This window comes from Leucoraja erinacea, chromosome 22, assembly GCF_028641065.1.
Source record: "Leucoraja erinacea ecotype New England chromosome 22, Leri_hhj_1, whole genome shotgun sequence".
NCBI classification, from domain to species: Eukaryota; Metazoa; Chordata; class Chondrichthyes; order Rajiformes; family Rajidae; genus Leucoraja; species Leucoraja erinaceus.
In genome coordinates, this window is record NC_073398.1 from 12,577,724 (window position 1) to 12,649,812 (window position 72,089).

The window sequence follows — 72,089 nt, forward strand, 5'->3', positions numbered from 1 at the left end:
GGGTTGGGAGAGGGATGTGGGTGGAAGATAAATTGCAAAGAAAATAAAGAATTATCTTTGTTTATCATTTTCAAATGACATTTAACAGACAATCTGGCCACTTACTATACAACTATTTGTTGATCCCTGATATGTGCCATACAATGGGTGCATATTCAATATGGTCCTTTCATTAAACTTAATACTTTTTCCTTTTACTTTGCAGCAACTTATTGTGCAGGTTTATTGGTCACACTGGAACAATAGACACGCACAAGCAGCCCAAATGTTGACCCAACAACCACAACATCAACACCACTCCAACCACAACATCACAACCACAACATCAACAACCACATCCACCAACACAACAACCAACAACCACCCAACCACCACCAACAACAACAACACCCACCACACCAACAACCAACCACACCACCACAACCATCAACACCCACAACAGCAACAACCATTCACACAACCACAACACACACAACACACACCAACCACCCAACACCAACTCAACTACCCAACACACACACACCCACCACACACACATTCCACACACAAACCAACTCCAACAACCACTACAAACACCACCAACAACCGTTTACTTGTGAATGATCATGCTTTAAATTTCTTCAGCTATTTCTATAAGCTATACATGAGAAGCTTTCTCTGTTTCTGATTCTGTTTATGTGATAAAAGCCTGCAACAGGCCAAGACCCCATTGAGTCCTGCACATTCGTCCTGGTGTTTTCTATTGTCTTGATTTGAAGGTTTATTTTCTCTTCCTGCAAATGGCATTTCTTTGCCTAATAACCCAAGTCTGGTCAAGTTGAGTTTATTTTTCATACCCACAAGTATCAATGAAATACAGGTACAATGACTCAACATCACAGGATTCATACAAACACACAAAAACAATTGGACTTAAATTCTGCAGAAATGATACATAAACATTCTAAAAGACAGAAAGACTGTATGCAAATACAAGACAATAGTGCAAAAAACATAATTAGGGCTAATATACAAGTCAGTGGTAGTGTAAGAGGTAAACTACAGTGTTCTGGTAAGATTAGGGTTAAGCAGATTGATTCAAGTACATGATAGATGATGGTTGGTAGCTTTTTTCCTGAACCTGGTGGTGTTGGACTTCATGCATCTATATCTCCCGCTTGATGTTGCAGTGAGAAGAAGGCCTGAACCCTGATAGTAGGGACCGTTGATGATAGATGCCATTTAAGGATGGCACTGGAGAGAGATGACTTTTAGCAGTCAGAATGCGGGAGTACACATATAATAACAGAATTATTTTCGTAATTTTTCCATCTGTATATTTAAATTCTTATTTGTTTTCTTTACTCTGTTTATGACCTCCCTCACCTACAAAATGTATTTTCATACACATTTTTAATTGGTCTTTAAAAATACTTGTTTTTTGAGAAGAGATAATTGACTTCCTCATGAATTAACCTTTCATTAAAAAACCTCAACACCAAGCTAAACTCAGTTTATTCATTTTAATGTAGAATAACTACACTGTGAGTTTTAATATTCAATTTGGTGACATTGATGACATCCACTTCCACCTACACCCCTTCCTCTGGCTTCACATTTCCCCCTCAACCTCCCTTTATCTCACAGTTGTTTTTGTCATCTTCTCACATCCATCTATCAATTACCTTGTTTTGTTTCACCTCTAGATCTCTTCCAGCTTTCTTTCCCCTAATACAATCAGTCTGAAGAACAGTCTCAGGTAGACAAAAGTTCTGGAGAAACTCAGCAGGTGCGGCAGCATCTATGGAGCGAAGGAAATAGGCAACATTTTGGGCTGAAACCCCTCTTCAGAAACTCGAAGTTGAAATGTTGCCTATCCATGTTTCTCCAGAGTTAATGCATAACTCGTTAAGTTACTCCAACATTTTGTGTCTTTTTTGGGAAGATTGCCCATCAAGACTTAGTCATAGAGCCATACAGCACAGAAACAGGCTCTGAACAAACAATACTGATATCTAGTGACTAGGGTAATATTGAGCTGAACTGACTGTTATCTCCTGGAAGCATGTCAAGAATGTCTATAGCTCTCTTTGGATCATGATTCCACCATCAAACATCATCGATGAGGTTGCCCTCCTCACCAAGAAGGAACCACTATCATCTGGAGCTTTTAACTTTGTAATGCCTCAGGCCTGCAAAGCCTACCTCTATGTTCACTCAAAATCCTCATGTAGACTGCATGGGCAGATTCGAAGCTACACCTTTATTTGGAGAATGCAAGTAGATTTCAAGGAGAAATTGCTCAATGTGGGGATGAGTTAGGCCAGACAAATAAGTCTGTTGATGGAGAGGAACAGGTGGCCTCTGATCTTGCTTCACAAAAAATATTTATTGTTATCATGATTCCAACATTTCTCCTCCGTCCTGTCCCTCCCATTTGTGTCCACGGCTCTCCAGAGGCCCTTCACTATTTCAATGGTTTCAAATTTCGTAACTGCTGGATCATGGTCACCATAAACATGCATTCTCTCTACATCTGCCCTTCATGGCAAGTGGGTCTGAGGGACCTTGCTTCTTCCTTGAACAGAAGCTGGCATCGCTGAATAACATAGGACTCTGACAACATTAACTCTTTTCCAGACACACTTAATTTACTTGTGCACAAGGAGAGCAACACAGTCCCAAATACCACACTGCTCTGAATTCAACTTGATCAACGTCAACCTTTATACAGACAGTTAATCAATTGGAATCTTGGGTGCTACCTACTTTCTAATTGACATGTGGAATTAGCAATCTAAGTACATTCTGATAGTGTTAATAGCCAATACAAACTTAATATATTCTCATAAGTATTAGTAACCAATAGCCAATTATACTCTTCTCGGGGGAAGGGATGCTGTCTGGAGCAATGGGACTATCAAGGTCAGAATTCTACATTGCCTGGAGCAGAGAGTAACTCCCATGATATGTTGTATGGGTAGGAGAGGAAGACTGTAACATTGTTGTTCTGTGAAGCCTGAGATCAAGACCTTCTCATGGTCTTTGTGTTCACTGAAGCTTTACCAAGCTGCACACCATTTTAACTCTTGCTTGTACCACTCCTGTTCTTCTCTATCAATATACTGATTCGCCTTGCCTGAACATAGCCACATAGAACAATTTCCCTTCAAATACTGCCACCTTCTCCTTATAAAAGGTATGGGCTTTATCTGCCATGGGATACACAGAAACTCTTTGATTGAGCCTCACTACCCTCAACTCTTTCTTCAATACATTAGCGCTTCTTTAACTGATATAGTACTTGATTATTTCTTTGCTTTTGCTGCCAGTTTCCAGCTTTACATGGTCTATCTCTGATTCTACTCTTTTCTTTCTGAATCCCTTTGTCTTCATCTCAGGGGTCAGACAAGGCACAAACAATCATTACAAACTCACAGGCTCCTGTAGAGGGATATCTTCATAGTACTTCTTTCCATTCTGCCTCCAATAAGGACTTTTTTTCTCCCAAGTTCTTCTGTCTCAATTACATTTGGTGTGACTATGAGACTTTTTGTACTGGTGGGTCGGAAAAATGTCCCTTCTGCCTGAACTGAAACAGAGCAGAACAGAAATATCCCCTGAGTTTCCTCTTGGACTTCACTCTGTACACCCACTGCTTCTGCATTCAATGGATCAGCCTTCCAAATTACCAACAGCTCCTACAAGAATTCACTACCAAATCATATTCCCCTCCGCTCCCCCTTTCAGCATTTTGAGGGAAGTAAATGTTGTTTCAAAACTGCCACTTCATGCATTTAGGACCATGTTTAGTGGACTATCAATTTCCTTTGTAGCAGCTGGAGCAAAGTTATATAATGTATGCAAATTTTACACAATTACATTCACAAGTTCACGTAGAATTAGCCCACTTGGCCCATCAAGTCTATTCAATCATGGGCTGATCTCTGCCTCCTAATCTCATTTTTTCCTGCCTTCTCCCCATAACCCTAGACACCCATTCTAATCAAGAACGTGTCTATCTTTGCCTTAAAAATATCCACGGACTTGGCATCGTCAGGTTTCTATGGCAATGAGTTCCTCCCATTACTTACCCTCTCACTAAAGGGGCTCCGCCTCACCTCCTTTCTAAAAGAGTGCCCTTCTGAGGCTTTGGTATACGGACGTGGCGTTGAAGGACGTGATGCCGAAGCCAAAATAACCGAAAAGCCAAATAAACGACGCCGAAAGCCAAATAACCGAAAGTGTGAGATGCCTAAAAGCCAGCTAACCGAACGTAAATGACGCCTAAAAGCCAACTCACCGAAAGAGCGGATTGCTGATAAGCCAAATAACCGAAATGGCGGGATGTCTGAAAGCCAACTAACCGAACGGACGCATCGTCGAATAGCCAAACAATGGACATGAAGTCGCCGGGGGGGCGGGACTTGTCAGCAATTGGTCCAGTCCTGCGCGTCCATCACATCACATCACATGCAGCCCCCAGCCCCCACCACACCACCCCCCCCCCCCCCCAGTTCCCCGCGGCCCATGCACGGAAGTTGGAAGAATTCTGCTTAATGGAAATAAAGACCCAAGGCAGCACAGCGCGGACACTTCCCGTTTCTCGGGCTTGCACGCTGACATTAACTCATGCCGATTCACACGTACTCGTATCACGGCGACGTCATGTCTGTTATTTGGCTTTTCGGCGATGCATCCGTTCGTTAGTTGGCTTTTAGACGTCCTGCCATTTCAGTTATTTGGCTTTTCGGTGATCCGCCCTTTCGGTGAGTTGGCTTTTTGGCGTCGTTTACGTTCGGTTAGTTGGCTTTCAGGCGTCTCGTCCTTTCGGTTATTTGGCTTTTCGGCCTTGCGCCCTTTCGGTTATTTGGCTTCCAGTTCTTCGCTTCGGCATCCCGCCCTTTGGCGCTGGATCTGCACACGACGCTATGTCTGGTCCTAGACTCTCCCACCAGTGAAAACATCCTTTCCACATCCACTCTATCTATCTCTTTCAATATTCTGTAATTCTCCCTTTCTCCCTTTCAAGTTCTAGGTTAAATCTTATCATATTGTGGTCACTACCTCCTAGTGATTCCTCAAGTTCCCTTATTAAATCTGGTTCATTGCAGTGTATTGGCTATTAGCCGTTTATTGCCTACCTATACATGATATTGCATTGTGGAAAGTGTTCAGCCTTTTGGTAGTGTTATTATTTATTAGCTGTTATAGAGAGGTTAATGAGTATGTAAGTTCAGTGATCCTACCACTTCTGCTTGCCATGCGGGCCTCTTGATTGGGAGTGAATGTTGAGGTTTGTGCCATATTTTCACAACTTCTTGTGAAGTGGATGAAAAACCCAGAGATCAATGTAAAAGTTGGACTTTGAACACTGTGATATTTTCACTTGTTCTAAGACATTACTGAATTGGAATGTGCTGGATGCACATGGTTAATGAATGCACTTATTCAGTCATTGAGCTATACATCATGGAAATGGGCCCTTTGCCCCACCTTGTCCGTGCCGACCAAGTTGCCATACTGGGCTTCTTCCATTCGCCTTACTTTGGTCCCAAGCCCTTTAAAATCTTTCTATCCATATATGCTATTAATCCAAATGAAATTAATTAATTCTATAATTCTAGTGCACTGGAACATGGACTGAAGACTGTGCTATTAAACAATGTGACAATGGAATAACTACAATTGTAAAACAATGTGTGACGAAAAAACCTACATGTGCCAACAATTTAAAGCCCATTGAAGTAATAAATGAATGTGGCTGTGCAGACTGGGAATGTGGATGTTAGTATTATTTATTTTTCACTAATTACTAACACACAGTGAATTATTAATACATTAACATTCTCTGTTTTGTTTGCCTTTTCACAAAACAAACAAATGCTTACTCTTCCAGGTGAATGTGAAGTATATGGTGACCCACATTATAAAACCTTCAATCAGCTGTCCTATAATTTTTATGAGCCTTGTACTTACGTGCTTATGGAAGAACAGAATCCAAAATACAATTTACGTGTTCTAGTGGACAATTACTACTGCTTTTCTTTTTTGCCTTTTTCATGTCCAAAAGGCTTAATCATTTTTTATGGAAATGTTAATATCGTCATCACAACTCATAATGTCAATATGGTAAGTATTCTACTTGTTATTTGCAGTATTACTGCCCCAGATCTCTTTAGTTCAATTGAATTGGCAAGATCAGCATTGTTGCGCAGCTGTAGAGTTGCTCCCTTACAGCACCAGAGACCCTGATTCGATCCTGACTATGGGTGCTGTCTGTACGGAGTTTGTACATTCTTCCTTTGACTGCATGGGTTGTCTTTGGGTCCTCTGGTTTCCACCCATATTCCAAAGACGTGCAGGTTTGTAGATTAATCGGTCTTGGTTAATTGTTCCTAGTGTGTAGGATAGAACTAGTGTGCACGGGTGATCGTTGGTTATAGAGTCATAGAGTGATACAATGTGCAAACAGGCCCTTCAGCCCAACTCACCCACACTGCCAACAATCCCAGCTACAGTAGTCCCTCTTGCCTGCGCTTGGCCAATATCTCTCCAAACCTATCCTATCCATGTACCTGTCTAACTGTTTCTTAAATAATGGTGTAGTCCCAGACTCAACTACCTCCTTTGGCAGGTTGTTCCATACACCCACCACACTTTGTGGGGGAAAAAGTTATCTCTCGGTTTCTTAGTAAATCTTTTCCCCATCACCTTGATCCTATGTCCTCTGGTCCTCGATTCCCCAACACTGGGCAAAAGACTCTATAAGATCGACCCTCCTCCTCCTGCGCTCCATGGAATAGAGACCCAGCTTACTTAACCTCTCCCTGAAGCTCACACCCTCTAGTCCTGGCAACATCCTTGTAGCAAAGAACTGCAGATGCTAGTTTAATCCTTTTTACAACCCTTGTAAATATACATCATTGTAAATATTTACAATTGTAAATATTTTCTGAACCTTTTCAAGCTAGACAATATCTTTCCTATAACATGGTTCCCAGAACTGCACACAATATTCTAAATGCAGTCTCACCAACGTCTTATATAACAGCTTTTAACATGACCTCCCAACTTCTATGCTCAATACTCTGACTGATGAAGGCCAAAGAGCCAAAAGCCTTTTTGACCACCTTATCTACCTGTGACTCGACCTTCAAGGAACCATGCACATATATTCCTAGATCCATCTGCTCCTCAACACTACCCAGAGGCCTAACATTTACTGTGTAGGTCCTGCTCTTGTTTGACGTCCCAAAATGCAACACCTCGCACTTCTCTGGATTAAATTCTATCAACCATTCCTCCGCCCACCTGGCCAATCGATTCAGCTCCTGCTGCAATCTTTCACAACCATCTTCACTATCTGCAAAACCGCTGACTTTTATATCATCAGCAAACTTGCTAATCTGGCCCTGTATGTTCTCATCCAAATCATTGCTGTAGATGACAAGCAGTAACGGGACCAACACCAAACCCTAAGGTACACCACTAGTCACAGGCCTCCAGTCTGAGAAGCAAACTTCCACCATCACCCTCTGCTTCCTTCCATGGAGCCAATTTGCTATCCATTCAGCTATCTCTTCTTGGATCCCATGTGATCTAACCTTCCAGAGCAGCCTACCACGCGGAGTCTTGTTGAATGCCTTACTGAAGTCCATGTTCACAACATTTGCAGTTCTGCCCTCATCAACCTTTTTGGTCACGTCTTCAAAAAAATCAATCAGATTTGTGCGACACGACCTTCCACATACAAACCCATGCTGCCTATCCCTATTCAGCCTTTGCCCATCCAAATGCCTGTATAACCACGTGTGTGGACGGGATGTCGAAGGACCTGAAGCCAAAGCCAAGAAGTGGAAGCCTAGATACCGAAAGTACATCACGCCGAAAAGCCAAGATACCGAAACTACATCGCACCGAAAAGCCAAGATACTGAAAGTACATCACACCGAAAAGCCAAGATACCGAAAGTACATCACACCGAAAAGCCAAGAGACATCATGTCCGTTCGGCGGCTTTTCGACGTCATGTCCGTTCTGTGTCTTCTCTCTGCGGCGTGGTGCCTGTTTGGGTCCGTATCCTTTCAGCGTGATGCACTTTTGGCTTTGTGTCCTTTCGGCACGATGTACTGTCAGTATCTTGGCTTCGGCTTCTCGTACTTCGAAGTCCCATGCGGGTACCATATAACCAATCCCTCATAATACTCTCCAGTAACTAGCCAACTACAGATGTTAACTTCATCGGTTTATAGTTCCCAGCATTTTCCCTGCAGCCCTTATTGAAAACAGGTACAACATTTGCCACCCTCCAGTATTCCGGCACCTCTCCTGTGGTTTAACCAGGGCTCCCGCAATTTCCACTCTAGTTTCCCGCAATGTCCTCGGATATATCTGATCAAATCCTGGAGGTTTGTCTACCTTCAAACATGACAATACCTTCAGTACCTCTTCGACGGTAACCCTGACTGCTCTCAAGACACTTGCAGTGTGACTCAGTGGGCCAAAGGGCCTGTTTGCACATTGTATCTCCTAAACTAAGACAAATATTCTAATCTTTCTAGAAGGTGGTCACTGTCATTAATGGCATTGCATAACTATTTCTGAATTTGGTGCCTTTAGAATGGGTAAGAGAGAACACTGAACATATTTAAATAGATTTATTTTGGAGCACTATACATTTTTTAATTAATACTATGAACAGATAAAACACCTCCTGGTTACCAATATGCAATATTCATCAGGTTTTGTTGTTTTGCAGTTGATGGTTTAATGCAACTTTTTTTATAATTTTACAGTTGACAATTGATGGAATTCAACAAAAGGTTCCCTACATTACAAATGGAATATGGATAACTGAACTGCCCGATGGAGCTGTAAATATTTACTTCACTGATATTAAAACAACAATTGTTGCCTCCCGGTTTAATTTCAAGTTACGTGTGGCCGAACATTTCTTCTTGAATAATACCCAGGGACAGTGTGGTATGTGATTTTTTTTCATAATGTGTTTGATCATTTCCACTTTTCATAAATTAAAATTGCTGGTGTTTTAATGTTCTCTACACAGCATTTGCAAGAATTTATGTTCCTTTTATCTTTTAGGAACTTGTACAACATTTCAGGATGATGACTGCATTAGACCAGATGGAACAATAGAGGACACTGATTGCTGCCCCACAACAGCACGAGATTGGCTATATAATGACACTAACAAGCCATATTGTGTAGCAACTACTCCAGCATCTTGTTCTACGCCCACTACAGCTCCTCCCCCTCCCATTCCCGACAATTGCACGATATTATGCATGAAAATATTAGAAACGTATGTACGATTTTAAGCTATTAAGTTAATTTTCTACCTGTCTTCTATCTTCTTCTATACCTATCTTCTATACTATCTTCTATACTCCATACTATTACTAAAACTCTCATCTTATCCTCTTCCGGTTTGCGTTGTTTTAAAATTTTCACAAAAACGGTACCCTATACCGCTAGGATTTTTTGCCATCTTACTCACCACTCTCCTCTGCTTCAAGCGCACCAAGTTTTGTTCCGATCGGTGGAATATTACAATAGTTATGAAGGTTTAAAAAATCGTGAGATCAGCAGATTTGTCTTCTTGCCTCTCAGTCACCATGAAGGTAACGTCCCTTCCGAGAATCCGCTGTCAATCACCGGGGAAAGGAGAATAAAGCCCTGGAGGCGGGGCTGAGAGCAGAACAGGTTCTGATTGAGTCCACATCATGCAGATTGAGTCCACAAGCCGTGTTTATTGAGTCCACAAGCCATGCTGAGTGAGCCCACAAGAGGGGAAACCGCTGTGTGGAGTTGGAGAAGCCGCTGTGTGGAGTCGGGGAAGCCGCTGTGTGGAGTCATGAGGTGCTGTGTGGTGCCGCGGCCGGTTTGCCGCTGAGTGGAGTCCCTCCCTCCCCCCCCCCCCACACACCCACACACCCCCCTCCCTCCTCCCCAATTCCCCCTTCCCCGCTCCCCCCTCCTCCACACACACCCCCCTCCCCCCAACAAACCCACACCTCCCCTTTACCTCTCCCCCCTTCACCACTCCTCCCACCCCCCCCCACACAACCTAACCCCACCCCCACCACCACCCCACCCCCTCACACCTCCCCAACAACACACCCTCCCCCTCACACTCCCCCCCCCCCCCAACACCCCCTCCCCCACACAAACCCCCTCCACCACAGACGAGCACCAGGCCATTATCTCAAACATTATCATTGGCTTCATCACATCTGGCTCCCTGCCCTCCCAAGCCTCCAGCACCGCACGGCCCAATTTTAACTTCTCCCCAAAATCCACAAACCTGACTGTCCTGGCAGACCCATTGTTTCTGCTTGTTCTTGTCCCACCAAACTTATTTCCACATACATCAACTCCATCCTATCCACCCTGGTCAAATCCCTCCCAACCCATGTCCAAGACACCTCACACACTCTTCGTCTCCTCCATGACTTCCGTTTTCCAGGCCCCTACTCCCTCATCTTCACCATGGATGTCCAGTCACTCTACACCTCCATCCCCCACCAGGAGTGTCTCAAATCCCTCCGTTTCTTCCTCGACCGCAGAACCAACCAATCCCCATCTACTGATACTCCTCCGCCTAGCAGAGCTGGTCCTCACCCTCAACAACTTTTCCTTTGACTCCTCCCATTTGCTCCAAATCCAAGACGTAGCTATGGGCAAGCTCATGGGCCCCAGCTATGCCTGCCTCTTTGTACGGTAGGTCAAACAATCCTTGTTCGAGGCGTACCGTGGCCCTATCCCAGAACTCTACCTCCGCTACATTGACTACTGCATTGGTGCTACCTCCTGCACCCGTGCTGAACTCACTGACTTCATCTATTTCACCACTAACTTGCATCCGGCACTCAAATTCACCAGGATCATTTCCGACATCTCCCTACCGTTTCTAGACCTCACTATCTCCATCGCAGGTAACAGACTACTGATCGACATCTACTACAAACCCATTGACTCCTGGCTATCTGGACTACACTTCTTCCCATCCTGCTTCCTGTAAGGATTATCCCCTACTCTGAATTTCTCCGTCTACGCCGCATCTGCACCCAGGATGAGGTGTTCCAAACCAGGGCATTGGAGTTGTTCTCATTCTTTAGGGATCGGGGGTTCCCCTCTTTGACTATAGATGAGGTTGTCACCAGATACATGTAACAAGGTTACAAAATTTTGAGATTTAAAAAATCAAGTCTGCAATTTATTTCATCAGATAAAGCATAACAAGAAGTTTAATTTGACACCTAATTCACTTTCATATCTCAAGTATTTAAAAAGTTATGGCCATTTTCATACTAGGAAATTAGCATCTTGTTCCCTATTGATTTTCTATGGACATAACAAAAAAGCTGTGATCGTGGACAGTCAAAAGCCGATAACTTTCTTAAAAATGAAGAGAACTGAATGAAATTTTCAGTTATCATAGATTGAAGCATTCTGAAACAAATATAAAATAATCTTACTTGGATGACCTGAAATTAAAGCATATAATTAATTAGTTACCCAATTGTAGCTAATTCCAAACTTCAATTACTAGATCTAAACATCTATCCATTTCTTAATAAATGATTAACATTTTTAAATAGCCTAAGTGTCCAAATAATATTCACAAATAATTCACAATAAAACATGATTTTAAAATCTCATTTACATTAATTTATAGGCCAAATGGAAGGAATTTAGTGTTCAATTGCTGTAAATTAATGTCCATTTAAATCAGCTTTCCAGTGGGATCCTGTGAATGCGCTGGTTTAGAACGTTCATATTGCGGTAGATTTGTACCCTCAAATGCCCAGAAAAATACTGCGGGATATAATGGGCCCCAAATTAGCTACTTGCAACATTAAAGGGATCTTAAGAAGCCCTTTTTAACATAAAAATAAACAGCCTACCTTCCATTTTCCCCTGCATGAGATCCGACCCGTTGTCGGCGGTCGTGGGTTTAGATGTTAATTTTTAACCTACTATAACAAATAAATAAAGCCCTTAAAACTAATAGCTCAAGCGACGGAATCTTCCAGCGATTTTTCGTTAATAATTAACTAGGCTGAAAAAACTCGATTTGAACAGCCTAGGGAAAATCACGTTTTAAACCCGCCCCCCTCTAAATGGCGGCAAAAGCGCGCACACGGGCTGGGACAGATTTTCAGCGATCTTCAGGTACGTTTTGCAACATACCTAATATATGAGGTGTTCTATATCCCGTAGCTCCGCCCTCACTCCCCACCCCCCCCCAACTCGGAACAAAGACAGTTCCCCTTGTCCTAACTTTCCACCCCACCAGCCGTCACATACAACAGATAATCCTCTGACATTTTCGCCACCGCCACCATGGGCCACATCTTCCCATCTCCTCATCTTTCGGTTCTCTGCAGAGACTGCTCCCTCCGTAACTCCCTGGTCAATATGTCCCTTCTCAACAAAACCACCCCCTCCACTGGTAATTTCCCTTGCAACCGCAGGAAATGCTGCACTTGTCGCTTTACCTCCACCCTTGACACCATCCAATGACCCAAGCAGTCTTTCTAGGTGAGGCATAGGTTCACCTGCACCTCCTCCAACCTCATCTATTGCATCCGCTGCTCTAGGTGTCAGCTGCTCTACATCGGTGAGACCAAGCTTGATGATCGCTACGCCCAGCATCTCCGCTCGGTTCACAGTAACCAATCCGATCTCCCGGTAGACCAGGACTTCAACTCCTCCTCCCATTCCATTCGAATCTGACCTTTCTGTCCTGGGCCTCCTCCATGGCCATAGTTAGTCCCACCGCAAATTAGAGGAGCGGCACCTCATATTTCGCTTGGACAATTTACACCCCAGCGGTATGAACATTGACCTCTAATTTCAGGTAGTCCTTGCTTTCTCCCTGCTTCCCATTCCCTTCCCAGCTCTCCCACAACCTACTGTCTCCACCTCTTCCTTTCTTCTTCCCATCCCCCCCCCACCTCCACATCAGTCTTAAGAAAGATCTCGACCTGAAACGTCACCCATTCCCTCGCTCTCTAGATGCTGCCTCACATGCTGAGTTTCTCCAGCATTTTTGTCTACCTCCAATTTCGAGGCAGCCTTTTTTGTAAACAGAAGCAGGAATTCCAGTTTGAACAGTAATGAGAATATTCAAATCTGAAAATGCATTGTCAGCCTTACTGACTGGCTAAACCAGGGACAAGCTTAACTGGCTGACAGAAATTATTTTTATTTCATTGCACACAGGGTTTTTTTTTTTAATTCATTGTCCTCACAATCTGATTTTGTAAGGATTTTTGTTGCTTGGAACTCTCAATGAGAAATTGACATATTTCTGGAAACCAAATTCCCTCCGAAGGAACTAAGTGGGGCAAGGCCAGACTTTGCTCAATGGTCAGTGGCAGAGCATGTTCTGTGGAAGTCTACTTCAAATTCTTTACGATCGTCCAAAATATACCGGTGGTTTCCACTCTAACATCAATTTGATCTTGAATGTCAGAAGAATAATTTATTTCTCAATGGAATTAAGGCAGAAAGTCTTGTTTTAGCTTTATATTGATGGTACTTTTAAGTTGCCAAATGTATAGTTTAAAATGTAAAATGACATAGGAAAATATAACAAAGCATTTATTTTCATCTGTTTGTGATTTTCCCTACAGACCATTTGAAAACTGCACAAATAGCTTTCTTGATACTTATTATGAAAATTGTTTATTTGACTGTGCTACGACAAATTCTACAGAACTTACCTGTTCCATCATTCAATCTGCTGCTGACAATTGTGACAATGACACATGTGTTGACTGGAGATCCCCTACTGGTGAATGCAGTAAGTACTTTGAATGCAGGAAACCACCTAATTGCACATTGTAACACAGTTCTTATACTGTGTTTAATTTGTTGACTTTGATTCAACGTATATCATCAATTTTAAATGGGCAGATAATAGGCTAACTTTGAGTATCAGGCAGAAGTAGGGAAGGGGTAGAATGCTGCCATAGACATCTGGAATATTTTAATACCATGGCTCAATCTGTGTGCAACAGAAGATCTGCCCAAATTAAGTACAAAGTGGCAACTGGCCAGCATCTGAGTAAAGTTCAGGTGGCCAGAGGATGCACGTTGGGAAGGCATGCCGACAAGTGGGCCATTTACAGGGACAGGTTTGGGAATATCTTGAGGTGATAAATGATTGTTCAGGACAGGAAATGTAGGGATATAGATTATCTACAGGCAAGGAAGAATTGGTTTTGGCATCATGTTCGGCGCAGACATCGTGGGCCGGGTGGGCCAGTTCCTGTGCTGTCCTGTTCTATGTTCTAAAAAGACTGGGTAATCAAATTTTTTAGCTGGACTGTCTTCCTCAATGTGCAAGTAGTTTATAGTTTCATGGGGCTTTCTGGGCATGTCCTTTCCATCCAATTTGAAAAGTTCTTCCCTCTGTTTAGTTAATCTTCTTCCAACATCACATTGTGTTGTTTAATTACAAATTGAATAAAGATTATGATCTTTTAATGCTGCCAGATTGTGGATAGTACCATGCACCTTATCTTATGGTTAAGGGCCTGTCCCACTGTAAGAGTTCTCCCGCGTTTCCCCTGATTCAAACTTGGTGAATTACGGTAATAGCCGTTCTTAGGTACTCGGGGCTCTCGTGGACATTTTTCACAGTGCTGAAAAAACTTCACGAGTTACCGCGTTTCCCGAGAAACTGCCGTTAACATTATGAGCCACTACGAGACATCCACGTGCTCGGACGTAGCCGCTACGTACATTCTACGTGCTTACCACGAGTTTGATTATTTTTAAACTCAGGAGAGCTCTTGAATTACCTCGTACAGTGGGACAGGCCCTTTAAGGTGAGTGAGAGTCACCAAAAGCCAGAAAAGGTTTACCTCTTGACTGTTGCCAACAACTATCTATTTAGTTTCTAATGATCCATGCTGTTTCTTTTCTAAGCATTATTCATAAAATTGGCCAAATATGGCATGTATGCTACTCTCTATTTGCTTCTCTGCCCACCCTGGCATCAGGAGTCACTTTTTTATTCTCCTCTGTCTCTCTGCCATTCTCTGGATCAAGATTCATCTCCATGATGATGATATAGTTTGTCAGCGTGGGCACTTACAAGCACAGCATGATAGGAACTTTTTAAGGGAACTGGTTTCTTTGCTATTTAGCCCCACTTCAACACCAGGCAAGAAGAGAAAGTGTGGTAAAATTACATGACCAAGCAATATGAATAGGTTTAATTGTAACATTTGGAATTGGTAGGGATTTGCATTCATATTTGTATCAAAATATTGGCATTGTTGCCTTCAACCCTTTTACAATTATTGCTTGATTTTTTTTTTCTCTTCTTATAGTTATTGTGAAATCTTAATTAATGTTATACATTTTAAACCAGATTCTTTGTTTCTTTAGAAATGAATTGTACAGAAAACCTTATTTATAAGGCATGTGCCACTCAACTTGACGATTACTGTGAGGACAAGTAAGTATTGGGGCAATTTTGATTTAGTTTCAGTTTAATTAGTTGTTGGAGAATGCAAGGAATGCCAGACTCTGGAATCTTGAGCAAAGCACAAAGTGTTGGGGGAACTCAGCAGGTTAAGCAGCATATGTGGAAGGAGTGCTCTAACTCCCATCCCCAAATGGAACTAGAATAGATTTGCCTTGATCCTCACTTTTCACCGCATCAGGCACCTACATATCATTCACTGACATGAATTTCCGCCACCTTTCAATGTGATCTCACCATGTGTCACATCTTCTCTTCCAACACTTGCTGCTTTCTATTGAGACCACTCCCACTGCAATTCTTTGGGTGGCTCATCTCTTCCTACCCAAACTGACCCCTCATCAGTAACTATCCACAACCACTGCAGATGATGCAGCTGTCGGGGTAGTGAGTAAAGAAGTTGGGATGTTATGTTGTAGCTGTACAAGAGATTGGTGAGACCACACTTTGAATATTCACATTCAGTTTTGATCACCAAGGAAAGATGGCATTAAGCCTCAAAGCATGTAGAAACGATTTGTGAGCAGGTTGCCATTATTTGAAGGTCAGTTATAGTGAGAAGTTGTGCTGGTTAGAACTTTATTCCCTGGAGCGCAGGAGACCGAGAGCTGATCTTATCAGAGATGTATAAAACCATGCATAGATAGGGTGCATACACATACGGTTGGGAAATCAAGAGCTAGAGAGAATAGGTTTATGCTCTTTCCGAGAGTATAGAAGTTGGGAGGTCATGTTGCAGTTATAAATTATGTTTTGCGTTCAGTTTTGGTCACTGTGTTATAGGAAAGATGTTGTCAAACTGGAATGGGTGCAGAGAACATGTGCAAGGATGCTCCCATTAGAGTGGCATCACAATTAGACAGGGTGGTATACTTCAAAACTCACGTCCACCATAAGTCCAGCATCCACCACTAATTTGCCAAAGGTTCAATAACAGCAAGATGTGGTCTAGTAGACAGGAGATACTGGTGCTGTTTCCTATGGTCAGCCTATACATTAGTGCAGGTATGCCAAGAGTTAATTTGTGGAGGCTGTTAGCTAGCTACAAGTTGTCATGGAGTCATACAGCACGGAAATAGGCCCTACTGCTCAAATTGCCGGTGCCGACCAAGATGCCCTGTCTACACTGGCACCACCTGCTTGCGTTTAGCCTATATCCCTCTAAACCTATACATGTACCTGTGCAAATGTCTTTTAAGTATTGCTTTAGAACCTGGCTTAACTTTTCTGACAGCTCGTTCCATATACCCACCACCCGCTGTGTGAAAATGTTACCCGTCGCACTGTATATCTATATCCCATGGCTCTTGATTCCACTACCCTGGGTAAAAGACTCTGTGCATCAGGGACGTGCGGTCAGGGGAGGCAGAGCCTCACCTGTCATACTCCCAATAAAAATAGCTGTTAAGAAAAGTAAATAAAAATAACAATAAAATAAAATAAATATGAAGAATTTTCCACTGATCTGTGTTGTTAATGTAATTTCTATATCAATCCAATCATTTTTTATAGTCAAAATCGCCAAATTTTTGCAGCTCCGCTGCAAATGCAGGGACAGATGAGAGGTGAGGCAGCGTGAGTTGAGCCTCCCCTCTGATTGCGCAACCCCTCAGATTCTGAATGGAGTGCGGGCAATAAGCGTGTGCCTGTTACTATCCCTATGTATGTCACCAAACTAATGAGTGTAAACCTCTTCATTTACATATCCTCACCTTCCATAGACCAGGTAACTTATTTCACATATAAAGATATTAAATTTGTGGTTGCTGGTCTCACATAAAACTGCAATGAAAAAGCACCAGGGGAGGCAGCGATCACATCTGTCTCACAAGGGGGCGTATCTTGAGCCCAGTGGAGGGAGAGTGAGCGTCAATTACTTAGACTCCGGAGGCCTCAATTGGCCCTAACCACGGGTGAACACAAAGGAGTGGACTGAACTTTTATTGCCTTCCCTCACAGTGGGAAACACTGATTCCGCTGTGTGGGGATGTTCATGTTGAATTCTATCGTGTGTTGTGTTCTTTTTATTTGTATGGCTGTATGGCAACCCAAATCTCACTGTACCAATTGTTACAGTGACAAAAATGTAAACTTGAACTTGAACATCCCAACTTCTCTCCTCAATACCCTTACTGATGGAGATCAATGTTCTGAAAATCTTCTTAACCACCCTATCTATCTGTGACACCACTTTCAAGGAACTATGCACCTGCACTCCTTGATCCCTCTTCTGTACAACACTCCCTGGGGCCCTACTGTTCACTGGAAGAGTCCAAGTAAGAGTCCAGAGACTTTAAGTGAATTTGCCTTTCTAATTTAATTGTGATTGAGAAAGAATTGCACCATGGAATTTTTGGTGGGCAATCTTTGGGAAATCTCTGGGTCTCACTGATGGAAAGTGAGATGCAGCATTTCCAGCTATGTGATCCAGAGCTGCTCTATATGTGCATTATTTCCTCTTCCACTGAACCCATTATTCTGAGTTGGTGCAAGAGGATCCCTGAAGCCATTCTTCTGGTGCAATTGCTGACATTACAGGCTAGAAAACGATGTGACAATAAATACCTTCTCTTATAAGATGGTAACTGCATTTTAATTTTCAGTTCAGTGATGACGGGGGAAAATCTACTTAATTATCATGAAGGCTGTTTCTGCCCAGCTGGAATGATGAAATCTGAAGACAAGACAAAATGTGTTTCAACATGTAAGTTTGGAGTGAATAATACACAATTTTGATCATTGTATCAATTAAAATAACAGAACTCATGAACCTTTTTCTTTAAAAAAAACAGGTTGCCTGGATGTTAATGGAACCCGAAGAGAGGTAGGATTTTGAAATTTCCTTTGTGCAAAATATGTTTTATAAGCACAATTAAACAATTTTTTTTTCACTCCAACTTTCTTCCCAGCAAAAAGGTGTTGTAACATTTTAATGATCAGATAGAACAGAACAATATAACGAACGAACAGGCCCTTTGACCCACAATGTATGTGCGAAACACAATGCCTAGTTAAACTAATCTCATCTGCCAAAACATGATCCACATCCCTCCATTCCCTGCACTTCCATGTACTTTATTTTTTAACCACCACTGTCTGCCTGCACAACCACCACCCCTGGCAATACATTTCAGGCCCTCACAAAAAAAACCTGCCCTGCACATCTACATTAAACTTCTACTGTTAGACATTTCCATTCTGGGGGAAAGTTTTTGACGATCTAACCCCTCAGGATTTTATATCATATCTCCCCTCAATTTCCGACATTCCAGAAAAAAAACAATAAAAGTCTATCCAACCTCTCACTGTCACTGAAACCCTCTAATCCAGGCAACATTCTGACAAACCACTTGTACACCCTTCTCAAATCCTCCACATCCTTCCTGTAATGGGGCGACTAGAGCTGCATGAAATAATTCAAATGCAGCCTGATTAAAATCCTATAGATGTGCATTATGACTTCCTGACTGTTATGTTCAATGGCACTAGCAATGAAGGCAAGCATACCATATGCCACGTTAACGACCTGTACTGCCACCTTTGGTGAGCTGTGAACTTGGACTCCAAAATCCCTCTGCACATCAATACCGTTAATGGTCATACCATTGACTGTAGACTCTTTCCTTGCATTCACCTCTCAAAGTGCAACGCCTTGCACTTGATTGGGTTAATCTCCATCTACCATTTCTCTGCATTTTGCAGCCGATCGATAACCTTCTGCATCTGCATTCCTCACTGTTTCCGAGTTTTCCAATTTTGATGTCGTCAGCAAACTTACTCACCAGCCCATCTACATTTACATCTAGGTAATTTAAAAATACCACAAACTGCATAGGTCCTACCACAGGTCCCTGTGGTACGCCACTGGTCACAGACCTCTAGCCGAATATATACACCGCAACGCTCTGTCTTCTATGAATATAGCCAGTTCTCGAATCTATACAACTAAATCAATATGAATCTCATACATCTTAATCCTATAAATAAGCCTACCATGAGGACCTTTATGAACCACCCTGCCTTCATCAATCTCCTTTGTCACCTCCTCAAAACACTCAATCATTAGTGAGAGTCGAGCGGCCATGCTCGCTGTCCCTAATTAGCCCATTCTCTTCCAAATGGGAATAAATCCTATCTCAAGTATTCTCTCCCATTGGTTCCCTATCACTGACGTGAAGCTCTCTGGCCTACACTTCTCTGGATAATCTCTGCTTCCTTTCTTAAACAAAGGAATGACACTGGCCACTTTTCCAGTCCTCTAACACCAGGTGTGTCGCTAGAGAGGAAGCAAAGATCCTCCTCAAGGCCCCCACAATCTCCTCTTTGACACCCCACAATGACTCTGGGATAGATCCCATCGGGCCCTTGGACTTGTCCACCTTAATGTTCCCCAAGAACCTTAGCACCAGCTCTTTCTCAAGCTAAACTGACCCAGTATATTTGTATTATACACACGGATCTTACTGTCCTCCAAGACTATTTCTCGATGAATGCAGATGCAAAGTACCTCACTTATATTTTACTACAAGCATTGATCTTTGAGTGATCCTACCTTCTCCCTGGTCCCCCTCATATTTTTAGCAAACGTGTAAAATGGCCTTCCGGACTTTTCTTAATCTACCTCGCCATTGACCCCCTTTGGCCCTTTTAATTGCCTGCTTGATTTTTTCCTACTGTCTTTACATTCCTCATAAGCCCCATCTGTTATCACATTGTTAATCTTGACATACTCTTCCATTTTCTTCCTGTCTAAGTTTACAACTTCCTTGGTCTTTCACGGTTTCCTTACTGTGCCATCCTTCTCCCTCCTCCTTACTGGAGCACGCTGATCTTTAAATGACTCCCCTGTGTCCTCTGTGAACTTACTCAATAACCAGCTGAGACCAAGCAAACCAAACATGTTATTGTTTAAACACCACTGTCTGCCTGCACCACCACCACCTGGCAATACATTTCAGGCCCTCACAAAAAAAACCTGCCCTGCACATCTACATTAAACTTCTACTGTTAGACATTTCCATTCTGGGGGAAAGTTTTTGACGATCTAACCCCTCAGGATTTTATTTCATATCTCCCCTCAATTTTCGACATTCCAGAAAAAAAACAATAAAAGTCTATCCAACCTCTCACTGTCGCTGAAACCCTCTAATCCAGGCAACATTCTGACAAACCACTTGTACACCCTTCTCAAATCCTCCACATCCTTCCTGTAATGGGGCGACCAGAGCTGCATGAAATACTTCAAATGCAGCCTGATTAAAATCCTATAGATGTGCATTATGACTTCCTGACTGTTATGTTCAATGGCACTAGCAATGAAGGCAAGCATACCATATGCCACGTTAACGACCTGTACTGCCACCTTTGGTGAGCTGTGAACTTGGACTCCAAAATCCCTCTGCACATCAATACCGTTAATGGTCATACCATTGACTGTAGACTCTTTCCTTGCATTCACCTCTCAAAGTGCAACGCCTTGCACTTGATTGGGTTAATCTCCATCTACCATTTCTCTGCATTTTGCAGCCGATCGATAACCTTCTGCATCTGCATTCCTCACTGTTTCCAAGTTTTCCAATTTTGATGTCGTCAGCAAACTTACTCACCAGCCCATCTACATTTACATCTAGGTAATTTAAAAATACCACAAACTGCATAGGTCCTACCACAGGTCCCTGTGGTACGCCACTGGTCACAGACCTCTAGCCGAATATATACACCGCAACGCTCTGTCTTCTATGAATAAGCCAGTTCTGAATCTATACAACTAAATCAATATGAATCTCATACATCTTAATCCTATAAATAAGCCTACCATGAGGGACCTTTATGAACCACCCTACCTTCATCAATCTCCTTTGTCACCTCCTCAAAACAATCAATCATTAGTGAGAGTCGAGCGGCCATGCTCGCTGTCCCTAATTAGCCCATTCTCTTCCAAATGGGAATAAATCCTATCTCAAAGTATTCTCTCCAATTGGTTCCCTATCACTGACGTGAAGCTCTCTGGCCTACACTTCTCTGGATAATCTCTGCTTCCTTTCTTAAGCAAAGGAATGACACTGGCCACTTTCCAGTCCTCTAACACCATGTGTGTCGCTAGAGAGGAAGCAAAGATCCTCCTCAAGGCCCCCACAATCTCCTCTTTGACACCCCACAATGACTCTGGGATAGATCCCATCAGGCCCTTGGGACTTGTCCACCTTAATGTTCCCCAAGAACCTTAGCACTAGCTCTTTCTCAAGCTAAACTGCCCCAGTATATTTGTATTATACACACTGATCTTACTGTCCTCCAAGACTATTTCTCGATGAATGCAGATGCAAAGTACCTCACTTATATTTTCCTACAAGCATTGATCCTCTCTTTTATCTTTGAGTGATCCTACCTTCTCCCTGGTCCCCCTCATATTTTTAGCAAACGTGTAAAATGCCTTCAGACTTTTCTTAATCTACCTCGCCAGTGACCCCTTTTGGCCCTTTTAATTGCCTGCTTGATTTTTTCCTACTGTCTTTACATTCCTCATAAGCCCCATCTGATACCACCTTATTAAACTTGACATACTCTTCCATTTTCTTCCTGTCTAAGTTTACAACTTCCTTGGTCACTCACGGTTCCCTTACTGTGCCATCCTTATCCCTCCTCCTTACTGGAGCACGCTGATCTTCAAATGACTCCCATGTGTCCTCTGTGAACTTACTCAATAACCAGCTGAGACCAAGCAAACCAAACATGACCCTGGACATTTTTTTAGCACGATTTTATTTCAACCTTTCATCTTTCTACTCTTCATACTATTCGGCCACCCACATTTTATTTCCAGTGGCAAGAGCAATGCATGTCCCATTGGAATGAATTTTGTGAAATCTTAGGCACATAGTTAACAAATATATTTGTGCTTAATTATAATGTTAATTGTGGAGTTCCTGACACTGCCTATTTAATTCAGAATTGTTTACATCAATTGCTTGTAGTTTTTCTTTGTGAAGCCAGTTTAATGTACTTAATTTGCTTCTTTCTTTCCTAGATAAATGATAAATGGCAGGATCAGAACAATGCTTGTACTTCTTACAAATGTACTAAAAATGGAGTCATAACACGCACACAGACTTGTGCTGCTCAAGATGATTGCATAGAGGTTTGTATAACAAATAAGTTGCCAGATACATTTTGTTTTAGTATTGACGACGTTAATGATGTGGTTTAGATGAAAGATGGAATTGCTTAATTGAAATTAACAATTATTATAAAATGAATAATTTGATGAAAAGTCATTAAATTTAAAATATAAAATATCACAAGAATACACAATAAAAGGAACACATATGACTTTTTCATTTTTTCACATCAAAATAGTAATATGTTTAAGGTTTCAAGGTTTCATGGTCAGTTCTGTCTCCTTCAATTTGTTTCTCACATCTCCCTTCCCTTCCCCTTTTACTCTTTTGAAGGTACTATTTACTTTGTGACTCCTTGTTCTGCTCTTCCATCTCCACCAACTATTTCCTTTCAAACTATTCCCTCTTACACCACCTGACTGTTCAATGTAGCCAGAGGAGATGCAACACTTGGTCTTTCACCTGTTATCTTCCAGTATCTGTAGCGGCAGATTTTTCAGATCTTTCAGGAAATTAACTCCCTAGCCACTAATTGGACGAGAGGGGATAAGGGGAATATCTTCGGTACGCATGCAAGCTGCCTCAGAGACTTTCAGAGCTTCTACTTTCATAAAGCTTCAGCACACAGTCTTTCAATGAATATTTTCTTTATTGTAGATATAAAACAGTAAGATACATCCAAGGTTTTCCGACTTGTTCCAGCAATCTTCTTCGAACTCCAGCGCATTGCTTCAGATACTAGAAAACTCCTCGTGTCTTCTTCTTCACATGAGGCTTGACATGCTTGACCTGTGGCTCGACATGGTCGAAGGATAAACCTTCTCCCTCTCCTGTCCAAAACGAATTCTCAACTAAACTAACACCCAAGCAGTTAAGCTGCATAAACACGCCCCAAGACACGTCATAAAATCCCACCCACATTATAACGGGCTGGCTAAAATTTTAAGGAACATGCCATCCACAATGACATGCAAAATAGGCCAAATGGCCACTACAGTATCTATCTACCTAAACATTTCTTCCAGCTGAAGCAACAATTCAAAGCTGCATTTGGTGCTTTTTACAATTGATCTCCTTTATATCGGAGGATGGAAACAAAGATGTGTGTCGTCTTTGCAGAAGGATTGTTTTCAGTCTGGAGGGGCTACCCTGTTGGCTGCCACTTTAAGTTACTATCAGACTCTTATTTCAATCTAACTATTTGGGCCTCCTGCACTGTTGTAGTGAGATTCAACAGAGCTGGAGGAACAATACCACAATCTCAATTTTGGACACATTGCATTCCTCCAGACTCAATATTGAATTCTACAATTTAAGTAACCCATTTTCTCTGACTATATGAGAATTGGCCAGGTCCTCCATTTATAATTGTAATTCCATTAAGTTTCTCCATTAACACATCTTGACACTGCTGGGTTTCCATTACAGTGTTTGCACTTAGCAGCTTTTACATTAATTTGTATGTGTTCTCACCCTTTATCACTCATTTCACACACTGTATTAATGAATGACCATGTTCTCTTCCAGTAACCATCCTTGATAGCCCACTGACCATTTGACTTTACAATTTACAATTTATTCCCATTCGACACTGGTCTCACCCTATCACAGGCATTTCTTTTGTCCTTTCCAAAGGATACCTTTTGCTGTCAATCCAACACCTTCCCTGAGGCTTAATACTATGGCTGTTTCCTCCCATTCCCAATATTGACAAGGTATATTCAACAGAAATGTTAGCTCTGTTTCTCCTTCCACCGATGCAGTCTGACGTGATTAATGTTTCCAGCATATTCTGTTTATATTCCAGATTGTTAAAAACCGTAGATTTTTTTTACATTTCTGCTCGTGACTCCAGTGATTCTTTTGCAATAATTTTAAATCTATATCCTCTGGTCTTGATCTTTCCATAAATGGATATAGTCCGTCTGTTTAGACACTTCATTTTGAATGCCTCTAATAAGGCCTCCCAACACCCTCTGCTTTCAAACACCCAATCTTGGCAAGTAATGGAAGTTCTTCATACTCAAACACAAACTAATGAATTTTCTCCGCACATTCTCCAGGTTAGGTGAAATGACCTTGCTCTTTCTGTTAAATGAACCCCAGTGTCCTTTCTTAATGTAACCACTTTTAAATATTGTAAAATATAAAACAGTGAACGCTAAACATTGTAGATATTCCTCTGACATAAAGCAGGGAATAAAAATCTTAAACTCTTAAACATGAACTTTCTATGTTCTGCTTCCCTTCCTTTTCATTCCTGGGTTGAAGGGCCTGTTTACATGCTGTATCTCTGAACTAAATTAAAACTAAACAATGTATGCCTGGATCATGCACAGTATTAAATCTGACTGTTAAATCTATTTGTTCAGTCTGACAGAAAATGGGATGATGAACACTGCTGCTACACTTGTGTCACTCAAGGTAAATGTTTATTTTTTAATAAATGCTTTAATTTTATAGAACATTGCAAATGATTGTTGTGAATTATCAGCCACATTCAATATTCCTAACTAGGTCTAATTGTGAATCAATTCACATCGCAGAATGTTTCCTCAGTGACAGTTGATTATTCATTTATGCTGGACATCATTTGGGTCTGTCTTAATATCTATATTTTTAGTAACATTACTAATTGTTATCTGAACATGTTGCTAGGTTACTACAATGTTTCAAAAATATTTTAACATTTGAACAAAACAATCTATTAATTATGTAATAATGGTTGCTGACCTTAAATTATTACCAATTACACTTAATAAACAAATCATTATCAGAGATACGTGATTTGCTGGATTCTAATGATATGCTTTCCCACACTCAGAACATTTCACTGGGTAATTCTATGTATTAAATTGTTCAATATGGGTGTTATTTCAAGGGCCCGTCCCACTTGGCGATTTTTTTTCAGCGACTGCCGGCATCATTGACTGATATATCAGGTTACTGAAAAAGTCATGGCGTGATGCGGAATGATGCGGCGGTGACATGGCGTGGTGATGTATTGACGAGCGAAGTTTCCTCAAGTGTCGCAATATTTTATTGTCACCGCTGGATTTTGAAATGTTCCCTGTTTCAGCAACCCTGATACATTAGTCAATGACGCCAATTGGGACAGCCCCTTAAAACTTTAACAATTATCACCAAGTTACATTCACTTTTCACATCGAAGGATAAAATAAAATGTCCTTGATGTATAAACCTCTTTTCCTACACATCCCTTGGCAGTTCTTAGGATGATTCAATTAAGAAAACAGCCATAGAAGTGCTTTTGCTATTTTGTAATTGTTGTCAAATGAAGCCACGGCCATTTAATGTCCAGTCAACATCATCTGTTTTGACATGTTGTTATGGAATTTTGTTCTGGTTAAAAGTTGATCAAGCACTAAGTTAACTTCCCTGCACTTTAAGTAGCGCCAGAAGATTTTTAACAACTACTAGACTAAGTGGGACCTGTTGGGTCCCCGCTTCACACGGGTGGGTTAGTCCCCCAATGCAATATTCCACCTCTCCACCAATTCCAATATTGCTGGCCAGTGGGCGGGCTTTCTTGAGCGCTGGCATGGTGTTGTGGGCCGAAGGGACTGGTTTTCAGTGGGCTAATATGGACATTGTGGGCCGAATGGATTCTTGGGCTGGCAGCTCAGTCATTGAGACCTTAAAATCAATATACAGTGCAGACAGAAAGTGGTCAAGATGAGACTTTTAATTATATAGATCAGCGTCAATTCCAAAATTAGTTTGGATTGTCAGTTTAACATTTGAGGCTATGACCTCATAACATAAATATCTATCAAATTCAGCATGAGGTTCCATAATTATCAGATGCTGCAGTTGGAGTTGGATAAATTTGGAAAATACCACACTTGTTTATTGGGCAGTATTCTGAGCAAGAGTAGAGGGTCATTATAGGAGCAAAATATTAGGGGTATAAGACTATACCTCCCCCTTCTCTTTCAGCTCTGTTATATTGCAGATTGGGCATGCCCAACCTTAACACTAACAATTCCTACCTCAAAACAAATAAATCCCCTTGAGTAATGGCTGAATCATGTGGATATTTTCAGTTTTCATTTTCAATAGCAGAATTGTAAAATATATTTTTCCCTGATTCTTATGTTTCACCAGCAGGTATTTCACAGTATTAGTTTTCATGTAACCAAGAACATTTTGGGGGAAAACTGCAAATAGCTACGAATAGCCAAGTGTAAATGGATTTTCCAAAATTAGAAATCACCTGATGATTGAACTATGTTCACCGTGATGCAAGTCACAAAAATATTGTTTATTCAATTACAGATGAGGTTTACAATTGTTCAATTATTTATTTCAATAGGCTTGTGCAAGCGGAAAATCAAAATGACCAATGTCATAAAAGAAGTCCAGAATACAAACTGTACAGCAAACATTGAACTGTACGTGTGTGAAGGGAATTGTCCCAGCTCAGTTTAGTAAGTATTAAGTAATAATAAATAAAATTTAGTAAGTATTACTTCTCACTCGAATCATTAAGTACTGTTTCATATGAGAGATTAAATAATTACGGACACTGAAACAATAACCAGAGTAATACTTACCACATTAACAAATCTATTCTACTTGAGAGATATATGGTAAATGTAAAATTAACTTTGCTCACTTGCATGTGATATTTTTGTTATTCCCTTTATATTCCATATATTCTCTGCCAAGGTGGAGAGTACATGTTTAGTACTTTGTCCATGAAGACAGAATGGAGATAATGAACACAACAAAGCTGATGCAGTTTACTTTTGTGGCTTTCATGGTCATCTCATCAGGATGATTTTTTTGTTCTAAAGATTTGACTAAAATAGAGTCTCAAGTTGTAATGCTGGCTTCCCCTTCATTTAACACAAGCACCTGGTGAAGTGGCAAATTGCCTACCAGGAATAGCGGCTCAAAATTTAATTGAGATTTGACACACCGATGTATTGATCATCAAAAGGGCTGCATTTGTAGTCGGTGTTTCAATTAACCCTTAACAGTAATCAGCTGAATTGGTTTAAGCAAGCCATTGCAGAGGGTTCTGGGGGAGTGTTGTAGAGTAGGGATCTAGGAGTGCAGGCACATAGTTCCTTGAAATTAGTCACAGGTAAATAGGGTGGTAAAAAGGCCTTTTTGCACATTGATCTTCATTAGTCAGAGTATTGAGTATAGAAGTTGGGAGTATAGAAGCTAGGGGTAAGATCTGACTGCACCTCCCCGAGACGGCAGAGGTGGGTGGAGAAGGAGCTGATCGGGTATGAAGGGTAGGATGTTGGAGAGTAAAACTCATTGTGCAATGGCCCCAGTGGGACCACTGGCAGGAATATCCCACCTGCCCATGATCCATTTACTCAGGGCCAGGGACACTGCCCACTTAGTCTTCAGGAAGATCGCAGTCATTCCTGACATCTTGGAGGCTTCGACAATGGCCAAAGGGCCAACAACTCCATCCATTGCCTTCACACAGCCATCAACACTCATGTTAGGAAGCACATAATTTTTCACACTGCTCCTACAGGTTAATATTCTGAAAGGTGACTGGGGTACAGGAATGGTGAAGTTGCAGCTCGGTTGAGCACCCAGGCATCATTGGTTCAACATTATAAAGTCAATAACATTGTTACAATAGCACTGCAGACAGTACCAAGCACTTTGCTGTGGAACAGAGCACAGGAAAAGCAATGGGAGTACAGTCCAGCAATGCAAGGAGTGCACCATGTCATGGTGTGTCTACGACCCATCCCCAGCTCGGGAGAGGCCCTCGGGAAAGTCTAAAACACTGACGAATCTTCCAACACCCAGCTGACTATGGCAAAACACAACTGCGTGGGGAGGGAATTCACCGAAGGTAACAACAAAAATCCATCCTCATCAGCTCTCGCCTCTGTTGAACCTTCCTGAGCCACCTCCAGAGAAAGTCACAATCCTACCAAATAAGAAATTTCCTGAGGGGACAGGCACCCGACCCCACTGCACACTCGCAATAAATCTGTCCTACATGCAGCTCCGACCTTTAGTTTTTTTGCAGTGCAGTGAGAAAACCTCTCTCTGCAACTGGCCACACTTGAAGGATCATGTGCAGTCATGGTCACCTAGAGAAAGGAAAGATGTTAGTAAGTTGAAAAGGATGCAAAAAAGATTCACCAACATGTTACCTGGGCTAGTGGGCTTGAGTTCTAGGCAGAGATTGATAGGCTAGGTTTTTTTTCTTTGGAGCATGGAAGATTGTGGGATGACTTTATTGTGGTGTACAAGATCGTCAGGGGTATGAATGAAGTGAAAGCTCACAGTTTTTTTCCCGCAGGGTAGTGGATTCTAGAACTAGAGGACATTTCTGGTCCATTTCTAGAATGAGCTGACAGAGTGGATACAATTATGACTTTTAAAGGCATTTGGACAGATATACAAACAGGAATGATTTGGTGGCCTGTGGGCCAAATGCAAACAAATGTGACTAGTTCAGTATGCCAACTTGGTCAACATGGACAAGGTGGGCCAAAGGCCCTATTTCTGTGCTATACAGCACTACAACTCCACAGGCTAAGGTAGTAGTGGACTCCTCCTGTATCTGTGACTTATCCCAGATTTTTGACCCATTCTGAAACATTGCTTTGTACAACAGTGAAAGGATACCATACAGTCAGTGTAAGTATATGCCTGCTTAAAATATAGTCTACAAAAATTGCTTGTTATTAACACTTGATTACTAGACCAGCAGGAGGATGTTCATAGGCTTCCAAGCACAACTAAATCATGATATTTATCAATGAGTTGCAATCTACATCTACCGCTAAGTATCTATTTCCATCATTTTATTTTAATCTCTTTCAATCGCTGTGTTGATTTATACACAGTTGTATTTGAATTGTGGTATGATGTTCTTTAACTCATTGCATCATTCATTCAAATATGAAATTCTCTTGAACATTTCAGATAGAATTTTACCATAAAGAAAAATGTTACATTATCGCAATTATATGATCCAAAACTATGCTATTGTTCTTACATTTACAACTCTCATCTTATTTTCCAGCTATGATACCCAGACACACAGAACTGAACGTAAATGTGAGTGCTGTCAAGAAATGGGGACCGAAGATAGGATAGTGAAACTTACTTGCCAAGATGGTAGAGAAAACGAAGTGTACACCTACCCTCACTTCACATCCTGTCGCTGTAAGAAGGAGGTCTGCCCTGGGGCTTCTACCGAAAAGCCATATACTGAGATTTTCTTCTAGATGATAAAGCATGATATTAAATCCAATCTGTTACTAGTTTGGAAAAAGATATAATTCATTACATTGAGCCAATGATAGATCATTTAGAAAGAATTCTAGTTGGCCGTCACATAATTCGGCATCATTATTACTTTGATCAATAAACTGCTTACTTGTTTTCAATTTCAAAAGCATATTAATAAATAACTGCAAGCATGTTACATTTCCATGGTCAATTATTATCTGTAAAGATGGTTTAACTTGTAAAGTATCGAACCAAGGATGAGCATTTCATTCATCACATTCATACCATTTTCTTAAAAATTTCAAATGTTTTTTTTTCCAGTCTTGGACAGAAATAGAGCTAGAACTGAATACACAGGAACATTCTCTTCAGCCCACAACAAATGCACCAAGCATGATGCCATGTTAAATTAATATCCTCTGTCCCTACTCTTTCCATATTTTTCCTTCCCTGCATATCCATGTGCCTATCTAAAAGCCTTTCATAGCACCACTAACGAACCTGCTTCCACCACCACCTGTGGCAGCGAACTGCAAGCATGCACACTCTGAGTGAAAAATAACCTCACCTGACATGTGTACTTAAAACTTTCGCCCTCTGACATTAAAGCTATGCCCTTTAAATCTTTCCATTCTGGGATAAATGTTCTGACTATCTACAAAGGGCAGAAAGATCTTATCCAACCCAACACATCTGAAATAGTCTATCAAATATATTATTTGCTAAGAGCTGCCAGACAAATGCCCTCTTTTAATGTGGAATATGGAAATTGCTGAACTCTTCAGCTAATTCCCCTATCTTCACCCTAAAATATTACTGCCATTGTGTAAAAACTGGCTTGAATGTCACAGAGGTAGTCCTCAAGTGAATATAGATAGTATTGAAGTTGCTGCTTGAAGGCTGCAAATATAAATAGCTGGTATTTTGCCTGCATTTTAAATGGTTTTGATACCTGGAAGGCTCTTTTCATTCAGTATTGAGGATAGAAGTTGAGAGGTCATGTTACAGTTTTACAAGACATTGCCGAGGCAACATTTAGAATGTTACTAGACCAAATGGGACCCGTCCCCTAAACGCGAGGCTGCGGGGGGGAGGGTGCGGCCTGCGGCATCACTCACACACATTAACCAACCCCCCAATGAGGAAGGGGAGGGGGGGGAGAGAGAGAGGGGGGAGAGAGAGAGGGGGGGGGGGGGGGGGGGGTAGAGAGAGGAGGATGAAGAGGGGGGGGGGGGGTGTGGCGAGAGGGAGCGTGAGGGAGGCAAGAAGTCAGAAGGATTTTTTTCAAAGGTCTTTCAGATTTGTGAACACCCAGGCTGGGCTTGCGAGCGGCACAACCGGGCTACGTCTTTCGCAGCATGTGAACATAGCGTGCAGCCATTGTGATGTCATCAGCCAATGCCAGCGGTTTTATTTTCAAAGTTATTTCAGACTTTTGAACATTTTGATTAAAAACTCGAGAAATAATGCATTAATTTTTCAGATGAGGCAATTTCGGAGTCCACGTGATAAATCTCTATTGGAATATGTAAAAATTCTACCGTTAGGGCGCCGTTTTTGCGAGCAGATGTGATTATATACACACACACACATCTAAGATCAGAGTTTTAAGTATATAAGATGTTCAGTTTTGGTCACCCTGTTATAGGAAAGATATTTTATGTTCTCCATTGAACAAAGCTTGGATATCATCTCTTCCAAACTCACCAGCAAGCTCCAAGACCTGGGCTTCTGAACCTCCCTTTACAATTGGATCCTTGACTTCCTCAGTGGCAGATCTCTTGCAGTGTGAATCGGTAACAACATCTTTATCTCATTGACCATAACCCTCGAATCCTTCCCTCTCCATGTACCTGTCCAAGTGTCTTTTAAATGTTGTTATCGCATCTGCCTCAACTATCTCCTCTGGCAGCTCTTTCCATATACCCAGCATCTTCTGAGTCAAAATGTTGCGCCTCAGGTTCAAGATTCAAGAGAGTTTATTGTCATGTGACCCTGATAGGACAATGACATTCTTGCTTTGCTTCAGCACAACAGAACATAGTAGGCATGACTACAGAACAGATCAGTGTGTCCATATACCATTATATAAATATATACACACATGAATAAATAAACTGATAAAGAGCAAATAACAGATAAAGGGCTATTAATGTTCAGAGTTTTGTCCGAGCCAAGTTTAATAGCCTGATGGCTGTGGGGAAGTAGCTATTCCTGAACCTGATCTTGCAATCTTCAGGCTCCTGTACCTTCTACCTGAAGGTAGCGGGGAGATGAGTGTGTGGCCAGGATGGTGTGGGTCCTTGATGATACTGCCAGCCTGTTTGAGGCAGTGACTGCGATAGATCCCCTCGATGGAAGGGAGGTCAGAGCCGATGATGGACTGGGCAGTGTTTATTACTTTTTGTAGTCTTTTCCACTCCTGGACGCTCAATTTGCCAAACCAAGCCACAATTCAACAGGTCAGCGTGTTCTCTACTGTGCACCTGTAGGAGTTAGAGAGAGTCCTCCTTGACAGACCGACTCTCCATAATCTTCTCAGGAAGTAGAGGCGCTGATGTGCTTTCTTAATAATTGCATCAGTGTTCTCGGACCTGGAAAGATCTTCAGAGATGTGCATGCCCAGGAATTTGAAGCTCTTGACCCTTTCAACCATCGACCCGTTGATATAAACGGGACTGTGGGTCCCCATTCCATCATAGTAAATCTTTCCCCAATGATGATTTTATACACCTCTATAAGATCAACACTCTGCCTCCTGAGCTTCAAGGAATAAAGTCCTAGCCTGCCCAACGTCTCTCTATAGCTCAGGCTCTCAAGTCCTGACAACACCCTCAATCATCTTCTCTGCATTCTCTGTATGAAGGAACTGCAGATGCTGGTTTAAACTGAAGATAAACACAACAAGTTGGAGTTACTCAGCGAGCCAGGCTGCATCTCTGGAGAGACGGAATGGGTAATTTAAGGTCAAGACCCTTCTTCATACTCAGATTCAGACCCGTCTGAAGAAGGGTCTTGACCCGAAATGACCCATTCCTTCTCTACAGAGATGCTGCCTGTCCCGCTGAGTTACTCCAGCTTTTTGTGTTTATTCTCTGCACTTCTACTGGCCAGATTAATGCTGGCAATGAGAACAGGAAAGAGATAGAACACTTGCCTGAGTCATGACGTAACACCAATCTCTCGCTCCTTGTCAACAAGACCAAGGAACAAATCATTTACTTCTGAAAAATGGAAATGGGACATCACACAATAGTTTTCATTGGTCAGTCGGGAGAGGAGGGAGATAGCAGCATCATGTTTGTGAGTGTTAACCTCAGATAACCTGTCCTGGGCTCAGCACAAGGATGTAACCATGAAGAAGGCACCAGCAGTCTACTTTCTTAGAAGCTTAAAAGGATTCCGCATGTCACTGAATTCCCTAAAAAAAAATCTTCTGCAGGTGTACTGTAGAAAGTGTCCTGACAGGTTGCATCATGGTCTGGTATGGCAATTCCAATGTATAGAAGTGCTAGGAGTTGCAGAGAGTGGTGAACTATGTCTAGTCATTCATGAGCACATCTTTGCCTTCAAAAGCATCTCCATAAAGCATTGCCTCAAGAAGGCAGGCATCTAGCGTCAAGGAGCCACACCATCCAAGAGTCAAGAGTCAATTTAATTGTCATTTGGACCCCTGGAGGTCCAAACGAAATGCCGTTTCTGCAGCCATACATTACACACAAATAGACCCCAGACACAACATAATTACATTTAACATAAACATCCATCACATAGCTGTGATGGAAGGCCAAAAAAACTTATCTCTCCACTGCACTCTCCCCCCCCCCCCGATGTCAGAGTCAAAGTCATAGCCCCCGGCTGGCGATGGCGATTGTCCCGCGGCCATTAAAGCCACGCCGGGTGATGCGAGGTCGCACACCGGGTCTTGGTGTTGGAGCCCCCGGTGTGCGCTCGCAGAGTCCGCGGCCATTCCAGCCGCGCGGGGCAGTGATGTAGGCCCCGCTCCAGGAGCTCTTCGACCCCGCAACTCGGGCGGGAGAAGTCGCCGTTGCAGGAGCCCTGAGAAGCGGTCTCCCTCCAGGGAGCCGCGGGCTCCCGGCGCCGTCGTCCACAGACCCGTCGTTGGAGCCTCCGAATCTCCGGTAGCAGCAGCAGCAGCAGCAGCAGCAGCAGCAGCAGCGCTCCTCCACCGCTCCACCCGCTCCGGACTCGGCCAGCTCCGCGACGGCAACGGTGAGTCGGCACCTGAGTCCCCGGCTTCTTCCTGTTGGAGGCCGCTCCTCGTTGCGGCCTCAACGACACCTGAGACCCGACGAGAAAAGGTCGGGTCTCCAGTGCAGGGAGAGATTCAAAAAGTTTCCCCCCCCCTCCCACCCCACCCCCATCCCCCCACACACACACCCCAACAAAAAATAACAAAAACTACATAAAAACACAGACAAAAAATAATAAAAACGCGGACAGGCTGCAGAGGCCGCTGCTGGCCAGAGCCGCGCCGCCTACCGTGCCATGTCCTCTTCTTGCTGCTATCATCAGCTAGGAGGCACAGAAGCCTGAGGTCACACACCACCATGCTCAGGAACAGCTACTTTCCTACAACCTGCAGATCATTGAACCAACCTGCATAACACTAAGCCCAACTTGGCAACAGAACACCCTGGTCCACATCTTCCACAATCATGAACTTGCCTATTCTGTTTCTTTTCATTGTCTTGTGGATGTGTAATTTAGGTATGGTTGATATTTCTGTGTGTAGTCAATGTTTATGTCCCTATGATACTTTTTTTTTTTCCCAACGGCATATAAAATTATACAGTTATTGTACAGCTTCAATTTTAACCTTTTTGCTTTGAATTAGAAGAAAAGAAAGGAGAAAAAGCAAGAAAGAGGAAAAAGTGAGATGTGCAAAGATAGAACCCCTAGATTACCAAACTAGTGTAGCCAAACAGTGAATAAAAGAAAGAAAACAGAGAGGAATAGAAAGTCCAACATTGTACAATTCAGGTCTGACTTGTGTATGAGTTCCAAAAGGCTGTTAAATTGTTGAAATGATTTTCTGGTGCACGTGATCACACTCGTAGCACAATGCACAATGCCACGCCATATAGGGAGCCTAGGTTTGTTGATAGTTCCGCTGGGTTTCCTCATTCCAAGCATCTTGTGCTTTCTCAGCTCTCCTGATGAAAGGCTACCTATCTTTCCACGGTGTATAATATTTAAATTATTAGAAAGAAACAGATGTGGCAATTTTGAAAACAATGCCTGGAGAAAATGCCGATGCAACGTATAATATAAATTAAATTCCTTAAGTGCTTTAATTGACGGGTGTGTTTTCATACCGCACTTATGACAGGACATGAACATTTCAAAACAAAAGCCTGTTGACAACTTATTTGTGCTTTGCCTACCTTTTCTTAGCAGGAACATTCAGCCCCTATATTCTCTGTATCCTTCAACCAGGTCTGGGCTACAATGGTTTTGAATCCTTGCCAACTCTTTTCATTCATTGCAACATATACTGATGCATATTTTACAATGAATTGAATCTGGACAAATTTTAGTCAGATTCTGATTAATCATATAATATCTCGTGTGACTCGGCTAGTAGAGCTGCTGCCTTACAGCACCAGAGACTTGGGTTTGATCCTGACCTTAGGTGCTGTTTGTGTGGTGTTTGTATGTTCTTCCTGTGATGAAGTGGGTTTCCATCAGGTGCTCTGATTTCCTCCCACATCCAAAAGATGTACGAGTTTATAGGTTAATTGTTGGGTTTTTTTTAATTGCCCCTAATGTTTAGGGAGAAGATGTGAAAGTGGGATAAGATAGAACTAGTGTGAATGAGTGATCAATGATCTGCATGGACTCGCTGGGCTGAAGGGCTGTTTCCATGTTGTCTCTAAACCAAAACAAACCGTAAATGCTGGAAATTAGACAAAAGCAAAATGCCAGAAATACTCAACGAGCCATGCAGAATCTTTTATTTAAATATGTTTTGGAATGTTGCCAAGGCAGGCAATTATTAATGTCCTGGAAGTGGTGGGTGGCAAGCCACATTTTTGATTTGCAACCAATTAGACCCAACAGTGATGAAAGACCAGTGACTCGCACCACCCTGGCCACACACTCATTTCACCCCTGCCATCGGGGGAAAAAGGTACAGGAGCCTGAAAACTGTAATGTCCAGGTTCAGGAACAGCTTCTTCCCTACAGCCATCAAGCTATTAAACACTATAACCTCCAATAGGTTCTGATGGACCAGGCTGGTCGTATAAATCCCCTCAGTGACTTTGCTAAAATGGTGGAGCCTAAAAATGGTGGATTCAGTGCCACTCGTGGACTGATTGAGATACGTGAAAGTTGCACTCATCTAATTAAGTGGGATATATTTCCTCACGCTTCTCATTTGTGGTTTTTAGATGATCAAAATACTTTGAGTGTCTAGAAGGGAATTACTTGTGACTCACTTCAACCTATTCTTGTATCCTTAGTATTCATGTAACAGGACAACAGGGATCCCCAGGATTGTGAGAGTGAGTGACTTGACAATGGCCATTTATTATTAAATGTAGGTAATTAAGTTTCCCTATGTTTGGAATGCTCATGTCCTGTCATTTGTATAGTATGAATTTGACCTTCAACTTTGCAGCCCATGTCTGATTTTATTGAAGTCTTGCTGCTTGTAGGCATTGACTGCTTCATTGGCTGTAGAAACTTGAATATAATCAAATACTATCCAATCATCAGCAAACATCTTATTTTCTGGTCTTATAATGGAAGAATGACTATTAATGATGTGGGGCCTGAGGACCTCATCCAATGATGTTGTGGGGATATGATTCACTTCCAACAACTGCTAGAATGCAGTAGGTCAAAAACCATTTGAGAGTTTTCCCCTTGATTTCAATAATCTTCAGTTTTACCTGTGCTCATTGATGCTGCACTTTGTCAAATGCTGCTTTGGTGCCAAGAGCAGCCCCTGTTATCCTACCTCTGGAATTCGGCTGTTTGGACCAATACTCCGACGAAGCCTGAAGGAGAATGGTCTTTGCACAATTTAAACTGAACTGTTTCTTGATCATGAGCTTATCATATTTCTATACACCAGAAGCAGAGCAGCTGTTAAAGATGGTGCCATCTTGAAGGCAGTTAGTTATGCTTAATAGAATGCACCTCGTTTGGTTTATCTCTGCGGGTTCAGCCTTCAACACAAATAGTCTTACACCTCAGCCTGTGTGCCTGGGTCCTTTAGTTTAGCCCCCTATTGTACTTTGAGCTGCACCGAAGAATTGTGCAACGAAGGAGCAATCATGGACTCATTAGGAGGGCACATCATCTGAGGACGTTACACCAGTAGGCAAATGGCCTCCACGGAGAGGTTTTAAAATCTGGGAGTCCACATCTCCCAGGGCAATGGTCATCAAACGCCTCAGCACCAGGGGCTAAGGCAAGGCACGTTTTCCCTACCACCTCATTATGTAAAAGAATATGTGGGATTCAGAGTGTTTGCACAAAAGTCCGCGAGCATTTTCAATTGCTACAGTGCTTCTAATGTCATGGCGTTCGGCCGAACGCACTATGGAAGAAGGCTATGCAGAGAGTAGTGCTTTTTCGGAAGGTATCCGAACGCACTATGGAACTTACTCACCCCCCTGCAGGAACTATACAACAGGAGGTGCAACTCCAGAGCCACTTTCACATCTTATATACGGAGAGGTTAGGGACTGTAAACGCCTTTCTCACCAGGGGCTAACTCTGATTTACAGAAGCGTATCAACTTGCATATTTGAAGCCTATTAACTTAGCAAACTTGCAAACCTGCATGTTTTTGAAATGTGGGAGGAAACCAGAGCACCCAGAAGAAACCCACTCAATGACAGGGCGAAAATACAAACTCCGTACAGACAGCACCTGAAGTCCGGATTGAAACCGGGGCTGTGAGGCAGCAGCAGCAGCACTTAATTCAAGAACGAGTAAATTAAACGTATACGAGACAACGTTGCCAGGTGTAAATTTGAGTGCATTATTCACTAATTATGAGCGCATAAATCAGAATTTGATGGTAAATGAACAAGTGTATTATTTCAAAAAGGCATAAATCAAATGCGTGTAAAACACGAGATGCCTGAAAATCCCAGTCTTGCTAGCAACACCTTGATTCAGGAAAATAAATGTTAAAAAAGCATCCATTTTGAAAAATCTTTGGAATGGGGCTGAACCCACAACTTTTGGCCCGAGAGACAAAAATGTTCTTGCTGAGGATAATCTTATTAATTACTACATCAAACTTGCGCTGTGATTTAGCAGGTTGGTATCTGGTGCCAGCTGACTGTTGCTTTCTCGTGTTGATCTATACAGTGATAATGCTTTGTTATTGTTTGGAATTTGAGAAACAAAATCATGGCTTAATGTGAGAATGCTTGCTAAGCTCTCTGGAATTTAAATACCATTTTGAAGATAAGAAGAAACATTCTTTTTAAAATAAACAATCTGTTAAAACACATTCCCTGAACATACAAAGGATTTACAAGATTCATAATGACTTTGTTGTATAGATTCAAAACTGGCTTATTCTTAGAAGACAGTTGCACTAAAGTGGGAGGGATTGTAGATAGTGAAGATGGCTGTCCAAAATTGCAGCAGGATCTTGATTGTTTGGGCAGGTGGACTGAGGCATGGTGATGGAATTTAATACAGATGAATATGAGGTGTTGCTTTTTAAGTAGTCTAACAAGGGAAGGACATGTACACTGAATGGCAGTGTTCTAGGAAGTGTGGTGGAGTAGAGTTATCTTGGAATGCCGGTACATATTTCCTTCAACATGGTGTCACTTGAAAGTAGATGGGGTGGTCATAAAGGCATTTGGCACGTTGGCATTCATCAGTTGGAGTATTGAGTATAGAAGTTTGGAGATCATGTTACAGTTATATAAGACTTTGGTGAGCCTCTAAAGACACTATTATATCTGCCTTTACCACCAGCCCTGGCAATGCGTTCCAGGTCCCCACCACCCTACTTGTGGACTTGAAATAAGTCATCATGAATCAATGTTTCTGTAACCATTCATCTTTGTCTTTCCTCACACTTCTGTTTAACCTTATGTTTCCTGTTATTTTGACACCTCTCCCATATCTAACAAATGGGCAAAAGACCCATTTCCTGGGTATTTTATTACTCTTGGCCTGGTTTACAACATCCAATGTTATTCTATCCAAGCTAGCTGTGCCGAGCTTAACACATTGACACATCTAATTACCCTCGTAACCCTATGTTGGCCATTTTCCCTTCTTGTTTCAAGGCTAACTGCAACATTATATTTCTTGTATTTTTTTTTCTCTTTTAAAATGACCTACAACAGCCTCATACCTAAGCTTTTCTGACTTGTATATTAGGTAGGGAAAACTAGGAACACATAATTGTGGAATGTAATTATATTACAGAGCTTTGACTGACCTGACAAAAGAGCAAATAATCTGCTCCCTGCAAGTCAGTTAATCGTGGGCTGCAGAACCGTGGGGGAAGGAGGCCGCAGCCCCCCAACTTTATTGGCCACTGTACGGGGTGGTCGCTGGTCGGCGCAGACTCGGTGGGCCGAAGGGCCTGTTGCTGCACAGTCTAAAGTCTAAAAGACTGTAGTCTAAAGACCAAAGCGGGCTGGACTGATGTGTAGGCAAGAACTGCAAATGCTGGTTTAAATCAAAGGTAGACACAATGCTGGAATTACTCTCCCTACAGCAAAGATCTCGACCTGAAAGATCACCCGCTGGCCTCTCTAGACGTGCTACCTGTCCCGCTGAGTTACCCCTGCATTTTGTGTCTACCGGAGTGATATTATTGGGAGGGTTTGATCAGACAAAAGTTCTGCTGGGTGCTGACCTCTGCAGCCGTTTAATCACTGCATGAACCGCAGCTTCTAGTTTACAGTGGTCATCCATTAACATTCCGGACTGCAGCTCGCACAAATCGCATGGTGGGAAATCTTGGGGGGGGGGGGACCTGTTTTTCCCAACATCCCAGGAATCAGTCTGGTGAACCTTCTCTGCACTCCCTCTATGGCAATAATGTCCTTCCTCAGATTTGGAGACCAAAACTGTACGCAATACTCCAGGTGTGGTCTCACCAAGACCCTGTACAACTGCAGTAGAACCTTCCTGCTCCTATACTCAAATCCTTTTGCTATGAAAGCTAACATACCATTCACTTTCTTCACTACCTGCTGCACCTGCATGCCTACTTTCAATGGCTGGTGTACCATGACACCCAGGTCTCGCTGCATCTCCCCTTTTCCTAATCGGCCACCATTTAGATAATAGTCTGCTTTCCTGTTTTTGCCACCAAAATGGATAACCTCACATTTATCCACATTATACTGCATCTGCCAAACATTTGCCCACTCACCCAGCCTATCCAAGTCACCTTGCAGTCTCCTAGCATCCTCCTCACAGCTAACACTGCCCCCAGCTTAGTGTCATCCGCAAACTTGGAGATATTGTCTTCTATTCCCTCATCCAGATCATTAATATATATTGTAAATAGCTGGGGTCCCAGCACTGAGCCTTGCGGTACCCCACTAGTCACTGCCTGCCATTGTGAAAAGGACCCGTTTACTCCTACTCTTTGTTTCCTGTTTGCCAGCCAGTTCTCTATCCACATCAATACTGAACCCCCAATGCCGTGTGCTTTAAGTTTGTATACTAATCTCTTATGTGGGACCTTGTCGAAAGCCTTCTGGAAGTCCAGATACACTACGTCCACTGGTTCTCCCCTATCCACGCTACTAGTTACATCCTCGAAAAATTCTATAAGATTCGTCAGACATGATTTACCTTTCGTAAATCCATGCTGACTTTGTCCAATGATTTCACCACTTTCCAAATGTGGTGCTATCCTATTTTTAATAACTGACTCTAGCAGTTTCCCCACTACCGATGTTAGACTAACTGGCCCATAGAACTGGCCCATAGAATATGTTGGCCCTTTGAATACTTTCACAGTGCAGATGTAGATCTACGTGGAAATTTGATCCACCTAAAGACCCATTCCCAAACATGGTCCAGCAATGCTACTTCTCTTATTGAGACTACCCAGTATTAATTGTCCTACACTTCTTCGCTCACTTCCATTCAGTAACTTAAACAGCCACTCCTGGAGAAATGAAGAATGTGCATTGTACCCATCCAATCTCGTCTACTACATTCAATGCTAATGACGTTGTCTCCTCTCTAGATGAGAATGAGCGCATTCTATTTTTGCTGAGCACCTACTCTCTATCGACAGCGGCCATCTTTACCGATGTAGGAAAGAACTGCAGATGCTGGTTTAAATCGAAGCTGGACACAAAGCTGGCGCAACTCAGCGGGACAGGCAGCAACACCTTCCGTCAATTTCCCCAGACATCGGTATACGTTTTATTTCTGTACCGCACACTCCCATCAGTACTGAACTAGGGTCTCAATCCAAAACATCACCCATTCCTTCTCTCCAGAGATGCTGCCTGTCCCACTGAGTTACTTCAGCATTTTGTGGCCATCTTTATCTCCTGGTTGTAAGCCGCTTAAATGATCTTTCCATTCCCACGTAGACCAGCCTGTCCTTGGCTTCATCCACAGTCAGAGTAAGTCATAATCTAGCGGAACAGCACCTCACATTCCACCTAGGTAGTCTAGAACCCAGCTACTCTTTCAGCCCATTTGAAGGGTCTCAAATGTCCATTTCCCTCCACGGATGCTGCCTGACCAGCTGAATTGGTTTTGCTCGGTCAATAATTTAATGTGTGAAAGGGCATATAACCGAAGCCTTTATCTTGTGTGCTATTGAAGATCACCTGAAACCCAAAGTTCAGCTTGCACCAGATGATGCGTGCAGTATGATACTGGTAAACATTGCCGAGTATGTACATGTGTTTGGTGCATGTGAGCTATATAGCAACAAACTTAGAAAGTACAGCAGCTGTAAGCTATTTGTCTCATCAGACGTATTCCACCATTTAAAATGATCATGAATGATTTGCTTACTTCAATACCTTGTACCTACCTTGTCTATTTATACCTTGATCACTTTGCCATTAAGAAATGTATCTGTCTCATACTTCAATAAACTAAACGTCATGACCATGGCTGCTTTCTCAGGCAGAGAATACTAAAGGTTCAGAGTGAATTGATGAATCCAATAATGGAAATCTGTTTGACATTGAGAATATTTGATTCAAAATAACACTGTGCAATGTTTACAATGATTATTGGATCCATGTACTCCCAAGATGGAAATTTACCAAACTATTTGCATTAATTCATTATTTTATCTATTTTCACACCAGCCTCACCCCAAAGAAAGTTTCTCCTTTGTTCATCTGCATAGTACTAGGGCAATAACCAGCCATGCAAGCATTCACAGGAAATTTTGTTTGACCACCTAAATAGAAGTAAATTCAAATTAATTGCCTGCCTTCATTCTAGCCCATTCTAGCCCATTCTTTAACTCGTAATACAGAGAGATTCCAAAAATTAATGTTTAAATCTTTAGCAGTTCCAAAGTAGAGTTAATCGAGTCATTACAGAGTGGAAACAAGCCCTTTGACCAACTTGCCCTCACCAAACAACATGCCCCGTGTACATTAGTCCCACCTGGCTGCGTTTTGGCCTCTACCCCTCTAAACCTATCCTATCCACGTACCTGTCCACGTGTTTTCAAAATGTTATGATAGTAGCTGCCTCAACTATCTCCTCCAGCAGCTTATTCCATCAATCTGTTTAAAAATATATATATATTTTTTTTTTTAATTGTCCCACTGGTTTCTACTAAATCTTTCCCCCTTCACCTTAAACGCATGTTGTCTGGTTCTTGATTCCCCTACTCTGGGTACAAAAACAAAAACTGCATTTACCTAATCTATTTCTCTCATATTCTTATACACGTCTAAGATCATTCCTCATCATCGTACATTCCAAGGAATAAATTCCGAGCCTGCTCAACCTCTCCCTATAGTTCAGGCCCTCAAGTTCTGGCAAAATTCTCATAAATCTTCTCTGCACTCTTATATTTGCAGTCACCAAAACAGCCAATTCACTTCAAGACTACCTTTGTGACGTGCAAGCCAGTTCTTACACACTCCTAATAATATTTTGTGATGAAGGTTGGGAAACTTAGCTGAAAAGTTCAGCAAATTCCATATTCCACATTAAAAGAGGGCATTTTTCTGGTAGCTCTTAGAAAATAATATTTGGTAGAATGTTTCCAATGTGTTGGGTAATGACTGGTTTGACCAGATCTTTCTGCCCTTTGCAGATAGAACATTTTTTCCCAGGATAGAAAGACTTGAGGGGCATAGCTTTAATGTCAGAGAGGGAAGGTTTAAGGACACGTGTTGGGTAAGGTTGTTTTTCACACCGAGTGTGGGTGCCTGAAGTGTGCTGCCACAGGTGCTGGTGGAAGCAGGTACATTAGTTGTACTTTAAAGGCTTTTTGATCGGCACAGGGATATGCATGGAAGGAAAGATATAGAAGGAGGAGGTACAGAGGAAATTAGATTAACATGGAATGACCTGTTGATATGGCAAAGTAATTGAATGCAGACCCTTACCCAAGGAATCACTGCATCGTTTCTGGGAAAGAATTATGACAGCGTATCGCACTTATGCAGGAGATGAGAAATCTAACCGCAACTAAACTGCACAGCTTAAAACAATCTTAACAATCTTAACAAATTCAGACCCTAAGGCTGCCCCACGGCTCACTGGTGATACAGTGTGCTGATGACCTTCTGTTTGCAAGTACAGAGATAAGGAGAATGCTGAGGACACCAATGAGCTACTTATATCCTTCCATCGCTGGGGTTACATTCTACCCAAACGGAAGGCAGTTCAGGGGCAGGGGCAGCAGTAGCAATGGCAATAGCTCTCCACGAGGAGAGATAGAAAATTATTCGGACGAAGGCTTTGCGGCCAGGTTTGCCGGTGATAAGAGTCTGCCGCTGTGCAAATTAACATAGAACTTTGAATAAGTTTCGGCACAGAGCTCGTCTCCCTGATGGGGCAAGAGGGAATGGTCACGAGGAGAGTTTGTGAGTAACTGGGCAAGTGTGGCAGGTCAAATGTAAGGGGATAATCTACAATCAATGGCAAGACTCTGAAAAGCATCTGAAGCAAAGAAGTGCGTTACAGACTGACAGGGATTCTGACCAATCACAGTCTGGATCACCATCCAATCACAGCACCCAGTAATGGGTACAGCCACTACAATGCCGGCGAGGTCGAACACAACGTGGTCAACCTGAAGCTGCCTACATTTTGGACCTCCCAGCAGGGTTTTGGTTTCAACAGGCCGAGTCCCAGTTCTTCACCCACGGTGTATCGGCAGACGAGACTCGTTACCACTGTGCGGCAAGCGCTCTGGATCAGCGGATGGCCAGTCGGGTCATTCCTTACATCGATAACCCGCTGGTGGCGGGTAAGTACGCAGGCCTCAAGGAGCTGCTGCTCTGGATCTATGGGCCCAGCCGTATGCAGCGCAGCTGTCGGGTCCTTAACATGGGCGGGCTCGGCGACCAGATTCCCTCGGCCCTCATGAGCGAGATACTAACGCTCATGGCCGATCACCAGCCCTACCTGCTCTTTGAATTTACTTTCCTGCAGCAGTTGCCGCGAGACATCCGCCGGCAGCTCGCCGAGGAGAGCTTTGAAGATCCGATCCAGCTAGCGGCCCATGCTGACGAGCTGTGGCTGTCTGACCAGCAGCAGGTGGGTGCGTTGGAATCCCTGGAGTTGCTGGAATCCCTGGAATTGCTGGACCGGATAGATTCAGCACCCTGGAAGGCCCAGCGACCGAAGACCACGCCCACGTCCACAGTGCGGGGCCTCCAGGAGTTGTGGGCATGGTAACCATTTTACCATCGGTTCTTGCCAGCAGCGGCTAAAATTATGTGGCTACTCTTACAGTTGTTGACTGGCAAGAGGCAGGAGGTACAATGGGATGCCATCGCCGTGGCGGCATTTGAAGGGGCAAAGTAAGCCTTGGCTCGGACGACAATGCTTGTACATCCGTGGGCCGATGCCCCTACAGCCCTTACTGTGGATGCCTCGTCCTCTGCGGTTGGTGGCATTCTTGAGCAATCAGTCAAGGGCATATGGCAGCCTTTCGCCTTTTTCAGCTGGCAGCTCAAGCCTGCGTAGAAGCGTTACAGTCCATTCGACCCGGAGTTGCTCGTGTGGCATTTCCGGTATTTCCTGGAGGACTGGGAATTTGTAGCATTCACGGAAGATAAGTCCATCACCTTAGCATTTGCCAAGGTCTTGGATCAATGGTCCACCCGTCATCAACGACAGTTAACGTATATATCGGAGTTTACAACAGATGTCCGACACATCACCGGAAAATCTAACCTGGTTACAGATGCCTTGTCCTGCTCCGCAATCGCAGCCATTCTCAAACTGGCCTCTGGGTTTGTGTGTTCGAGGCCCTTTGGCCTCAGGAACGCTGTGCAGGCCTTCCAGCACCTGATGGACACCGTGGGGCGTGGGCTTGATTTCTCGTTCGCGTGTTCGATGTCATCCATGGGCTAGCTCACCCTTCTATCCGGGCCATGGTTGCCATGGTGGCCGCGAGGATTATATGGCATGGGCTGTGGAAGCAAGTCGGACGTTGGGCCTGGGCGTGCATTCCGTGCCAGACGCCTGGGCGCCGGTTCAAGATTCTGCAGTGCCACGCCAGACCCTGGACCACATGCACGTGCACATCGTAGGGCCGCTGCCTGCAATATGCCTGAAATGCTTTGAGATTGAGTTTGGTGGCCTGCACTCAGCCGGAAATGCTATGAGATTGCGTTTGGTGGCCTGCACTCTGAGGGAAAAGCTATGAGATTGAGTTTGGTGGCCGGCACTCTACTAGAAATGCTATGACATTGAGTTTGGTGGCCTGCACTCTGCTGGAAATGTATGTTTATTTGTATGACTGACTTGGCAAATGAAATAGTAAGATTAAACGCGAACTTACCAGTTTTAAGTTTGATCTTGATTTTATGAGGAGTTACGATGAGCAATTACGTGAAGAAGGGCCGTCCGTCTGCGTGCGCGTCAATCTTCAAAGCAGCGGTGTTAAATCACAGATAAAAAGAAGACCTGAGAATAGTAAGATTGTGAAGAAACTAGAACTTCCATATGACCTTGATAGTATGAGGGTGGGAGCGGTGGGCACGTAATCGCCCATCGTAACTCCTCATAAAATCAAGATCAAACTTCAAACTGGTAAGTTCTCGTTTAATCTTATTATTTTACTTCGGAGTCACGTGAGTAGGCTTACCAGTTTTCAAGCTACCACTGGCTTCAGTGAACTGCTTACCCCCTATGGGGGTGTGGGGTGTGTTGTCGCCTACTGATGAAGTTTGCTTGTCGTTGGTACCTTGATTGGTCCGACAGTTTTTGCTTCCTTCTTCTGGTCTTACCTGAAGAGAGGAATCGGCAACTGGTTTCTCCAAAGTCACCCTGATAATGCTGTTCCCTTGCCAGCATTTGTGCGGCTATTCTGCCAACTGCTGTCTCTCGAGGCCATATGCATGTGCTTCAGTATGTTCATACTTTAATTCGAGATCAGTTACCTACTGATCGCGAAACCAAATTTCGTTTGAACGTTATGCGAGGTTCAAATGACAAATGAATGGTATTGTATAGTATTCTAATTCGAGATCAGTTACCTACTGATCACTCACACTCCTCTCCATTGAGAGTGAGATTTGTAGGTAGCCCTGAAAACAGGTGCTGCCGCAGGCCCCTGAGGATACCTGCGCTGACATGGCCCCTCCAGCGGGCCTAAATGAGATTCTTGCTTTGGGTCAGACTGAAACTGACCGTGAATGCTCCTCTCCTCAGAGCAGGAGACATTTTCTAGATCTCTATCCAGAGAAGCACCCAATAGAACCTGAATGATTACAGAAGTATTTCTTTTCTTTTGTGCTTATTATTTATTTTATGTAAAGCTTTTTGGTGCAAGTTAACTTAAACAGTGCTATATAAGTAAAAGTTACTTCCTTTCTTCCTTTCTTCTGCTTGTCCCTGGGAAGGTTTCCACCCTCCCCCCCTGCTTTTGATTCAGAGTGGTTTCTTCCATATGTACTTCCCCCTCCAATGGGGAAGACATTGGGCTGCCCCATTATGCGAGGCTCCCAGATTCAGATTCAATTTTAATTGTCATTGTCAGTGTACAGTACAGAGACAACAAAATGCATTTCGTTACTGGTACTGCCTGCTGCTCTAGGCCCAGGCTGACACAGCTCTCTCCTTAGAGCAGGTCATTTTTGGAGCTACTTCCCCAAAAGTTGCTCCTATGTGGGAGAGTCGTCCTCAGATGCTCTCCGTTGAGGGAGGGTATCCCTTTCCCTCCCCGGACTCTTCTGAGTCAACGGGTTGTTTGACTTGCGGGTGGATTTTCCCGTAATACAGGACCACCCACGGAGCTCTCCTCCTGCAACAAGTCTCCTGCCGGTTCTGCCGGCACTATGTCAGGAAACACCGTCGCCCGCTACTGGGAAATGCTGTGGTCTTCGGCAGCCGACTTCCCCGCGGACTGTATCCTCGACATCTGGGCCCTGAAACTACAAAAAGTTTCAAGCCCGAAAGAACGCAGGTAAGTGATTCAACTTTCCTTACCTGCCCATCCTAACGGCCTGGGAGAACGCAGTGCCTCTCCAGTCTGTCGCGCGTTGCGTTCAGACGTAATGACGCGCACGCAGACGGACGGCCCTTCTTCACGTAGTCACTCACGTGCCTCCGAAGTAAAATTCCTCGTATGTTGCAAAACATACTTGGCTTATAAAGTATTATTTCATTGTATTGTATCCTTATCTCTTTGTATAATTACCTTGAAGCATGCAGTGTATGATTACTCCACCAAAAAGGTAATTCACAAGCACTTCAATTATTTGACTCATTCCATTTCCTATAATTACTGACCCTTTTCTGGTAGGACTATCTACCTACTAGTATAAAATGGTTTAATGTACCAACATAAAACATTCTAATCCCTCTAAGCCTTTAACACTAAGGCAATCCCAGTTAATTTTGAGGAAGGTGAAGTCTCTTGTGACTACAATCTTAATCCCCTTACATCTCTTTGGGATTTATGCCCTGCTGAGTGTATGGTATCCTGTACTATACTCCAGCAATATTATCGCTCCATTTTTTAATTCAGCTCTATCCACTCGCCTCACTTTAATAGCCATCTAAGACATCCTTCTTCATCACTGCAGTGACGAGCTCCTCATTGACTCCTTCTCCTCACTTCCTTATCTATCACACCTGATGCTTGTCTACTCTGTAACACTGAGATGCTATTCTTGCCCTTCTTTGTACAAAGTCTTGCGATTGCAACCATATTATGTTTCCATTTGGTTATTCAATTGGTCTGCCATGTCCTTGTTCCCCATGATCAATTCGCCTGTTTCTGACTGCAAGGGACCTACATTTGTTTTAACTAATCTTTTCCTCTTCACGTATCTATAAAAACTTTTGCAGTCAGTTTTTATGTTCCCTGCCAGTTTTCTTTCATAATCTATTTTCCCTTTCCTAATTAAGCCTTTTGTCCTCCTCTGCTGGACTGAATTTCTCCCAGTCCTCCGGTAGGCTGCTTTTTCTGGCTAATTTGTACGCTTCATCTTTTGTTTTGATACTATCCCTGATTTCCCTTGTTATCCACGGATGCACTACCTTCCCCGATTTATTATTTTGCCAAACTGGGATGAACAATTGTTGTAGTTCATCCATGCAGTTTTTAAATGCCTTCCATTGCATATCCACCATCAACCCTTTAAGAATCATTTGCCAGTCTATCTTGGCCAATTCGCGTCTCATACCCTCAAAGTCACCTTTCTTTAAGTTCAGGACCCTTGTTTCTGAATTAACAATGTCACTCTCCATCCTAATGAAGAACTCAACCATATTATGGTCATTCTTGCCCAAGGGGCCACGCACAACAAGACTGCTAACTAACCCTTCCTCATTACTCAATACCCAGTCTAGAATAGCCAGCTCTCTCGTTGGTTCCTCTACATGTTGGTTTAGAAAACTATCCCGCATACATTCTAAGAAATCCTCTTCTTCAGCACCCCTGCCAATTTGATTCACCCAATCTATATGTAGATTGAAGTCACCCATTATAATTGTTTTACCTTTGTTGCACGCATTTTTAATTTCCTGTTTGATGCCATCCCCAACTCCACTACTACTGTTAGGTGGCCTGTACACAACTCCCACTAGTGTTTTCTGCCCATATCGATTCCACATCCTCCAAGCTAATGTCCTTCCTTTCTATTGCATTAATTTTGTCTCTAACCAGCAACGCTACCCCGCCTCCTTTTCCTTTCTGTCTATCCCTCCTGAATATTGAATATCCCTGGATGTTCAGCTCCCAGCCTTGGTCACCCTGGAGCCATGTCTCCGTGATCCCAACTATATCATATTCATTAATAACTATCTGCACATTCAACACATCCACTTTATTACGACTGCTCCTTGCATTAAGATACAAAGCCTTCAGGCTTGTTTTTACAATACTCTTACCCCTTGTACAATTATGTTGAAAAGTGGCCCTATTTGATTTTTGCCCTGGATTTATCTGCCTGCCACTTTTACTTTTCACCTTGCTACCTATTGCTTCTACCCTCATTTTACACCCCTCTGCCTCTCTGCTCTTGCACCCATCCCTCTGCCACATTAGTTTAAATCCTCCCCGACAGCACTAGCAAACACTCCCCCAAGGACATTGGTTCCATTCCAGCCCAGTTGCAGACCGTACTGTTTGTACTGGTCCCACCTCCCCCAGAACTGGTTCCAATGCCCTAGAAATTTGAATCCCTCCCCCTTGCACCATTTTTAAGCCACGTATTCATCTGCAATATCCTCCTATTTCTACTCTGACTAGCCCGTGGCACTGGTAGTAATCCAGAGAATATTACCTTTGAGGTCCTACTTTTAACTGGTGGAAGTGAACATCATGGGGATTGGGGATGAGGTGCAGGACAGTGGGAGAAATAAGTGCCCACCAGGGTGGGGTTGGGTGGAGTTGCACAGGTAAGAGAGAGGGGGAAGATTGGTTGTTACTTAATATTGGTATCAATGTTCATACCACTGGGTTGTAAGCTACCCAAGTGGAATATGAGGTGCTGTTCCTCCTGTCTGCGTGTGGAGTAGGCCCATTTGCAGGATGAGCAGTAACGTTAGTATGAGAATGGAACGAGGAGTTAGAATCGTTAGCAACCCGGAAATCCAGCAGGCCTTGGAGGTCTAAACAAAATGATCACCTAGACTGCACCTGTGCCTCACCGATGTAAAGGGGGCCACATCAGGTGCACCAAATGCTCTAAAAAAGGTTTGAAGAGGTGCAATGAGAACCTCTGCTCACCTGGAATGGCTTCTGGGATCCATGGATGAATGTAAGGGAGGAAGAATAGGGACAGGTGTTACATCTACTGCAGTTGCAGGGGAAAATACTTGAGGAGGGGGGCTGTTTGAGTGGGATGCAAAGAATGAACCAAAGAGTCGGGAAGGGGTTGATGTCTACAGAAAGTGGAAAGAGGTGGAAATGGGAAGACGTGACTAGTGACGGGATCATGTTGAACCTATGTTCTAGAGGAAGTTTGTACGAAGGACCTGCAGATGCTGGTTTACAACGAAGATAGACACAAAATGCTGGAGTAACTCAGCAGAACCCATTTCTATCTAGAAATACTGCCTGTTCCAATGCATTACTCGAGCATTTTTTGTCACAACCATGGTCCAAATGTAGAACAAAACTAAATTCTTGAGGTAAAGTGGGAGTTACTGCCCGTTGAGGTCAGGATTTGACTGAATGTAGCATCAGGTTGACTTGGCATAATTGGTTAATGGGTAAAGGGTTGCACAGTAGCGCAGCTGTGTAGTTGCTGCCTTACATCGCCAGTGTCCCGGCTTCGATCCTGACTATGGGTGCTGTCTGTATGGAGTTTGTATGTTCTCCTTGTGATCGCGTGGGTTTTACCTGGGTTCTATGGGTTCCTCCCACACTCCAAGGATGTACAGGTTTGTAGGTTAATTGGCTTTAGTAAAAATTGTAAATTGGCCCTAGTGTGAGGATAGTACTAGTGTACAGGGATTGCTGGTCTTCACAGGCTCGGTGGGCTTGAGGGTACCTCTAAACTAAATTAAACTTCTGTTTCTGGATATATCTTGGAAATAAATGTAAATGGGTTGGTTAGTAAGTTTGCAGATGTTACCAAAATCAGTGGAGTTGCGAGCAGTAAGGAAGGCTGTCAAAGCTTGTTTGTTCGGCAGTATATAAACCTGTGCCGTCTGTGCTCTCCCAGGGCAGTTCCTCTGTGATATCACATAATAAAGTCTCGCTCTCCATAAGTCCTCGATTGATTTCTCTGAGACAAAGGTTACATTGGGATATAGACCTGTTACAGGTAAGGGTGGAGAAATTGCAGATGAAGTTTGATTCAAGCAAGTGTGAGGTTTTGCACTTTGGGAGATCGCTTGTATGGGAATGCAAAGAATGTATACAGTTAATAACAAAACCTTTATCAGCATTGATGTACAGAGAGATCTTGGGGTCCTAATCCATAGCTCCTAAAAGAAGCAACACAAGTAGATAGTATGGTAAATAAGCCATACGGTATGTCTGCCATCATTGGTCAGGGCATTGAATATAATGTTCAGGAAACATGTTGCAGCTTTATAAAACTTTGGTTAGGCTGCATTTGGAGTGTGGTGTGTAGTTATGTTGACCCTATTACAGGAAGGATGTGGAGGCTTCGGAGAATGTGCAGAAGATGTTTACCAGAATGTTGCGTGGATTAGAGGGATTAGAGGGATTGGCTTGGAATGCATTGCCAGGGTGGGTGATGGAAGCTGAGACAATAGTGATATTTAAGCAGTCACATGAAAATGCAGGGAATGGAATGATGTGGATCATGTGCAGGTGGAGGAGACTAGTTTAACCTTGCATGATGTTGGGCACAGATATTGTGGGCCGTGGGACCCTTTCCACTGCTGCATTTCTTCCATCGTTAGGACATTATGTACTTCATGGATAAAACATATTTAGCTAGCTTGTAATCATTACTTGTTACAATAGTCATAAAAAGAGGCATAGAATCATACAGCACAAAAATAGGCTCTTTAGCCAACTCGTCCACACTGAACAAAATGCTGCTTCTGAGCTAGTCCCATTTTCCCACAATTCCCTATAAATGTTTCCTATCCATGTACCTGTACAAGTGTCTTTTAGATGTTGTCATTGGTACCTGCTTCAAATGTCTCCTCTCGCAGCTCATCCCAAATACCCACCACCCTCTAAATGAATAGGTTGGCTCTCATGATCCTATTATATCTTTCCCCTCTCACCTGAAACCTATGTCCTCTGGTCCATGATTTCCCTACCCTGGGTAAAAGACTCAGTACATTCACCCTAACAATTCCCTTCATCATTTTACCTGTATAAGATCGTCCCTTAGCTTCATGCAGTCCAAGGAATAAAATCCTAGCTTGCCTTAAGTTTCTCTGCAGCTCAGGCCCTCCAGTCCTGGCAACAGTTGTACAGAGCCCTAGTGAGACCACACCTGGAGTATTGTGTGCAGTTTTGGTCCCCTAATTTGAGGAAGGCCATTCTTGCTATTGAGGGAGTGGTTTACAAGGTTACAGGTTTACAAGGTTAATTCCGGGGATTGTCATATGCTGAGGAATGGAACAGCTGGGCTTGTACACTCTGGAGTTAGGAAGGATGAGAAGGTATCTCATTGAAACATATAAGATTGTTAAGGGCTAGGACATGCTAGAGGCAGGAAACATGTTCCCGATGTTGGGGGAGTCCAGAACCAGGGGCCACAATTTTAGAATAAGGAGTAAGCCATTTAGAACGGAGAAGAGGAAACACTTTTTCTCACAGAGAGTGGTGAGTCTGTGGAATTCTCTGCCTCAGAGAGCGGTGGAGGCAGGTTCTCTGGATGCTTTCAAGAGAGAGCTAGACAGGGCTCTTAAAAATAGCGGAGTCAGGGGATATGGGGAGAAGGCAGGAACAGGGTACTGATTGGGGATGATCAACCATGATCACATTGAATGGCGGTGCTGGCTCGAAGGGCCAAATGGCCTATTCCTGCACCCATTGTCTATTATCTATTGTCCATAACAGCCTCATAAATCTTCTCTGTACTCTTTGCAGCTTAATTACATACTTCATATAGCAGTATAACCAAAACTGAACACAATATCCCAAATGTGTAGGAAGGAACTGCAGATGCTGGTTTAAAGCGAACATAGACACAAAAAGCTGGAGTATCTCAGCGAGTCAGACAGCATCTCTGGAAAAAGGAATATTCCAAATGCGGCCTTACCAAGTTCTTTTACAACTTGAAAGTAAGGTTCCAACATCTATATTCAATACCCTGACTGCTGAAGACTAATATACCAAAAGCCTTCTTTATCACCCTATCTTACTTTCTATATTGCTAGTTTACGATACTCTCCAGGGCCCTACCATTCACTGTGAATGTCCTGCCCTGGTTTAACTTGACAAAATGCAACACCTCGTACTTATCTGCATTAAAATCCATTAAACATTCTTTTGCACTCTTATCTGCATTAAAATCCATTAAACATTCTTTTGCACTCTTGCCCAGCTGACCAAGATTCCATTGTAATTTTTGATAACCATCTTCACTGTTTGTGATACCACCTAGTTCTTGGTTACTTCTTCAAAAGGCTCAATCACGTCCATGAAACATTATCTCCCACGTATAAAACCACGTATATATCCCTCAGGATCCTCTCCAGTAACTTACTACTAAAGATGGTAGGTTCACTAGTCTCTAGTTCTCAGGGTTTTCCTTGCATGTTTCTGTTAAAGTGAAGGGCAAGGCAGGTGGGAGTTAGGAAGCTGGAATTAAGAGCATCCCTGCTGGTGCCTCACCTGTGCCTAACGATGATTCATATATCTCAGCTAGTGCACCTGCAATTTCTTCTCAAGCTTTCCACAGTGTCCACAGATAAATCTTATCAGGTCTGCGAGATTTATCTACCTTAATACACCTGAGGATGTCCAGCAACTCCTGTGTCTGCTCACATTGATGGCCACTTCAGTTTTTATTCTCCAAAGGTCCCATTGGTCCATATCTCTCGCTCAAGCCACCCTCTTTCCCTTAATGTACTTTAAATGTTTTTGGATTTGCCATAATACTATTGCCAGAGCTATCTCCTGCCTTCTTTTTGCACATCCAATTTCCTTTCTAAATATGATCCTCACTCCTCCAGGGATACACTTGATCCCAGCACTAACAGGAATATAGATGCTTTGAACTTTCACTATCACACTCTTTAAGTATTCCACTTTCTGAACATTCGTTTGTTTACAAACATACTACTCCAATCGCAGTTGGCTTTGGCCTAATTCAGAACTTTAACTCATAGACCAGCCTTTTCCTTATGGATGACTATTTTCAGGCTAATGGAACTGTGGTTTTCACTGACACTTCCTCAAATGCCCTTCCCAATTTCCTAAGTTGGTTGTTTTGCCTTTTCCCTTGTAATGCCACCTATATATTGGGTACGGAAACCTTCCTGGATATATTTGATAAATTCCACCTGGTCTAATCTGTTGATGCTATGGCAGTCCCAGTCAATGTTTGACATGTTAAAATCTCCTACTATGACAACCTTGCTGATCTTGTAATTACTGCAATCTCGTGCATATTTGTTCTTCAAATTCCTATAGACTATTTGGAGGTCAATAGTACACACCCAATAAGGTGATCATTCCCTCTTTATTTCTCACCTCACCTTTCCCCTTAATTGATAAAGAAACTCCCATTTTGACCCCCACCTCTGTCTCACCTGCAGTACCTGTACCCTGGAATATTAAGCTGCCAGTCCTGTCCCTCCATACGCAAGATTTCCGTAATTTCTTATAACACCCTAGTAATACTTAGCTAACCAGGCCCCGGGTACAGCCACTTTAGCCATCAGGTCTCTTGCATTAAAATAATGCAAATTTATCCAAAATACTTCCTTGCTATCAGCCACTGTCTTGTGCTTTCGATGACTTCCAGCATTTCACCTGCCTCATTCCTGTTTTGGATCCCGTTTCAACCATCCCAAGTAGCACTAACAAACCTGCCTGCCTAGATAATGGATCCCATCACGTTCAGGTGCAACCGGGTTCTCTTGTACAGGTCACCTCTGCCCCAGAAGAGATCCCAATGATCCATAAATCAGAATCACTGCCCCCTGCACCAACTCCTCGGTCATGCATTTGCTGTCCTATTTTCAGAAAGCATGGGGAGTGGAATTAGAGACATTTAACAACAAATTATTCAATTTTACATCAAACTGTGACTTCATTGTGAGCAGATGTGGGCTTGATGATTGAGATGAAAATCCACTGAGGATCAAGTGTGGACCTGGAGTGTAGGTATATTCATCAAAGGTGAAGCCACCATGATTGTTGAGATGAATGGGGTGAATAAGGTTTAAGACCAAAAGTAAGTTACAAAGGTTTGTTTTTGATTGTAATTGTAAGACTGCCATGTATTTTATCGGTTTGCTTCATATATTTGATTCCTAATCCACAAGTTTTGATTTTGTAAAACATATAATTCACAGGTCTTCATTTTAAAATAACCCCAATGCAACAGTGGCATAGTAGTAAACCTTCTCAAAATGTTGAATTATATATTCCTTATCAAGCAAATGGATACATGGATTGTCTTGGTAAATTCAGAGAATGCCAATCAATTTGCTATTGATAGGATAACGTTATGATAATTACTTAATGCGATTCGAAAAAATTGATTTACATTTTTTTCCTAATTTGCTATACATTAATATAGACCAATATTAAGAAAACAAATGAAACTGTTATTTTTTAAATTACTATACATTTAATGTTACCTAATCTTCAGGTCAGGTGGCTTGTTGATGCCACATGATGGCAGTGCAACACTGAAGGAAGGAAGGAGGCATCCACAAGGTTTTGTTAAATTCTTAATACAATCTTGATGGAAGGCAGATATAGGCCAGGAACAAAAATATTGAATAATTAAATAATTGTTTTGATAATGCTGCTAATTAAAATTCAAGTCATTGGACAAGCATAAATTATTGATTTTTAGAACTTGATATAGTAACGTTCCATCTGGCTTGATTTTATTTTAAATGTATTTCTTAACTTAAAATGAAACACTAAGGTAGTGTAGTGCTATATTTCTTCAAATATAATACCTCAGAAATAAGATGGCTTCATGTTCCTAATCAATGGTCGTACCATTGGTTCTGTACATTAATCTATGTCTTGCGAGATATCCTTAAAGTCAGTGCTTCCACTCCACTGATATTATTTACTTTGTAATTTTTGCACGTCTTGAATAATGAATATACTAAAGATGGGTAAAATCTTCAAACCATTGAGTTGCTTCGTAATTTTATTTATTGAATGCAATTACTTATTATTTATTGATTCTCATATTTATCAGCCCCTGATTCAGAGTGCTGAGTTATTTCTTGACTTCCAGTTAAGTTTAAATTAAAATGTATTTTATATTTTCTACTTTCTCTGAATTTACACAGGTCTTTCTTCACTTATTTAGAACGCCTGGCATTAAAAGACAACCAGTAATATAATACAAATTTAACAGTTAATACCTTTGACTGATGTACAGAATATAATTCTGCAGTTACTATAACTTCTTGTTATCTGTGGTAATTTAACTTTCAAATCCACTTACACATACTTAGCTGTAAACTTCCCTTCTGTTCCACATACATTGCTAAACCAGTGTCCGATTAGTTTAATTACTACTATTATTTTTAAACCAATAATCATCACATTTCATTACATTAATCACATCTCCTTATCTTTCATCAGGAGCATGGAGAATAGTTACTGCTCTGATTAGTATTTGCAGCTACACAGATTATCAGCTTTGCAACGTTTATTATGCCTCATATGTCCATGATTCATTTCACATACTGTATGTTCCATCAGCTTTAGATTAGGGAGGGATGGTGACCAAATAGTGACACCATTTGAATGGGGTCACCACCATTGAGAAAAAAGGTAATCGCAGGTTTGCGCTTGGGTTATTTTAGTTTATGAAACTTTTTTTTTAAATGAATTGTTAGTTATTGGCATATTAAAATATATGTATATATATTCCTTGAACGTTTTTTCAATTTGCAGTTTTAAAATGCCACTGACTATCAGGATCACTTAAACACTGTTCAATACAACTTGTCAGCCAGTGAGCTGCTGCAGCGGAGGAAATCTACATGGTCACAGGGGGAACTTGTGAACTCCACACTGACTGCACCCATGGTCTCTGGTGCCGAGGCAGCTGTCTACCAGCTACGTCACTGTGCCACCCTCTGCCCCACCGTGCCACCCTCAATGGAATTATCAAATCAGGTGTTTGAAACTATAAAACATACACCACAGTGGCACAGTTACTGCAGCCACTGCCTTGGTGCCAGATATCTAGGATTGATCCAGGTGCTAACTGTGTAGAGCTTGCAGGTTTCTCTGTGTGACATTGTTGGTTTCCTCTGGTTTCCAACCACTTCCCAAAGATGTGCTGAGGGGGTGCTGTGAATTACCCCTAGTGTGTAGGTGAGTGGTAGAATCTGGGGGTAGTTGAGGAGCATATTAAAAGGGCTGGTTGGATTACTCTAAGTGGATAGTTGAAGGTTGGTGTGGACTGGCTGGGCTAAAGGACCCATTTCCATGCTGTATGTCGTTATGCCTCTACATCAAGGGTCTCCAAACTATGGCCCGTGGGCCACATCCGGCCTGCCACAAGATTTTAACTGGCTCGCAGCAAGCTCTTAACACGTAGGGGGGTGGGAGGGGGTGGGGGGGGAGCACTATGCACCAGCAGTGCCAGACAATGTGCTGTCTACATCGTGGAGATTGTAGGCCTGGTGCTGAGCCTAGAACTCTGGTGAGGTGACGGCTCTGGCTCTGGGTGTGGGCATGCGAGTGAGTGAGTTTGTATGTATGGGTTGGTGTGTGAGTGAGTGAGTGTGTGGGTGGGTGTGAGAGTGTGTGTGTGCGTTGGCCGGTGTGTGTGTGATTGTGGGGGTGAGTGTGTGTGGGTGTGACATTTCTTTATTTTTTCCTGCGGCCTGCAAAAATGTGCCAAATATATAATGTGGCCCTCATGCTGAAAAGTTTGGAGGCCCCAACTCTATATCAACATACATTATTGGATTTCCGGGGAAATCAGCGAATTAAAACAAGTTTGATATCATGTTTAAGTAATTAATGTTACTTAAACATGTTAATGTTACTTAAACATGTTTCCTGTTCCTATAATTGAATACAAATCCTTAAAATCAGACAAATATGATATTTCTTCTGGTTATTAAATTCAGAACAAGGGATATAATTTTGAATTTAGGACCAAAATCAGGAAAGCAGTTGTTCACAGATGGGAACTAATCTGTAGCCCTCTTACTTGAATACAACAGATAGTAGGTCATCTCACAGACTGCTTCTTGATTGAAATACATAGGGTTTTACTTGTAAAGATAAGAAATGTGGAGTAACCCCCAAGTTGAAAATACAATCAAGCAAGATCTGATTGAATGGCAGAGCAGGGTTTATTGGCTAAATTATGTATTCCTGCTTCTATGTCCTTGAGTCGTTGGTCACTTTAGGTTTTTTTTTTTAATTCTGTCACTGCTTTGGTAGTCATTTATTTTGAATTCCAATGAGCTGTCTTGAGATGTTGTATTTCATATACGTGGATGAGAGTTTTATTTTGTTCAAGAAACTGTATCCAAAATATTTTATTCTTTATCTTGCTACCGGAAGTGGCGGCGCTGCCTAAGCAGTTGCGGCTGTTTGTCTTTTTATTTTTGTCTTGTTAGGAGTATGTTTTTGGTTTATTTTTAGTTGTGTATATGTGGGGGCGTGGGGGAAACCTTTTAAATCTCTTCCTTGAACGGGGACGCAAACGTTTCCTTGTCGTGTCTTCGTTTCGTTGGGGCCTCCAACTGGAATCGATCTGAGGGCACCAGTCGTAGAGCCTGCGGACTTACCATCACGGAGCTGGCTGACTTCGGAGGCTGTTGTGGCACTGCGGCTGTGACCTGACTTCGGAGCTTCGGAGGCTTCGGCCGCAGGCCCTATGGACGGTAAAATCGTGAGCTCACAGGTCCCCGGTAGGAGACCGATTTTCGGGAGCCCCCGCAACGGCAACTTCGCCCGCCCCGAATCGCAGGGTTTGAATCGTCCCATTCGCAGGGCCTTACATCGCCTGGCGTGGCTTAATCGACCGCAGGACTTACCATCGCCTGCCGGGGGCTTTAACATCAAGAGCCTCGATACAGCAGTTTGGCTGCCTGACTGCGGGGTAAGAACAGGGAAGAGATAAGACATTTGCCTTCCATCACAGTGAGGAGGTTTGAGATTCACTGTGATGGATGTTTGTGTGCAACTGTGTTAATTGGGTGTTTTTTTTTTGTTGTTGGTATAACTGCAGGGAATGAAATTTTGTTCAAACCTTTGTTTGTTTAAATGACAATAAAGGCATTCTATTCTAATGAAATGTACTGCCTACTCATTTGAGTTATTGCCTTTTAACCTTAATCTCTGGCTAAAGTTAACTTTTCCAGGCATGCTATTTTACTACACAAGGACATCACACTTATTATTTCTGAAGTGGTTTGTTTGTAATGTCTTTTAGATATACTCTGGCAAAATGGTCAGTTTCAATTTGATGGGAATATCTTGTAAACATTTAATATTAGAAAATGTTGCAGAGGAAGTAACCAAAAAGGTTGATGAGGCAAAAGCCATAGATGTTGTCTATATGGACTTCAAAAGTTGTTCAATAAGGTTTGATACCTCAGGCTGCTGGATCCATGGGATCCAGGGCAAGCTAACCAACTGGATAGAGAATCAGCTTCAAGGAAGAAAGCTGGGGTCGATGGTGGAAAGTTGTTTCCTGGACTGGAGGCCTGTGACAAGTGGTAAGCCTCAGGTTTTGGTGCTGGGCCTCAATGCTGTTTGTGGATTATATCAATGATTTGGATGAGAATGTTTTAGTAGGTTTTCAGATGACACTAAAGTGAGTGGTATTGTAGACAATGAAGATAATTATAATATTTATAGCAGGATTTTGACCAGAAAGGCAAATGTGTTGATGTATGATTAATGGAGTGTCATGAAATAAATTTGAGGTATTGTATTTTGGGAAGTCAAACCAGGTTAATACCTTCACTGGATGACAGGGTCCTGGGGAGTGTTGTTGAGCAGAATCAAACAGTGCAGGTGCAAAGTTCTTTGAAAGTTTCGTCACAGCTAGATAAGGGTGGTCAGAAAGGCTTTTGGTACAATGGCCATCGTCAGTCAGGGTATTGAGTATAAAAGTTGGGATATTATGTTACAGTTGTTCAATACATTGGTGAGGCCATATTTAGATGATTGTGTTCAGTTTTGGTCACTCTGCTATAGGAAGAATGTTGGAAGTTGGAAAGAATGGAGAGAAGATATACAAGTTTAAGGCCTATGCTATAGGGAGAGGCTGAGCAGGCTAGGACTTTATTCCTTGGAGTACAGGAGGATGAGGGGTGATTTTATTGAGCTTTACAAGATCATGAGGGAATAAATAGGGTGAACGCTCAGAAACAACTTTGCAGACTGTTTACAGGCACCCAATGTGGCAATGTTGATACAAACCATGTTTTATCGTGTCAGACTAGCAAAATCAAGTTTCCGGGCAGTGGTTGGGAGCTCAGTCATACTGTAGGGTAGAATAGGACGTTACTCTCATTCTGATTCAATTCGAGAAAGTGGTTGGTCTCACTGTCCAAAATTATGGCTTTAATCATCATAAAGTTGAACTGGAGAAAACTGAAACACTTACCAGACAAGCAGTGTGAAAACACAGACATAATGTATGGAGATAATGTACAAGTACACTTTGGGGTTATATTAACTGTGGAAGTTGGCTCCCTTGAACTCAGATGTTGCCATGTAGGTTTGCCCCTTTATTAGATCATCATTGGCAACACCGCGAGATGCTAAAGAGGCGTCATTGCCAGAGCTGTTTGAATTGTGAAAGGCATTTGCATTACAATGTGGCATTATTCTGACTGAACTGGATATTGCAGCATGAATAGGTGATCGTGCCAGACCATGAAAGGAGATAAAATGCAGCATGAAAACCCCCCTCTTTCTTCTAAACACCAGCGAGTACAGGCCCAGTGCTAACAAATGTTAATCATAGGTTACCCTACTCATTCCTGGAATCATTCTTGTAAACCTCGTCTGGAACCTCTCCAGAGCCAGCACATCCTTCCTCAGATATGGTGTTGAAAATTGCTCACAATATTCCTAATGCAGACTTACCAGCACTTCAAAGAGCCTCAACATTACATCCCTGTTTTTGTATACAAGCCCCCTTGAAATAAATGTTTGCTTTCTTTACTACTGATTCAACTTGCAGATTGGGGTGGAAGATTGCAACCTTCACGTGGTCCGCCCTGTTTTGAATGTTTTCTCTGGAGTCGGAGGCTGGGGTGGAGACATAATACAATTATGAGAGTCATACAGGCGACAGGTAAAACCTTTCTTCCTAGGGTGGAAATGTCGAAGATTCGAGGCATAGTTTTAAGGTGAGAGGGCAAAGTTTAAAGGATATTCAAGGGGCTATTTTTTTAATTCTGTGCCTAAAAACTGGTCAATTTGCTATACTCATTACATATTTTACCACGCTGAAAAAACAGAGTAAATCTGACTTTAACTTTATATCTCTTTTTCTGAACTTTGTACCTCTTGAACTTGGTTATCCTTTTGGATTAATATTTATGCAATTGCTTTTTGCTTTGCCAGTAGATATACAGAGCATGCCTATGACTCAAACTGTCAATTTTGCTATACTGCCATTCCACCTTTTCAAGCTATGCTGAAACAGATCAAATCTGACTTCTTTAACTTATATCTCTTTTTCTGAACTTTGTACCTCTTGAACTTGGTTATCCTTTTTGTAGTAGGGACTATTAAAATCTTTTGCAATGCTGTGGGGTCAATGCCTGGAGGCAGATATAATAGTGGCATTTTAAGCAGCTTTTGGATGTACAGTGAATGGAGGGAAATAGGTCAGGTACAGGAGGACTAGTTTGGTGTTGCGTCATGTTTGGCACAATCAGTGTGGGCGAAGGGCCCATTCCTGTGCTGTACTGATCTATGCTCTATACGTGAATGCTTCATATCTCAAGACATTGTGTTAGGAAGGAGTTTGTAATCTGATTCTCCCATGGTATATGCACTGCCTTTTGGAAGGTAGCTCAGATGTAAACTGTCAAATTTTGAAATGTTGATCATAGATGGCCCAATTCTTGTAGCAAGATATTGGTGCTGAAGTATGAAGAGTATAAAAGAGTGCAGGTATTGGAATGTCAAGTGAAAAATGTCAAGTGAAAAACTGGGGGGGGGGGGGATCAGGGGGTCAGAGGAATCAGTGGGTCAGAGGAATCAGTGGGTCAAGCAGAATTCCCTTTGTGGAGGCAAATGGAAGGTCAACATTTCAGGTCAAGACCCTACATCAGTCCAGATACTGCTTAACCTGCTGAGTTCCTCAAGTACCATGTGTTTTGGTGCCAGAAGTATAATAATCACATAAATAACCATCCTAACCTCCATAATTATGTCACTTGTATTGTCTTTAGTGTACCATCAAAATATTTTCACAGTTGGCAAAGCCATGACCCCAACTTCAGTAGATGTCCTTGACTTGCAGAACCTTTTAAAAAGTTACTAAAATAAATTAAACATCTAAATTACTTTAATTTTTCTTTAGTCAAAAACTTTAAAACAAACATTATTGATTTAAAATTAATGCATGTGGAGGCCAGTGTTAGGGAACAGCTGGGAAATCACTGGTGGACCACAGCCAGCAAGTTCAGGACACGTCTGTGTAAGGGCCCTAGCTTTCCTTGGGATGAGAGAATACTATGAATGAGATGTGGTGAACATAAAGCACAGATCCTTCTGCTGCTTGTACTAGAGCAAGAATGAAAATTGATAACAGGTCATTGAAGATTAGCTGGATTAGGGAGAGATCAAAGCCGGAATGGCTTATTTTTCATCAGCTGACAATTAACCCAAAGTAACAATGAACCCATACTTGACAATTAACCCAAAGTATATCACGTTGACGCTGAACGCATTCACATCATAGAAACCATAGTTCATCAAGGAAATAATGTTCTACCTTAATTATTACAGTCTCACCACCAATGTTAAATATCATTGTTGTCACCATTCAATTTTCATGGTCCTGTGAGTTGCCTCGGGCTCGAGGAGCTGCCAGAAACATTTTACGAGAATTAAATCAACCTCATTGCCTCAGAGATAATCCGATTTTTGGCAAGCTGAAGACCTACGTGTCAAAAAATACCAAGTATGTCAGATCAGAGAAAATTGATATCTGACAGCATGCTCAGCTCATGACTGAAATTCAGAATAATCTTTGGTATTTCCGTCTGCTCACTTGCCTTTCAATATAATCAACGTCATTGAGCATCACATGAGGATCATGAGAAGAAATCCTGTATCCGTATAATGCATTCTATGGGGGGGGGGGGGGGGGGGGGGGGGGGGGGGGGGGGGGGGGGGGGGGAAGGGTCAAGGGTCAAGAAAGCAGGAAGATAAGAGGGGCAGGAGACATTTGGCAAGTAATTGGTTGATACAGATGAGGGGTGTTTTGACGGGCATATGGATGGACAAAGGCCAGAGATGAAAAGACAGAAGGTGTGAGACCAAAGAATAGAAGAGTTGCGAATTGTGGAATTAAAGGAAGGAATAAAGGTGGCAGTGGAGGGGTGGGGAAGAAATAGGTGGGGCACAGGGGAGAGAGGAGGAGGAGGAGGAGGAGGGGAGGGTTGTGGGGGAACAACGGCGAAGGAGGTTTGTAGCTACCTGAAACTGGGAGAATTCAATGTTCATACAGTTAGGTTGTAAGCTAATCAGCGGAATACGAGATGCTGTTCCTCAAGTTTGTGTGTGGACTCACTGTGGCAATGGAGGAGGCCCAGGACAGAAATGTCAGTATGGGGATGGGAAGGGGAGTTAAACTTTTCCTCTAAACTAGAGGACGAGAGAGACATTCAGCAGCCATGTCAGGGCTTGCATGCTATCACATCTACAAGGCAAAATCAAAGGTAGCCCAAGAAATAGCATAGGATCACTCTCAGATGAATTCAATGGTTTCTACAGTCACTTTGACAAGGAGAACATCAAGGCACCATGTCAGGCCCCCATGCCCCCAGTGATACTATGATCTCAGTCACCAAGACCAATGTCAGAAGGCCATTCATGAAGATGAACCCATGCAAAACATCTAATGCGCTTTCTGAGGGTGCACCTTCATGGAGGCCCCAATGGTGTACTGACTGCATTCTTAAAATCTGCGCCGTTTAACTGGCTGGGATTTTTACAGGCATCTTCAATCGCTCATTACTAAGGTCCAAAATTCCCACCTCCAAAAGGACATCAATAATACCAATGCCCATGAAGAGTAAGGTGACTTGCTGCAATGAATCTGACCTGTAGTACTCACATCCATGGTAATAAATTGCTTTAACAGTTTGTTCATTGACTGCAGCTCAGGGTTCAACATCATCATTCCCTCCAATCCTCTCCTCAAACTAAGAGAACTGGGTCTCTGCTTATCCCTAAGCAATTAGATACTTGACTTCCTAATTGGCAGACCACAATCAGTACAAATTGGCAACAGCAATCTCTGCTCGGAACCATCAATACAAATGCATGTCAGGGCTATGTCTTCAGTTCCCTGCTTTAATCCCTCTTGAACCCATTACTGTGTAGGTAGACACATCTTAACTGCCATTTTTAAATTAGCTAATGATACCACCATCGTTGGATGAATGTCTGCTAATGATGTCAGAGTCCAAGAGTGAGATTGGAAATCTGACAGAATGGTGCCAGAACAACTATTTTGCAGTCAATTAGCAAGACCAATGCTGATTGTTGGCTTCAATAGACAATAGGTGCAGGAGTAGACCATTCAGCCCTTTGAGCCAGCACCGCCATCCACTGTGATCATGGCTGAACATCCACAATCAATACCTGCATTCCTGCCTTCTCCCCATATCACTTGACTCCGCGATCTGTAAGAGCTCTATCTAACTCTCTCTTGAAAGCATCCAGAGAATCGGCCTCCATTGCCTTCTGAGGCAGAGAATTCCACAGATTCACAACTCACTGGGTGAAAAAGATTTTCCTCATCTTCATTCTAAATGGCCTACTCCTTATTCTTAAACTGTGGCCCCTGGTTCTGGACTCCCCCAACATCAGAAACATGTTTCCTGCTTCTAGTGTGTCCAATCCCTTAATGATCTTATACATTTCAATAAGATTCCCTCTCATCCTTCTACATTCCAAGGTATACAAGCCGAGCCACTCGATTCTTTCAACATTTGACTGTCCCGCCGTCTCGGGAGTTAACCTCGTGAACCTACGCTGCATGCTCTCAAGAGCATAAATGTCCCTCCTCAAATTTGGAAACCAATAGCCCAGGTGTGGTCTCACTAGGGCCCTGTACAACTGCAAAAGGACCTCTTTGCTCCTATACTCAACTCCTCTTGTTATTAAAGCCAACATGCCATTAGCTTTCTTCACTGCCTGCAGTACCTGCATGCTTGCTTTCAGTGACTGATGTACAAGGACACCCAGATTCGTTGTACTTCATGTTTTCATAACCTGACAACATTTAGATAATAATGTGCCTTCCCGTTCTTGCCACCAGAGTAGATTTTTTTTTTTTTTAATATTTTATTTATTAAAAGTGAGTAGAATGCATTGGTACAAAAACGATGTTAACATATTACATTCTCTGTACAACTTCCCTTTTTTTTAAAGAGAGAAAGGAGAGAAGAAAAAGAGGTTGTGAAAAGTGAAGAATAGATTAGTGAGCGTGGGTGAGAAACCGATAAAGAAAAAGTGAAAGAGAAGGAATAAGTGAAGAAGGAAAGCAGGAGGGAGATTGTTCAATCGTCACAGTGAGATGATTTTTTTTTAATATTCTAAATCATCTTTCACCCATACCTGAATGTGTTAGTTTTCATGATACTATGTCACCAGATGAATCCAATAAATCAATAAATGGGGACCAACTCCTTAAAAATAGGTCTTGTTTGTCTATTAGGAGGAGTCTCATTTCTTCCAAATGTGCTGTGTCCAGCATATTACTGATCCACATTTTAAATGTTGGTATATTAGCATTTTTCCAAAATTTAAGTATGTTTTTTTGCTGTTATTAACCCATAATTAAAAAATGAGTTTTGGTGTGTATTTAATTTGTTCCCATCTCCACTTACTCCAAATATAATAATTTCAGTGTTAGGTTCCATTTTTGTCTTAAATACCTTTGAGAATATATCAAATATATCACACCAAAATTTATAAAGTTTTGTACAAGAGACAAATGAGTGCGTGATATTGGCATTTTGAGAAATACATTTATCACAAATGGGAGAAATATTTGGATAAAATTTATTCAACCTAGTTTTGGAATAATATAATCTATGTAATATTTTAAATTGAATTAAGTTATGTCGAGCATTGATCGAACATTTATGTATATGTATCAAATATTTTTCCCATGTTTCTTTTGAGATTTTTATCATTAATTATTTTTCCCAGTCTTCTCTAATTGCCTCTGTTGATTGTAATTCTATGTTTAAAATACTGTTATACAAGTATGATATTAGTTTTGTTGACTCCGCCTTGATATTCATTACTTCTTCCAGTGGGTCTAAAATTATACTTTGGAATCTTGGTATATATTTCTTCATAAAGTCACATACCTGTAGGTATTTAAAATATTGATTGGTATTCAATTTAAATTTTGATTTTAGTTGTTGAAATGAAAATAAATTTCCCAATTCATACAAATCACCTACCTTTTTAATTCCCACTTTTTCCCATTGTTTATATGTTTTATCCATACCAGATGGTTGAAATACTGGGTTATTCACTATTGGTGTTAGCACTGATAAATTTCTTAATTTTAAAGTTGATTTTATTTGTTTCCAGATTCGTATTGTATTTTGTATAATTGGATTCTTCTTATATAACATATTATTCAGCTTTATTGGGGAAAAAAATGATTGCTCCTAGATCGTAGGGGGCGCAATTCTCTTTCTCCATCCTTATCCATTCCAACTGTTGAGCAGAACTGTCCAACCAATAAATTATATTTTTAACATGTACTGCCCAATAATATTATAGAAAATTAGGTAGTGCAACATCTTTGGGTTTGCACAAGTGATTTCTTTTAATTCTATGTGCTTTATAATCCCAAATAAAATTAAAAATATTTGAGTCTAAATTTTAAAGTGTTTTGGTATATATATTGGTATAGATTGGAATAAATATATTATTTGTGGTAGCGCTATTATTTTTTATTCTGCCGATTAGTGACAATGGGAGCATTCTCCAAAATTTAATCAGTGAATCAAATTTATTTAATAATGGTATAAAATTAGCATTAAATAATGATTTATATTTTCTAGTAACTTGAATACCCAAATACTTAAATTTTTCCGTTACGATTTTAAATGGAAATTTTAATAGGTGATTCGCTTTCTGGGGTTTTAATGACATAATTTCACTTTTATTCCAATTTATTCTATAACCGGAGAAAGAGCCAAATTCCTCTATTAGATTTAATAGATTTGGGATGCTCGTTTGGGAGTTTGTAATATATAAAAGTATATCATCTGCATATAGTGATATTTTATTAATAGTATCCTAAGTATTATATCCCTGAATATCCGGATGCCTTCTTATCTTGTGGATTCGGCTAATGTTTCTGGTAATTTATTTTCGGTAAAGGCATATTTATATAATTTAAGTAACCGTGGTACCATTAACTCCTGGAAACCTTTATAGAATTCATTATTAAAACCATCTGGTCCTGGCGTTTTCCCATTTTTCAGCTCTTTTATTGTTTCACTTATTTCTTCCCTTGTGATCTGTGCTCCTAATTCCTCTTGTTCCAAAATATCCAATTTTGGCAGATTACAATTATCTAAAAAATCTACAATTATATTGTCTTCTATTTTCATTTTAGACGTATACAAGTTTTGATAAAATTGGGCAAACCTTTTATTAATATCCTGGGGTAACGTTAATAGTTCCCCATTCTCTGATTTGATTTTAGTAATCGTCTTTTCCTTCTCCTGTTTCTTCAATTGTCTAGCCAGAGGTTCATGTGGTTTATCACTAAATTCAAACTGTGCCTGTTTTGTGATCTGAAATAATCTTATTACTCTTGCCGATAATATTCGATTAAGTTTAAATTTCAATAATGTGATCTTATTATGTTTATCTATAGTTGGGTCTTTTGCGTTATCTAATTCTAATATTTTAATTTCCTTTTCTAAAGTCTCTTATTCTATGGAGTTCTTTTTATTTTGGTAACTTTGATATGAGATTATAACTCCACGTATAAATGCCTTAAAAGTTTCCCATAATAAAGATGGTGAAATGTCTGGTGTCTCATTTGTATCAAAAAAGAATTTCATTTGTTGTTTTAAATACTCATAACCTTGTGGATTATTAATTAACTGTGTATTAAAACGCCAAAACAATTTTATACCTGGCGTTCCCTCTAGTTTTAAAGTAAAGGTCAATGGTGAGTGATCAGAAATAATACTATTGTGATATTTAGGGTTAATCGTATAAGGAATTAACTTTGTGTCCACTAAAAAATAATCAATTCTCGAATAAGTTTTATGTACCGCTGAGTAAAATGAGTATTCCCTTCCCGTAGGGTTGACTATTCACCATACATATGTTATATTAGTGTTTTTTATATATATGTTTAAAAATTCACTAGTTTTAGATTTAACCTTACTCTTCCTTACTTTTATTGATTTATCTAAATATGTATCTATAACACAATTAATATCCCCCCCTAATATTACATTTTGGTAATTATACTCATCTATTATATCCGTGATTTTCTTAAAAAATTGGGGATTATCAAAATTTGTTGCATAAATATTTATCAGAGTCAGTGGTGTAGAATAAATTTCTCCTGCCACCAGAGTAGATAACCTCACATTTCCAGATTAAACGGATTCTGCCATGCATCTGCCTATTCACCCAACCTATCCAAGTCACCCTGCCTCCTCCTAGCATCCTCTTCACAGTTCACGCTGCCACCCAGCTTTGTGTCATCTGCAAATTTGCGAATGTTACTTGTGATTACAAGTAACATTAGCAAAATTGCAGATGACACAAAGCTGATCTAAATCATTAATGTATGTTGTAAATAGCTGAAGTCCCAGCACCGAGCCTTGCGGTACCCCACTAGTCACTGCTTGCCATTCTGAAAGGGACCCATTAATCCCTATCCTAAGTGGATGCTGTACCATTCTAGAGAAGGCATTTGGTATGCTTGCTTTCATAGGTCAGGGCATTGAATATAAGAATTGGGAATTCATGATGTTACTTTATAGGACTTTGGTTAGGCCGCATTTGGAGTATTGCATGCAGTTCTGGTTGCTCCAGTATAGGAAGGCTGTGGAGGCATTGAACAGAGTACAGAGGAGGTTTACCAGAATGCTGCCTAGATTAGCTTTCTCTGCTCTTGCCTGCGTTTAACAACCGAGATTAGGGGATAATAGCCTTAGGGAGAGGTTGAACAGACATGGATTGTTTTCACTGGAATTCCAGAGGTTGCTGGGAGACCTGATAGAGGTATATAAAATTATGAGAGGCATAAATAAGGTAGATATTCAGAACAATTTTCTAGGATGAATACATCGAATACTAGAAATCATAGCTTGGGAGAGGGGAAAAGTTTAAAGGGGTTGCATGGGCAACTTTTTTTACACAGAGGGTGGTGAGTGCCTGCAACATGCTGCCAGGGTTGGTGGTTGAAACAGAAATGTTAGTGGCATTTAAGCTTCAGGAGAGGCATATGGATATGTATGGAATGGAGGTATATGAATTATGTGCAGTTAGATAAGAGATGGTCTTGGCATCATGTTCGGCACAGACATTATAAGCCAAATGGCCCGTTCCTGTGCTGTACTGTTCCATGATAATAATAATAACAATAAATAGGTGCAGGAGTAGGCCATTCGGCCCTTCGAGCCAGCAGCATTGCCATTAAATGTGATCATGGCTGATCAGTCTCAATCAGTACCCAGTTCCTGCCTTCTCCCCATATGCCCCGACTACACTGCCCTCTGCGTCAGAGAATTCCAGACTCACCACTCTCTGTGAGAAAAAGTGTTTCCTCGCCTCCATTTTAAATGCCTTACTCCTTATTCGTAAACTGTGGCCCCTGGTTCTGGACTCCCCCAACATCGGGAACATGAATAACAATATTTTTATTTTATGTCACATCATAAGAATGATGCTACCTCAGGCCAAATGTATGGACTATGGTCATCTGTATATTCTGCACTATTTTGCTTCCATCTGTGGATTCTACATGGTTTGGGGTTGATAATTATGAGAAAGAGTGGATGGATTGTATCCCTGTATTCTAGCAGTCCACAAAACCCGCAAATGAGTCTGCATCAATATCAGTTTTATTCGTCAATATCAGTATTCGTCACTTGCACATAAAGTGCAAGTGAAATGAATTTTGCCAGCAGCGGTACAATGAAAAAAGAACACACAAAAACACAATAAAAATTTAACACAAACATTCACCACAGCATTCATCACTTTGGTGGAAGGCACAAAAGTTGGCCAGTCCTCCTCCATTTTCCATTTCCCCCCGTGGTCGGGACCTCAACCCTCCGCAGCCGCCGCTGAGGGCGTCCAGATGAGTAGACAGGTAAAAGTCCAGGTAAGTCCAGAATCGGCGCTTCTCAGGTTGGTGTAGGCCAGCGGTCGAAGATTTAAAGTCCCTGAAGTGCCGCAACCAGAAGCACCGCAGACCGCAGGGCCGGCAGTTGGAGCTCCCCTCCAGTGGTCCCTGGCGAGGGACCCCGCTCTGGATGGTAAGTCCACGCCGTGCCCACGGTAGAAGGAGGCCACGGGCCGGCGGTCGGAGCTTCTTCTCCTCCCGGGTCCCCAACGAGGGATCCCAGGCTGTGGATGCCGGGCCAGCTGGAGCTCCGCAGACCGCGGCTTCAGGCTGCCGCCAGCCAGCGTCGGAGCGCTCCCCTCCGGCAGCACCCGGCGAGGACTCGCCCGCACCGCACCAAGAGTCCACGCTGCGCCTGCTGCTGAAGCGCCGTGCGCGTCTCTGGGAAAGGCCGCACCGATCCTTGGTGTTAGGCCATGGGCGAGGCGATATGAACAAAGTTGCCTCTCTGTGGAGGTTTAATTGATGTTTATAAAACAATGAGAGTCCTGGACTAGTTAACAGGATGGGTTGTTTTCCTTTGGTGGAGCTAAATAACAATGAGACTCATTTAAGTTAATTGGTTGATGAATTAGAGGAGATTTGAGGACTCTTTTAGACAAAGAGTATAGAGGCTAAGTTCTTATAGACAAACTGGCACCAAGAACATGCTATACTTAAAGGCAGTTTTGTGGCACTCACACATAAAAAAAAATGGCCAGCCTTAATTTCCCATTTACCACGAGGAACTGAGGGGCAGTGAGATGAAGGAAAGGTTGAAAGAACTGGTGAATATTTGTTTAAGTTTAGCCATTTATTTTCTTCTCTGAATCCCTGTAATCTAGTTGTCATAAAATTTAAAGTAACAACTTTGACACTGCCAATTAAAGTTGGTGGCAGTAGGGAGGGGGTTTGTTGGGTCCAGCAAAACTGGTTATGCTGCTTGACTGATGCATTTTATAAAGTGAGTTGTGAAATGTTCATAATTGTAGGTTCATAGGAATTGTACAAAGCAAAATGTGAGAGTTAAACAAACTAAAAACATTGTCTCGCCTGAATTCTTATGTACGTAATGCTGGAAAGTTTAGAGTCTTGACAAGCAAGATGTAGTTGTAGGTAAATCATATTAAGAGGCATATGGCAGCTGATAATGGCCAACAACTATGAGGACATGGCAATCAGGAAGAATAAGTTGGTTAGTTACCTGAAGGCAAACATCTCCAGACCATTGGCAGATTGGGTAGCTATATGCGGGTATTAGTTCACAATTTAGGGAGGGTGTCCTAGATTGCAGTGTCAGCCATTACATTCAGTTCTTTTAGGTAAGCAGCATGGAAAGAGGCCCTTCAGCCCGCTGAGTCCATGCTGA

At 42.1% G+C, this 72,089-nt stretch overlaps 1 protein-coding gene across 1 annotated transcript; it reads left to right on the top strand.

Moving 5' to 3' along the window:
- Positions 1–5,576: 5,576 nt before the first annotated feature.
- LOC129708002 (intestinal mucin-like protein) lies at positions 5,577–30,061 on the top strand. Its single transcript, XM_055653559.1, has 12 exons — positions 5,577–5,766; positions 5,879–6,111; positions 8,777–8,963; positions 9,084–9,303; positions 13,643–13,812; positions 15,408–15,477; positions 18,108–18,208; positions 18,297–18,328; positions 22,532–22,642; positions 24,995–25,046; positions 26,959–27,073; positions 29,662–30,061. The coding sequence occupies exons 2-12, from the start codon at positions 5,965–5,967 to the stop codon at positions 29,864–29,866; spliced, it is 1,410 nt and encodes a 469-aa protein (XP_055509534.1). The 5' UTR covers positions 5,577–5,766; positions 5,879–5,964; the 3' UTR covers positions 29,867–30,061.
- Positions 30,062–72,089: the final 42,028 nt, after the last annotated feature.

Bases quoted from the DNA above. Each gene is read 5' to 3' on its own strand.
- LOC129708002 (XM_055653559.1), top strand. From the start codon at position 5,965: ATGGAAGAACAGAATCCAAAATACAATTTACGTGTTCTAGTGGACAAT. The intron at 18,209-18,296 runs GTAAGTTTGGAG...TAAAAAAAACAG, and splicing joins GACAAAATGTGTTTCAACAT to GTTGCCTGGATGTTAATGGA. The intron at 18,329-22,531 runs GTAGGATTTTGA...TTTCTTTCCTAG, and splicing joins TTAATGGAACCCGAAGAGAG to ATAAATGATAAATGGCAGGA.